The 60,948-nt window shown below is 38.6% G+C and overlaps 2 protein-coding genes across 2 annotated transcripts in view; both read right to left on the bottom strand.

Annotated features, from left to right (window-relative positions):
- Positions 1-5,345: 5,345 nt before the first annotated feature.
- On the bottom strand, positions 5,346-24,345 carry LOC142102260 (cytochrome P450 2F3-like). The gene is made up of 9 exons (XM_075186998.1): positions 24,169-24,345; positions 19,379-19,541; positions 18,552-18,701; positions 15,997-16,157; positions 11,074-11,250; positions 9,552-9,693; positions 7,834-8,021; positions 6,693-6,834; positions 5,346-6,082 (listed from the first exon to the last, which is right to left on the bottom strand). Exons 1-9 carry the CDS (start codon positions 24,343-24,345, stop codon positions 5,901-5,903), a joined length of 1,482 nt encoding a protein of 493 aa, XP_075043099.1. The 3' UTR covers positions 5,346-5,900.
- Positions 24,346-57,770: 33,425 nt separating this feature from the next.
- Positions 57,771-60,948, bottom strand: part of LOC142102261 (cytochrome P450 2F3-like) — an 8,477-nt gene continuing 5,299 nt past the window's right edge. Inside the window, exons 2-4 of the mRNA XM_075187000.1 lie at positions 58,967-59,151; positions 58,280-58,442; positions 57,771-57,968 (exon numbers count right to left, since the gene is read on the bottom strand). Coding sequence (XP_075043101.1) covers positions 57,916-57,968; positions 58,280-58,442; positions 58,967-59,143 — 393 coding nt within the window. The 5' untranslated portion in view covers positions 59,144-59,151 and the 3' untranslated portion in view covers positions 57,771-57,915. The remainder of the gene's footprint in view (positions 57,969-58,279; positions 58,443-58,966; positions 59,152-60,948) is intronic.

Raw genomic sequence — 60,948 nt, 5'->3', positions numbered from 1 at the left:
TCACAAAAGATATACAGCCCAAACTAGCATACCTTCCACTGTGCATCAGCCCCATAGAAAAAAATGTGGCCTGGCTTGTATTATATGTCTGGCCCTCACCCTTGAACGGGCCTGTCCTGGGATAACAGATGTAATTGGCACCAAACAAATATGTCATTTAGTCATGTCCTGTCAGTAAAACATTACAAGACCAACTAATTAAAAAAGGATGAATAGAGACGGAAACATAATTAAAATAATATGCTATTTATTGAAGAATATCACAGTGTGAAAGGATACAACATATCTAATTTAAGCAACACATCAGTTCATCAACTAACATTGTTAACATGCTAATTAGCTTATTATTTCCCTCCATAAAGTAATACTATACAGTACTCAATCAGTTATTTGTTTCTCCAACTTGCTAAATTAGCTTTTTCTTAAATAGCTTGCCATAAAGACAGCGAGGCAAATAACCAAACCTACATGTTATTTTGAAATAACTGTTTATTTCAACTGTCAGGGTAATTTACAATCCATAAAGGCTGAAAACCATAGCATAATGTTTGTTTGTGACGTGATATACCTACTTTTGTGCGATTGCATCTAAGTTAATAGACTGGGTTTCCACGGGCGAGCAGCTGCATACAAGCCTCACATCACCAAGACCAATGGCAAGCGTCGGATAGAGTGGAGTAAAGCACACTGACACTGGACTGCAGAGCAGTGGAAACGTGTTCTGTTGAGTGACGAATCCCCCTTCTCTGTTTGGCAGTCAGATGGGCGAGTCTGGATTTGGCGGATGCCGGGAGAACAACACCTACATGACTGCATTACGCCAACTGTGAATTGTGATGAACGAGGGATAAAGGTATGGGGCTATTTTTCAGGGTTTGGGCTAGGCCCCTAATCTCCAGTGCTTCAGCATACCAAGTCATTTTGGACAATGCTGAGCTTCCAACTTTGTGGCAACAGTTTGGGGAAGGACCTTTTCTAAATGTCTGAGGAAGCAAGTGAGCTTGATGTCCAACATGACAGCAACTTCAGAAGTGCAATGGTAGAGTTTGGCAGCTCATGAGTGTTCCTTGCTGAGAATTTATAAGAATTTCTAAGTTTTATAAGAATTTATAAAACAAGATATTGTTTTGTGGAACAGTTATATTTAAATGAGGTAAATCGATAAAGAGGGCAATTTACAGAGCATTCCCTAATTTATGAGAGGGTGCACAGACTTTTTGTCCCTACAAAAGGACTTGATATTTTCACCACCAGAAAGGTGCTGGAGATCAGATCGTGTCATATACTTCTAATGCTCTTTATTATGTCTGTGAAGAAACTCATCAGGTAATTGTTCACCCACTAATAGTGAATGTGAGTTGGGATTACACCTTCGTTAGACTAGTTGTACCCTACTGATGATGTGTTGTTGTCACAGTAATCCTCCTCAATATGACATGCATTTGGTTTATGTGCTGAGGAGTCAATGGGGTGAAGCTACCATCTGTGGGTTTATGACCAAACATTTATTTACTGTTTGGAGCAGAGAAGGGAAAGGATGGACATGATCAAAACTTTTGAAAATACCAAGGGTTTTAAGAAGGTACAGGAGGGAAACATTCTTCAAAGGAAGAGAAATGTTAGAACACGAGGACATGTACTGACAATGGAGGGAAGTAGATTCATAGGAAATTTAGGGAAAAACTACTTCACAGAATGAGTAGTGGATAAGTGATATAGCCTCCCATCAAAGGTAGTAGAAGCTAATACAATAGAGCAAATAAACATGCTTGGATTAGACATTAGAATATCATTACAAATTAGGGTATGAGGTTACCATAGGTTAAAAAATGGGCAGACCAGATAGGCCAAGCGGTTCTTATATGCCATCAAATTCTATGTTTCTATGTTTATAATCAGATTTATAACATTAATCACAGTTTTCTAAAAAGTAGAAACAGCTTTGAATAGCTAGTTCAAACTTTATACATTAGGATGGAAGACTCATCTCTAAGGTCTGATGTTAAAACCACATGAGGGGTGTTAGTTTACTTATTATGAGTTCTGTACTACAGGTTGATGTTCTAACATCTTTTGGCAAAGCAGCCAGTGGCTACTAGGAAGGAAAGACCAAAACATCTATCCCCATGTTTAGGCGTTACAACTGTATGAGCGATGTTAGTAAAAGTCCCCCTTTTATCATCTCACTATCTAACATCTTTGAAACAAGCCGTAACTAGCCCCTGTAAAGGAGAACTAATATCCTATTATCCTGTGACTCAACTCTTTTTGGGACATGTGTCCTTTAAAGTTATCACACACTTGCTTTCTACAGAAACCCAAGTCACTGGAGAAATGCTCTATTATGACTTATAGACATTTGACAATTACTGAACATGAATAGTGTCTATTCCATCAAATTTAATTGCTCTAACTTATCAATAGAGCTTTCTACTATTATCAGCATACAACTGTTTTTCGATATTAATGGATTGTGGCTTTCGTTGTTTTTTAATGTATCAATTCTGATAAACACATTTGCTGTCTTTAGTTTTAAAGTACACCAATCTCATTTATGTTTATTGCAGATATTTTTATTGCAGTGAAGTTTCATTTATTGGTGGTATTTTCTATTTAGGAATAGCAGTTTATACAGTGATTCATCCACTAATTAATTCATTACTTATTCTACATTATTATATTTGAATGAGGTGTATTCTAGACAGTGCCCAGCTATAGATCTAGTTTGTTATACACTCATAATTCTGAATTAAATGATAGAGGGTTTTTTTGCTTAATAGCGAAGAGGATTGGTAGTAGTTCAACCCATAACTGCTGTTTTTTACACTGTTTGATTGTTGGAGCACCAATAAGGGGTTGTTTTCCCCCTTTATTTTTGTAATATACAATTTCCTGCATTGTGCAGGTATAAGAATCATAAAAGCACTGATTGCTGTGCCTGATATACTCTGTCCTTACTGTTTTCTTATAACTGATGTGATAACTTGCAAGCCATAGTGGCAAACAGAGGCAAGGTTGTCAGAAGAGGTAAAAACATATTTCTTAATTATTCCTAACTTAGTTCCAGGGCCGTCTCTCCCATTGGGCACAATGGGCAGGTGCCCGGGGGCCCTGCAGCCCAGGGGGCCCAGCAGAGGCAGCGCAAAAAAAAAATCCTGCAAAAAAAAAAAGAAGAAAATACTTACCTTGCGGTCAGCTGGCGATCCGGCTCACTCCCTGGTCTACTCCTCCGTGCGGCGCTCGCAGTGCATGTCGGACGTGATGTCATCACGCCCACCCGACATCCATTGCGGAGCGCAGCACGGAGGAGGAGACCAGGGAGGGAGCCGGATCGCCAGCTGACAACAAGGTAAGTATTTTCTTCTTTTTATTTTGCAGCGCGAAAACAATTTAAATCAGCAGGCAGCAGCAGTGACTTGGAAGAAAAGTGAAGAGGATCGCATCGGAGAATAAGGTAAATTAAGGGCTTTTTTTTTTTTTTAAATTATTTCAAGGGATGCTGACGGCTGACCAGTGCATAAAAAAGTGATATATATATATATATATATATATATATATATACATATACATATCTATCCCTTTTTTTTACACACACACACTGTATATTTATATATATATATATATATATATATATATATATATATATATACAAGTTAACCCGTGCATGATACTCATTCATTCTAGTCAAATCAAGCTACTTAAGGTGTTAAAAAGGTTCTTGTCATGCATTTGGGCCTAGCCCAGGCCTCCTCAGGGGAAGAGCGTTACTTCCCGACGCAAGCGCCCTTTTTTAACGTGGTTTTGTCCATATGTCACCACCTCATCATTTTTCTCCATCACCTCATCCTTCATCTTCATCGCCACATCCTTCATCAAGCTACTTAAGGTGTTAAAAACTCCCCACTGTCACCCCCGGCAACCACCAACCACTCCCAACTGTCACTTTTTCTTCAAGAAATATATAGGTCAGTGTATAACTCTGCCCAGCAGGTGGCGCTGCAGCTTGGTTTTTTTTTCCACACACGCCACTAGGCATTTATATAGTAGATATATATATATATATATATTATATATATATATATATATATATATATATAAAATAACTTTTTTTTCTTTTCTTTACGTGTATATATATATATATATATATATATATATATATATATATATATCTATATATATATAGGGGCCCCGGTGCACTGCTTTGCCCGGGGGCCCATAATGTTGTTAAGAGGGCCCTGCTAAGTTCTCTTAAAAAATGTCTGTCAGTGTAGGGATCAATTTACTGTATAAGATCATGGAGCACAGCTCATCCTATTTAAGAAAATACTTTGTTTTACTTTGCATTCAGGTAGATGCTACATCACAATAGATCATTACATGAATAACTAAGTGGAAGTATGGCCTCAGGATTAGCAACAGTCCAGGCAGGACTCTCTTCAGATTGAACTATGGTTTGCATTAATACGTGCACAGTTTAGACCTGAAGCTACACATTGGGCCTGATTCATTAAGGGAAGTAAAGCAATAGAAATTAGTAACTTTGCACCTTGGCAAAAACATGTTGCATTGGAGGGTGAGGCACATTTAAAATGTGGGGACAGATTTATAGCTGAGGTAAGACATGCTCTAGATCAACTTTAAATGTCAGTGTAAAAATAAAGCTAAACCAAAGCCAAACAATAAACTAATTGCACCCCTTGCATTGTAACATGGTTTTGTCCTGGAGAAAACTAAATAATTGTTTTGCCTTACTTTACTTAATGAATCAGGTACATTATGTGCAATGTGTTAATAGGTTTCTAAATGGGAAATTGTTGTATTTCAGCTAAGAAGAAAAGATTCAGAGCAGAGTTTTGAAGGAATATATGCTCTGGGTCATTTCCCAAGTTAGTACTCTGTAGCTGAGGCATAAACAATAAAATGCTTTGATGACTCTGGACCAAACTACAGTAGTAGGTGTGCTAGTAATTAAGCAGTTTTAGCTAGCAGGGTAGAAGTATCTATCTGTTGCTTCCATGAATCTTAGATGAACTCTGGTAGCAAGCATGGAACAGAGAAGCTGCACATGATGGACCTGAACAGATATTAGTATGATCTTGGCAGGATACTAAAAAGGATAAAATATTTGACTGAGAATACATAAAGGGCTTTGAGTTACACACAGGAGACTCCACGTGATCTGGAGATGGGAAGGTCTCAACTCTATCTAACAATGCCCTTAGAAACAGAACAGGCACAAAATATATCCAGGTTGTTTTCTTCTTGAGCAGGAGCATAGATTTTGCTCCAAGACTCAAGCAGAGTACCCTGTGCCATTAAAAAAAACACAAAAAAACACATTTACTGAGTAGGAACGATTACACATATGGGGGTTTGCCGGTGGGGATGGTTCCCAGGGCATTGGAGAGCCTAGCAATGTTTCAGGACACCAGTACGACAAGTGTGTATTCAGAGTCAGCTCTGCAGGTGACTGCCTCCAGCAGGGGGAGCTTGAATCAGCTAAGCAAAATTTCTGTCATTTTTGTGTCTCTGGTTTTCTCTGTCAAAATGATGGGAGTACTGGGCATGCCACTTACAGGGAAAAGCAGATGAGGTATAACTGCCTCAAGCTGTAGTTTTTCCATACAATAGTATTTGGGGGTCACTGGGTACCATCCACTGTCATCATAAACAGTAATCTAAGCAATGGCTCATTAACAATAGAACAGATATTGGGAATGCTTTGTTTCAAATACTTGCTCTGAAAAGAGACGAGAATTCCTTTTCCTTGGTCTATGTATGTTCGTTATTACATGAGTGGATAATGGATTCAGAGCTATACAGTAGCTAATAATTCTCTACAAGGAGCTTGGGTTAGATGAAATCAGGTGAACAGCCTTGGATTTAGAGAGACCAGCAGACTAGCGAGGTAAAATACAGCACTTGTACTTTGAAGGGATACTCCCCAGTCCACTTCCCGTTGGTCTGATATCTATTTCATCCTTCCCAATCACCGGTTTGAAGTTGAAATTTTGCCAAAGAGACGTGAAGAGGAGAAAAAGCTCCATCCTGGCCAGACTCTCTCCTAAACACATTCTCTGTCCTGGTTAGAGAGAAAAAAATAGACTCATGTACAGAGGAACTTTCTTTTAGACATGTTGGGGCCAATTCAATTAACTGCCTCTGGATCACTCCCTGCAGCGATGTAATATCGCGGATTTTGCATTGCACCCATAAAGGTGTGCAGGAAAATCTGGAATGTTGGCCACCATAGTACCAGGAAAAGCATGCAGCCGAACCTAGCGTCTGCACATCGCACATAATTTAATCGCCCCCAAAGAGTAATAGGCTCATTATCGGTGGAACTAAAAACACCACATTAGCTTTGTCCATTAAATCCGCTTGCATCCAGTAATGGACCATAAGACAAATAATGACACTTGCTGGTCATAAGCAAGTGATTCCTGACATTCAAAGAAGAACAAATAAATAATAACTATAATAATAATATTATTTTTATTTAAGTGCACTTGTCACCTAAACACAATGGAGACAGCCATTTTGCAGAAGCCAGTGCCATCAGTTAAGCATTTTGTGCATGCAAATTCAATATCAATACAACATGATTGCCTATATTATGTATAGGAGACAATTGAACTTTAAATGTGTTTTATTGTTACATAAAAAAATAACCTAATCAAAATCCAGCTTACCAACAGCAAAAGGCATGTGTGCGTCATTCTTCTTAAAGAGGCCGTTGTCATCCAGGAAATTGTTTGGATTGAACTTGTCTGGTTCTGCATAATAACTTGGATCATAGTGGACAGAGGTCAGCAGTGGGGTGACATGTGTGCCCTAAGAAATGAATAACGTTTAGACATAAATTAGAATAAAATAAAATATAAAACATATGAAATAAGTATTGTATGCTAGTTTCTTGATGTGTAAGATTTAATAAGGTAATATCTTTAATTTATAGCACGTTAGAACATCATGCACTGATCTCATTGTTCAAAATGTATTTGGTCCATATCAAATAATCAACTAATGATAGTATTAATAACAAGGGGAAACTGTTTTTATCAGTCATTGTCATTCCCCCTTATATCTCTAACCTCCTCTCCATTCACACTCCTGCCCGCTCCCTGCACTCCGCCAATGATCGCCGCCTCTCCTCCACTCTGATCACCTCTTCCCACTCTCGAATCCAAGACTTCTCCCGTTCTGCCCCCCTTCACTGGAACGACCTCCCTCACTCCATCCGTCTCTCTCCCAATCTGTGCTCCTTCAAACGGGCACTTAAAACTCACCTGTTCCTTAAGGCCTACCAACCATCCATTTAACCTTTCATCTCTTCTGCTCATCCTCCCTTGACCCCTCTTCTCTCTCCCTTTGATTCACTGGCCCCCTTTTGTGCCTGACTTTGTTTACCCTCCCTTAGGATGTAAGCTCGAATGAGCAGGGCCCTCCAGTCTCCATTCCTGTTCTTCTGCTCCGTCTCTACTGTATCTGCCCTCCCGGAGTTTCTGAAGTACTGGTACTGTGTATTTATTGTTCTGTACTGTTCTACCCTGTATAGTCTACTGTATAGTCTACTGTTTGTACTGTGTGCGGCGCTGCAGAAACCTTATGGTGCCCTACAAATATAAACGATAATAATAATAATAATTGTCTACAGTGGTGGGGATTTGGGATATGGACAGTGATAAAAATATTTGTAGTGTTTGATAGATTTATCATACACCATCAGAGAAAATTGTTAAGGATCAATTATTATTTTCAGTGACTAATGCACTAAGATTACCTTTCAAAATATATTTTGGTTGATAAGTAGCATAAATGGAGCCCACTGACCTTTGGAATGGAATATCCTCTGAAAACTGCATCTTTTGATGTTCTATGAGGAAGACCAATAGGTAGAACATCACAAAATCTCATTAGTTCATGGATAGTTGCCTCAGTATATGGCATCATATTCCTGTGCGTTATGGTTGGGCTTCTATCTCTCCCCACAACACTGTCAATTTCCTTCTGAACTCTCTCTAGAGCAGGGTGAAGAGTATTAGAGACAGGAAAGATTAAAATATTCTATATAAAGCTTAATTCTAAGTTTGTGTTTCAAAAAGTGAGTATTGGAAGTAACCTAAACATTTAGGAAAAAATGAGAAAACTCAACAAAATAATTACATTTAAAAATTCACTTGAAGTAAAAAAATTATATTATAAACCCTTTGAAATATTTGTTTTTCAGTTCTCAATAAATTCAATAATTTCATCAGAAAGAAACTAGAGCAGGGATGGCTAACTGGTGATATATGGAACATACAGCCCTTAAAGTATTTTTGCACCCACCCCCCATATCTACTATATAAATGCCTAGTGGCGTGTGTGAAAAAAACCAAAACAAGCTGCAGCACCACCTGCTGGGCAGAGTTATACACTGACCTATATATTTCTTGAAGGAGAAGTGACAGTTGGGAGTGGTTGGTGGTTGCCAGGGGTGACAGTGGGGAATTTTTAACACCTTAAGTAGCTTGATGAAGGATGTGGCAATGAAGATGAAGGATGAGGTGATGGAGAAAAATGATGAGGTGGTGACATGTGGACAAAACCACATTAGAAAAGGGCGCTTGCGTCGGGAAGTAACGCTCTTCCCCTGAGGAGGCCTGGGCTAGGCCCAAATGCATGACAAGAACCTTTTTAACACCTTAAGTAGCTTGATTTGACTAGAATGCATGAGTATCATGCACGGGTTAACTTGTATTAAATATAAATGTTTGAACAGCACTTAGCAAGAAATTAACTGTATAGTGGCTCCTCCTTCCCTTTAGATGAAGAACGTCATCTTGGTTTCACAGCTTCTATGCTTTTTGGAAAGTCACCATCTCTACCACATGTATGACTCAAGGATTGATAAAATAATATCTAAGTATGGTGAGTGAATACCTCTTAAGTAATGATTGTTCACCACCCCATATTTACTGCCCGCCAACACTGCTTTCACAAAAAAAATGTGACCATAAACACCTAATAGTAAAAGCAATATGTAAAGGGGAAAGGGGAAATAAGAGCAACTGAAACCCAGTTTTGTGCTGGCTCCTGAACAGTGTTGCCCTAACCAAGTGCCTGGTTTCCCTAAATGGTTCGTACAGCTCTGTCAGCAATATTAATTTTTGGAGTGCCGGAAGTGAAACTCTGAACTGACTAACGTGTAGTTTGTCTTTTGAGTTATATAAGCAACCATCATCCTCATCAGCTATTTATATAGCACAACTAATTCTGCATTGGAACTTACAGTCTAAATTACCTAACATGCACACATAGACCAAGAGAGACTAAGGTCAATTTAATAGCAGCCAATTAACCAACCAGTATGTTTTTGGAGTGTTTGAGGAAGCCAGAACACCCAGAGGAAACCCACGCAAACACAGGGAAAGCATATAAATGCCACACACATAAGGCCATGGTCAGGAATCAAACTCATGACCCCTGTGCTGTGAGGCAGAAGTGCTAACCACTAACCATTGTGCTGCCAGGATGTGTAAACTCACCCACTCATGTATAGAACTCACCTGCTACCTCCGGATATTTCATAAGGATCAGGATGCTGTATCTCAGAGATGTGCTGACTGTCTCTGTTCCCCCAAACAGCAGATTTTGAACAGTATACTCCAAACTTTTAGTGTAAAAGGCAGCGTCTTCGCTATCCTTTTCCTGAACATGTGGAAGAATTACATCAATACAGGAACAAAAGGTAATATTATTACATATAGGTTATATTTTGTTTTTGCGAAGTCAGCAAAAATGTGATTATACTATTGGAAAAGTACAAAATTGTACTCTAATATAGATTATTTTTATACATATAACAATATGTAATTATAACTTTAAATAATATATTGTAGATGTATCACATGAATAGCTTTTACAGTGAAGGATGGAAATAGGTGAGAGATTCACTTTAATAATGATACCTCACTTTAATTTATCTTGCCCTTATACTACTTTAGGGCCTGATTCATATCCGAATACGACTTGCACACAACTTTTGGCTTAAAAATGGGCATGGAACTTGAGCGTAATTTCACCAGTATTCAATCCCTTGTGGATCTCGAGATGCGTTTCCATTTGAATTTGGGTGTAAGTACACTTTTTCTAAATGTTACATGCTGTATGTAGACAGACAGAACAGAGTGCAGGATACGCATATGTATATGTGTAATATAAAGTCACATTAAAACGCATTTTACAAAATTATTTCAGCAAATAATTGTACAATACATAAAATTATCAATATTAATACAAATCTGTGCTTTTTTCTAAAAAAAAAATCTACATTATACATAAATCAGGATGTTCTTAATGCAAAGTGTACATACACAATGAGTTTTTATAGCCTCGCTTACATAAATATATATGTTCTTAGCTAGTTAGAGTTATGTATATGTGTAGTTTTCAATACAAGGATGATGTGATGTCGTGATCATCACTTTCAGTCGGCACTGACACTAGCCCTGTAGCTGGTGAAAATTACATAACTAAAAAAAGCGTAATTACAAGATACTCGGCATGCAATTGAGTTCATTGGCATAAGTCCCATTCTGATGCATGCGCAGAGCACAAATGTTCTAAAGTTTGAACATGAATCAGACCCTTAATCACTTACCATCTCTTCTACTGATCATTCATGTATTTGTTGTCCACATTTTCATCTTGATTAAAATGTCTCTACATTTAACCCTATAACCACCCCACTCATCCTGTGTTTGCTTTTTGAGGCTCTACTGACTGTAATAAAGTGGGTGTCTCCAGGTACACCATAGCCGATACCAGGTAAAAAAAAAATACGGCTCAGAAGCTATAAAATATTTTGGGTGCAATCACAGTCGGCTTTGTTCCATAATCTTGTTTCCACTCAGGTCAGCTCTACCCTTACTTAAAATATCAAAATTCATTCCAAACAATCGAATCGTTGATCTCCCTAGGTTCTGATTTCCTTTTTTTTCTCTTTCCTTGCCTCTCCGTCCCTAAAAATCAGAGGCTCTTTAAATAGGTATTAAGTTGGTCCCAATTCTATATCTTAGTTATTCTTACCTCTCTCATCTTGATGAGGAAGCAGTCAATATAATCACGAGGATTGTTTGGGTCCAGTGTTTTCTCATGGTGCTTGATGAAGTCAGTTGTGATATCAAAAATATCTTGAAAGTTTTTCCTTATTTTCCTGTGTGGGCCTGGCAGATAATCCATAATGTCTGGAAACATGTTGTATAGCTGAAAAGAAATAACATATCTTTTTCTATTCTTATTCTGTGTCTGTAAAGGGGTTTTCCATCCACGTGAATATTTATTTCATCCCCTTCCATTTTGAGTTACAAATTTATAACATTCTGTGCCTCCTTCCTCAGCTCTTATCTAATTACCTATTTTTCAGGTCTGGAGAATCACTAGAGTGTTACCGGGACCTTTCCTTCTTGTTATGCTGTGCATTGTGGCTTAGTAGAGTATATTATAGTACTAATATATTGTAATATATTAAATAACTATACAATGTGCTTTAACATATATCACTATTGTGTGGATTGAGTAGAGTCCTACAAGTGACGTGAAAAGTAGAGATGGGCAGGCTCGGTTCCCCCGACATCCGAATCCCACCGAATTTAGGGTATCCGAGTACTGAGCTGAGCACACTCGGTACTCTCCCGCCAATTCGGATTCGAAATCGAGGCAAAACGTCATCGAGACGTATTCATTTTTCTGAGCTCGGTTCTCGCGAGATTTGAAAAACATAAATAAACGCCTCCACAGCAAACCATCGCCATTTAACAGAGGGAGAAAGTAGGGTTAGGTCACACTGGCTATATCAGCGCAGGGACAGTCATTGATTGTATTCAATACCATTGTAATCAGTTGTTACAGCAGTAAGAGGAGAAGAGAGGAGGGTTTTTGTTCAGTTTCTGGCACTCCAAGTGCTGTTGGGGTGTCCCCCATTGTTTTTCAGAAATGTATCTGGCTGTCCAAAAAGTCCTATTTTGCAGCAGTGCCCAAAAAATATATTTAGCACTCCCATTTGTTTTTGAGGTGCCTTTGCCCATTTCAATTAATATTGTACAGTCTATAACGGCTGAATTTTTTAGTATTTTCGACAAGTGGAGGGGGGCCTATAGAGACAGAAACCAAGCTACCTTTGTCCATTTCAATAAATATTGTACAGTCTATAACAGCTGAATTTTTTGGCATTATCTACAAGTAGAGGGGGGCCTATAGAGACAGAAACCAAACTGCCTTTGTCCATTTCAATTAATATTGTACAGTCTGTAATGGCTGAATTTTTTGGTATTTTATACAAGTGGAGGGGCGCCTATAGAGACAGAAACCAAACTGCCTTTGTCCATTTCAATTAATATTGTACAGTTTGTAATGGCTGAATTTGTTGGTATTTTATACAAGTGGAGGGGGGCCTATAGAGACAGAAACCAAACTGCCTTTGTCCATTTCTTTACATATTTAACTATAAGTGTAGGGTGTAATATACATCCAAAGACGATGTCTGCATTGCCAATATGCATAGATGGAGAGGAAGACAATCTGGTTTGTGTGTCGAATTAATGAAGGCCTACCAGGAATTAAACTGGTTTTTTTTGATAATTTATTAGCTTTACAACTACATTACTTATCCAAGAAACAGGTGGAGCACTAAATTTGGTTCTTTTATGACCAAAAACATGTATTTTTGAACAAAATAGCAAAACAAAACCAAATAAAACCAAAACCAAAACACGCAATGACGGTTTGGCAAAACCAAAACAAAAACCAAAACACGGTAATCCAGATCCAAAGCCAAAACCAAAACACGGGGGTCAGTGAGCATATCTAGTGAAAAGTGGCTAAGCATTAAGCAGAGAATCTCTACTTCCTGAAGAACTTTCTACTTCATCTGTAGCAGTAGTATCATATATCAAATGGAAGTGTTAAATATTGTTTAAGTTGCCTGAGCCTGACTATTTGAGTAGATAGAGTAAAAGACGTCACAAGGTGAGACATGACGTAGGACTCTTGTATAGACTCAGTGGACCTGTACACACAATTAGGCTAAATAAAAAAGAGAGAGAGATTTGGAGTGCTAATTGGATACTAAGATGTAAATTGAGCAAAATAATTCCTTACTTTGTTTTATAAAGATAGAATAGTGTGCGAGTATAAGACTATGTAACAAAGATAGTACCATGAAATTGGCAACTGATGTGTTTTTTATGTTGATATTCTTCCAAATATCAGTAGTGTACATGTGAGAAATAGACAAAACACAGATAATTTGTTTACTTAGTGGTATCTGCTGTGCAAGCCAATTTTAGCATGTACAGTGAATCTATTTCCAATGCACATTAAAATTGAAGAAATGCATTAAACATGTCAATATTTTTGAAATAGTACATAAACCCTCAGCATGAGCTACCTGAATAAGCACCGGCTCACTATGTCTAATAGTTCTATGATTTCACTGTTACTTTACTTTTAATAAAGGAATCTCTGATCATTCAACATTCTAAGCGGGACCTCAAATTGCCCGCGATGTGGCGCATGGACATCTCCGGGATGTCCAACTGTGCACATTGCCGGCAATTATGGTAGGAACCTCTGCTCATTTTTCTGCGCAACTCTATTGGGTGTGAGAAAAAATGAGAGGAGATTCCTGCCATAATATCAGTGCGAGGTCTCTCTGTGGACATTGTGGAGACATCTTGTGCTAAATTCAATCTCCCCCGTAATGTTGTTGATATTTTTCCTTATTAAAATGACATTTAATTATTGCCACATATTATTAATATATAAATTAAGCATAATAAAAAAATTTTTCTATTAAAAGGGTAATTTCATATTTATATACTATCTGCATCAAAGTTAATATCTGCCCAAGAAATGTATTTTCATTATATTACTGCAACCTCAGAAATATAATTTGTATGAGCTACAGTTTTCTGGCTAGTATGTTTGGTCTTTATGTAGAGGTGTTGGTAGGGGTTGAAAAAATTAGTAATTATTGTAACATGTAAACACATATTTTTTTAACATATGGCACTGCTGGTCCCAGCAAGCTCTGGCAGCCATAACCTGCTTGGATATCCTGGCGTTTGTAGAACTACAAGTGCAAACATACACCTGGCTACTGGTAGTACTTTGTAGTGCTTATAAATTCGGAATGCAATTTTAACCTGAAAATATCTTTTAAACCTAGATAGTTTTATGATTTATTAATGTATCATACATTGTCAGTTTTGTGATGTCCTGATCATATTATTGTTATATAATGTATACATTTCTTTTTATTTGTATTACTCTTTTTTTATTGTAATGTACATTTTAATTCAACAAACATTTGTTGTAACATTATCTGTTTGTATCTAGTAAGAGAGGGCCTGTATATACATAGCACTATTTATTTTGTTTATTTTAAAATGTCATCATTGGTGTGCCACTTTTGACTTTTTCATTTGTTTTTGTTTTTTTATTCAATTGTGTGGGTGCAGTCTACCTTTATTGACCTTGACCCCTAAGATCTTGGGGGAGCGGAAAGACCTTTTCATTTCTACTCTCCTGAACATTTTGGGGGTTGTTACATGGGGAGATCTAAAAGTTTTGGTCCTGTAAAAAATTTTGGTGAACCCAAGGGTAAAAGGATTACCCTAAACCTTGCAATGAAGGGGGATCTAACACAACTGAGGAGAGCCTAGTGTTTTGGGTAAAAAGACACCCTTGTCCTTTTTGAAGGGGGAAGTTTTTGTGTTTTACACTTTTATTTATACACATAGTAAATAGCATGCAAATCATTTCTAGACCTTTTGACTAAGAAGTGAATTATCTGTCTTTTATTACTTCACTGTAGTGAGAAAGGCACTGGAGGGTAAATGGAAAGGCTAACTTGGTCCTGTCAGGCGCCCTCCCGCTGTCTCACCGGGACGGCCGCCTGTATCTGTGCCCAGCGCGTTCCGGCCGCTCGGCGCGGCCTTCTGCGCATACGTATCCCGTTGCTAAGCAATGGGACGCTACTCATAAGTCTCGGCGGCAGCCAGGAATAGCACTGCCGCCCACAAAGTATCCTATTGGCCCCTAATACTTTATAAGGCACTTCCTGTTACCTCCCTAGTGCCAGAGTATCAGGTCATCCTGCCTCCAGCGTTTCTGTTTTACTGCTCCAGCATTTGTTCCTGACTTTTCCTTGTTTGCCTGTGACCTTCTGACCCAGACCATTTGACCACCCCTTTTGGATTTTCCCCTTGTACTGCGCTACTAGATTGTTACCGACCCAGCTTGCCTCACCATCCCTCCGGATATCCCTGTGTACTTCTATTTCCTGAACGTTACCGACCCGGCCTGTCTGACGCCTCTTACCGTATCTCGCTGTTGACTCGTGGAAGGACCGCGTCCTGCGTGTCCCTGCAGCGGAGTCCATGCCACCTTGAGGTGGTCCCTGGTGAATACCAGGGGCACGTTAGACTCCGCACCTTCTTCCGAGTTGCGCCAACAATAACAGGTACTAAATATAGTTGTGACAGGTCCTCTGTCCAAATGGCCAGGTGACAAAAAGTCCAAGGTTCTTTGTTGCCCTAGTTCTCATGTTTAGACAGAGACTGCAGGGCAAACCCTTAGGGGCTTCTGCTTCCCATGTCTAGGGCAGGTTTATGTGGCTACCGTACATGGTTTCCACCTTCCTGAGCCATTCAGAAGCTTCCTCTTTTGGGGGGAGCCAAAGAGGTAGTCCTTGAAGTCAACTTTGACCAGGCTGACAGCAAAGTGGATCGCCTTAGTCCTGTGGAAAATGTGAATCTGAAGACCTTCGCCCTTTAAGTGACCTTGTAGTATTATTACTCAAGGGTTTGTAGAACAAAGGGGCCCTTCCTCTTTGGTGAAGGGCCTTAAAACCCATGCCCTCCGGGACATTTTTGTATTTGTGTTTGGTGAAAGAACACCCTACACCTTGGGCTTTTTAAATATTAAAAACAAAAATCTGTTTATGCCTACCGTTCCCCATGTGCTGCTCATGATACAGAAGTTGTTATAGATGCTGTCAGTTATGGCCACGAGTCTCTTGTCCTCATAATCAAAGCGATTTCCAAAGACAATAGAGCAGATAACATTGGAAACTGTACGTGCTAAGAATTTGCTGGGGTCCACTGGAGACCCTGGGAAAGAGTAAGTCATGTGATAAAAGCTTAGATTTTCAATCAAGATTACACAAATACATTTCCTAATATTAATTGTACAAATGAACTAATATTAATAAAAAACATTAAACATAAAGTGATAATATCCAGCGTTGGTTTTACAGTGAGAGCCAAATTTTAGGGATGTGTTTGGTTGAAAATGAAAATATGTTCGCTTATAATTATTGGCACCTGTAATTTAGGATTCTCCATGGCTGGTTATAACGCTGCTGTTCCACCTCCCATCAGCAGATAGCTCTGCTATAAGCAGGACTTTAGTTTGGTGAGGTGATATTTTGGGATAAGAACTCCACTCCAGAAAACATCTTTGGCACCAACTTCAGTGTGAGAATAAACTCCTAGCTAACTGAGTATTGTATAAGTGTACAGTTAAGTGAGAGAGACATACTGAGAAGTGTGTGCACAGGCACCTCTTTGTACAGGGGTCTTCAGTTTTATAATACTTACCATACACAAGGTCTTCAGTTTTATAATACTTACCATCCACTTTTGTATCTTTGCTGATGGTAAAATTTCCTTACCACCCACCGGTGGTGCAGTAATTCATTTTTTTTAGAGAGGAGAGTTATTGTATTTAACTATATAAGCAGCAGCTGTTTGCTAACTCTGCAGTCCTGCATATACAGGTTACTGTATTCACATGTATACATGCAGGTGCAGGTTGTTGGTATGTATTGTAAGACTCTGTGACATAGTCTCTGCACGTCTGTGCAGGATAAAAATTTTATTGTGGTGGATAGGCTCTCCTGTACTTATATTAAGTATAAGTATTAAGTATAATATACTTTTTAGGTGCCTCCAGTCTGTACCTATGACTATCACTGGTTAAGGGGAAATCCTCCCAAAACTGTAAATTAAGTTAAACCCAGTCCTAAGGAATATGTATGCAGCAGCTACTAGATGGGTCCGTTCACTGTGGGCACTAATGCAAGTTTTGGCGCGAAAGCCAAACTTCTGGTTTCAGGAGCATGCTCAGTAGCGCATTTTGGACACTGAAGTCCTGCCCCACTTCCTCCTGCCACTAGACCACCGGGGATCAGACTACCATGGAAACAGAGCATAGCACTACTGTTTCTAACACATAGCAATGAGGAACATTGCTAAAAAATCCAGCGGCCACCATGAAAGCTGAAAAACTGAATCGTTCACTAGTGGGCGGTAGGGACCAGGTTGCCGACCACTGGCTTTGCTTTATATACTAATAGAGTAAAGTACTATGTGAGATTAAAATATCGGTAAATAATAATCCGGGGCCTGATTCATTAAGGATCTTAACTTGAGATTTCAGTCTCCTGGATAGAACCATGTTACAATGCAAGTGGTGCAAATAAGTATTTTGTTTTGCACATAAGTTAAATACTGACTTTTTTTTCATGTTGCTTCAATGCCGTAACATGGATGAGGATCCAAGATGGTTAAGGTCCCTACCTCTACTGAGTGTGGCTAAAAAATGCTACAAATGGCTAGACAACTGTTGTCAGGATTTGTGTAAAAAAAATTCCACACTTAAGAGGTGGATTTTTGGTCTTATGCCCAGGCAATCATCATCATCATCATCATCATCATCATCATTTATTTATATAGCGCCACTAATTCCGCAGCGCTGTACAGAGAACTCACTCACATCAGTCCCTGCCCCATTGGAGCTTACAGTCTAAATTCCCTAACATCATATACACACACACACACACAGAGGGAGAAACTAGGGTCAATTTAGATAGCAGCCAATTAACCTACCAATATGTTTTTGGAGCACCCGGAGGAAACCCACGCAAACACAGGGAGAACATACAAACTCCACACAGATAAGACCATGGTCGGGAATCGAACTCATGACCCTAGTACTGTGAGGCAGAAGTGCTAACCACTAGGCCACTGTTTTTCTTATCACTGGCAAGAACTGCTGCAATCTTTGTCTGAAAGTTTATGAAAATAATATTGTGGCCTATGAGGTGGTACAAATTGAATGAAAATTACTGGAAATTAGTTTTAGTGAGGTTAATAATAATGTAGGTACAAAATAATACCTAAATTATGTTATTTTAGCCCAAAAATTAGAATTTTTTAAAAAATAGCAAAACAAAACCAAACAAACCCAAAACCAAAACACACAAGGGCGGTTTTGGCAAAACCAAAACCAAAACACGGGAGTCAGTGAGCATTTCTAGGTTGAAGTCTAAAAGTAAGATTGCGCTGCAGATGCTTATAAGTATTGCAATGCTGAACATATACGAAAAGTAAGGAACCTGGAAAATGAACACGTAAACTTCAACTTTAACTTTAAATGAAAACAATAATATGCCATTTCTATTTAAAAGTTATCACCCAAAACATTTATATAATGAGTTTTACCCTTTGTTTTCTTAAACTCTTTGATGAGAAAATGTGATTCTTCCAGTATTCGCTCTTCCACGCTCCTCTTTCCCATGCCAAAATTCCTCAGGGTGAGCAGAGCGAAACGCCTGCGTTTCTTCCACTTCTCACCATTGACGAAAGCCATGTCTATGATGGTGAAAGGTGACAAAGAGTCAGGTTTATATATTGGTTATAATTTTAATTAAACAGCAGATCTGTTATTGTACTTAAAGTCGGCCACACACAGACTGATACCACCTCTTGGAATGATTGTGGCGCAACAGAGTGATTGCTTGATTTTGCAACATACATGAGTCGCAAAATCAGATCTAGCTATTTTGCCCCTTAGGTCTAACGGTGCATAATTTCTGGCTCTATTGCAGGTTGTTAGGATGATCGGAACATGACTGCTTGCATTACACTGATAGGGTTTATTGGCATCATCTTTTGACTACATTTTTACGATGTCCGATAATGATCCTCTGCACGTAATAGAGGAAGAAGCAGAAAGCTATTTACAGTGATAAAATAAAACAGAAATAGCTTTTCATTGTAACTTGTATTGCACAAAACTAAACAGTTAAAGCAATTGACAGTTCTAATTTTCATCTAACTTATTTATTCTCTCCACCATTCATTTCCATCAACAGTGTCTACTTGTATCTTCCAATCATGGAATCCTTGTCCAAGACCTCATATTGCTTTTCTCATTCTATAATTCTCCAAAAGATTTTTGCTTATCCTTAATTATCACACTAAACCTTTGATAAGACATTTGCAAGAGATAATCCAACAGAGCAGTAGTGAAGTTAAGTTAAACTCACCGTGTACACCTATGAAGTTCAAGAAAATGGGATAGTCCCCTCTCTCGCCAAATATATCATTTTGGTCAAGCAAAGCCTCCTTTACGGCGTTGTAACCACAAATGACCAGTCCTGGTTTAGGTCCCAAATAGAGTGTGTATACCTGCCCATATTTATCTTTTAGCTGTGGGAAAGTGAATGAAAACAACAAATATTTTCAAAGCATAACACTGGACTACATTATCAAATATGTGGACTGATAGCAATTTTTCAGTAAAGGAAAAAAGAGCAATTGTTGTCAGCGCTTATTCTTACCAGTAACATTCTCAATATATCTAGCACAATAGAAATATAAATTATTGGCTTCTATTTTGATCCAAACATTTAAGCTTGGGTAATTAAAAGACATGTCCTAGCAGTATTTTAAATGTAGAGGTGACAGATCTGGGAGAGCGAATAGATGTGAATATTGAAGCATAGGGTAGAGTCAAGGGGGACACCAAGGTAGAGGTCTTGGGCGACTAAGTAATTTGTGGTGTTGCTGATGGTGTGGGAGATTTCAGTGGAGGCTGTGAAAAAATAAAAAATGTGGACTCATAGCAATTTTTCAGTAAAAGAAAAAAGAACAATTGTTGTCAGCGCTTATTCTTACCAATACAAATCTCAATATATCTAGCACGATGGATATATAAATATATAAGGATTGGCTTCTATTTTGATCCAAACATTTAAACTTGCAGTCCAACCGACTTAGTCCATGGATGAAAGCGCATACATATATCAGGGAAATAGAAGGTAGATAAAATAAGTGCAGACATAAAAATAAAAGGTACTACTGGTGATATCTTACAATTTAGTGGGAAAAGGGCACACCTGAGACAAGAGTGACTGTGACTCAAGGAGGAGATTAAGTCACCTATGAGGGTGCACCAGTGTTAGTAGTGTAGGTGGGAGTAGAATAGGCTCTAGCAAAGAGATGAGTATTTAGAGAGTTTGAGAGGCATGTAGTGGTGTTGTTGTTGAGGGCTTTAGAGTGGAGGGTGAAGTATTTGAATTAGATTCTGAAGTATATGGGGAGCCAATATTGGGGGATGTGAAGTTTGCGAGAGAAGAAGATCAGACTTAGTTTGGCATTTAGGATGGTTTGAAATGGGGACAGATGAGTGAGGGTGGCAGTAGTGTAGGCTTGATATGATGAGATAACAAGTAAGAGTTGTGATTGCATCTTGGGTAATTAACAGACATGTCTTTCAATTGTGGAGGAGACTAAGGAATTTGTGGTGTTGTTGATGGTGAGGGAGATTTGAAAGGAGGCTGTGACTCTGGGAGATAGAATGATGATTGGCTCTGTTTTGGACATGGTGAGCTTTAGGTAGCATTAGGAAGTCGATTTGATGATAGACGGAAGGAATGCACCACAGGACACTCTGGATGGTCCATCCGGCACACTTGAACGTGCATTCCTACTCTCCACTATCAGAATATGCCTCTGAAATTGTGAAGGGGTGATAGTGTATGGTGAGGCCAAATATACTGAGGCGCACTGTCCAAAAGTGTAAATCAAACGTAAAATCTTTAGTACCACCCATTTCAATGAAATTAACATTTCATTCTTTAACAGAAAATATTGTAAAAAAATAAAATCCTAATTTATGGCTGACTTTAATGGTAGGATACATCAGGTCTGTCTTTATTCCATTTTGTGCCACTGGAAATGTGCTTCTCTGAAGTGCAACCTGGAGTCTCAAAAGTAAAGACCGAGCCCCATAGACGGCCAGTGCTTAAGCTGGTACTACCTTTTGCAGAGTGGAAATGGACATGTACCCTTCATGCAGCAAGGAACATCCCTGAAAATTAACCCTCCCTAATGCTCTATTAAGAGAGTTCGAACTATGTGGTAGGTGAAAAATTATGAGGTGGAAAATAGAGTGTGAGTGAATAATGGGTATTGCATGAGGCCCAGTGGTGGGGAAATGTTGCCCGCGGCTAGGAAGAGTAGGTGGATGGGAAAGAGGTCCATGGAAGGTGATATGTGGGTCTGAGTTTGGTACCAGCTAGTGTGGACTGAAGAAGGAGAAAGGTACAGGAAGCAGAGTATAGGTGTAGGTAGGTGAGAAAGGGGATAGAGTGGGTATGTAAAGAAAAAAAAAAAGGTTGGGTTGAGATGTTGGAGAGAGGCGAGTTGGAGGTGTGTTGCAGAGGGGAGGATTAATGTATGCATGGAGAGGTTGTGAGACAGTAGAGGTATTGCATTAGGATAGATGATTCAGGCAGTACATTAAAGCTAATCAGGAGCGCCAGATAAAGTTAGAGATTATACACTAAAAAGTGCAGTTTTTTAGTAAACCAGAAAGTATGCACCTGTGAGAAGGGAGTGTGAAGTAAGGAGTGATAATAAGTTTAGAATAAGGTCACTGCGAGCATCAAAAATAAATATAAGAATACAAGTTTTAGTAAGCAGAGGTATTAAATAGCTCAATACAGAATGTCCAGGCAGTGCACAAAGCAGATTCACGAGACGGAAGGTATGGATTGCTGGCTTATGTCCTCTTTTAGTAGTGTTTCCAGGTAGATTGTACAGTTTCTGTTTAACTTCTGTGTAACTCTTAAGTATACTGTTGTGAACATGGAGAGCTTACAGTTATTTATAAGGGATAAATCATAACTGCAGTGTAAATAGGTTATATCAAATGAATCCATGGATATATTGAGCTATAAAAGTGTAAAATGTGAAGACAGAGAGTCTGATGTAAATGTATTTTATGGCTTTGCACATTCCAGTGTGAAAAGATAAGAGTGACACCTGTGACTGCTTCAAAGGAGTTTTTGGACACCTGAAAAGACTTTGTGGGGCCAATCACAGCTGGAGATCCTTGTAGGCAGCATGCAAAGGCCTATACAGGTATATAGAAATATGAGATTCAAAGGAAAATGACTTAATTGTTAAAATTTTGGGAAATCTGGGTGTAACTCCATACTAAGGAGCAGAAATCGCACCAGGGTTATGAATTACAGGTACTGGCGGTATCTAGAAACAGCTATCCTCACATATCTTTTCCAAAGATATGTCACATTGTCATAATTCCATCATGTTTGGTATTTTAATGTGCGGGAGATTATGACCAGTTTAGAGAAGGGGGAGATATATCTGTGAAGAATTACCAACATGTCAAAACTTTGGGAATATTTGTGAGCAAACTATAGTGACACCCAGGGGACATACCTGCCCCCTATTAGCATTAAACACTGCCCCTGTGAAGACCATCCCATTTCATTTTGCTTAAAAAAAACCTATGCTGAGAAGGGGCAAGTTCTCAGACTTTCGGGAATCGATTCACATTGATAAGCTGTCCATCTTCCAAGCCAATTTCCCTTGGCCAGAAAAGACAATTCATGTAAATGTCATTCTGAATGTAACCCCTTTTATTTTAAACTATTTTGCTTGTTATGTCAATCTAATAATTGTTTATTTATTACTTTTTATATCTGTATGCCCTGTACTTTTGTATATTAAATCTATAATTTAATATGTTGCTTCCTTGATACTCTAACGAATTTATTAGCCTGTTAGGAAGAAGTAGCTGGACCAAGTTAAGCCTTGGAATGCCAATGTGTGATTTGTTGATACATTGATTAGCAAGCTGTGCGTGATTGCATTTACATTTGTGTAACAGTCTGCAGGTGTGAAGAGTTAACCCTTTGCTTGCTGGTATGAGTTTTGCTAGTCTGTGGATAGCTAGAAGCCTTGTGTGCCAGTGTGGGACAGTATATTGGGGTCCTATTGCCTGTATTCAATATGTGGTGGCAAACCTGAAGTGTCTGGGGGTGTGAGCGCTGTTTTGGGGGCGATTCAGTAGGTCTATAACCTGTGTGATAGGTGGAGAGAGACTGCAGGCTGGAATCGTGTGCAACCTCATATAGCAAACACCCCAAAGTCACAGCAGCTGGGAGAGTGTTTGTGACATATACTATATAAATTTTAACACACAGAATAGTGGACCTGTGATGCTTCCATTGGTTATGTAATCATGCTACCATTTTCCTTTATTGTTCAACATTTGTATAACGCTTAAAAAATATTAGTGCACACTTTAAAAACTCTGCACCCTAAAGTCTTATGTTTAAGACTTAAATGGTTAGACAACCACATGTACACTGATTAATGACCCTCCGCATTACCACTTTTATTACCCTATCTTGAACATGCCCCATTAAAACAACCACTGCATACCAGAGGATTGTTTAAATACACTATTTTCAGATTTAAGTGACAGAATAAAATCAATTACCATAAAATCAACTTGATTTGTGCAGGTTATATGTGCATTTACTCAGTTGTAAATATCAGTTGTAAATGTCTGAGAGTGTTTGATGTGAGTGGTCTATCTACCCAATGGGATAATGTGTTTTATTTTTATAGACATCCATAAATTCAGCAGTGGTTACTGCAGTTGGACAATAAGCACTGACCATTAATTACCATACGAAAAGGGACAGTTGGAATGTATTTGATAACTTGACACAATAGGTTATAAGATATCTACTTTCAAGATATATACAACAGCAACACACTTTCCAACATTTGAAAAGAATACAGAAGGACAAAATGTGCTAGTTTTGGCATGGTATTTCCTCTATATTGGTGAAGCCTTTTGCAATTAGGCTATAAAACATTGTTATGTTGTCTATGCATAAAACAAGCACATATAATAATGTGTATGTTAATATATGTAGTACTATATTAGTACTATATTGTCATGTCATGCAGTGACACTAACATTCTCCATTCATTACTCTATAGTCTCACTTACCTTCATAAGTGAGCTGACAATGTCATTTGTGTTGATCTGCAGGAGGTTCCCGAAGAATGGTAAAGGGATCGGTCCTGGGGGAAGTGTTGATTTCTCCTTAAAAATCTTCATGTAGCACAGAATTATATAAGATATACAAAAGATAAAGAAAAGGGAAACTGTGCTGTACCAGTCCATACTTCCACCTACAAGACACAATATACTTATTCAGTATAAGCTTGGGCCACAAAGTTAGAGAGAAAATGATCTGTGAACAGAGAAGGTGGAACTGCAGAAAAGTTGTATAGCAGGATTAGTGAAATGTGATAACGCATTTGCCTGGGGAATATAGTACCCAGTTGCAATACTATTGTTGTGACATATATTTTTTATATATATATTAATATCAATACTGCACTCATTGATTTGGATTTTAGATCGCTTGTGTGGTGTGACCCAGCTTTTTTAATTGAAACTAAGAAAACTTACAGGTTCATATTTTTTCAACTTTATTTTCAATACGGGCCATTTAGGATGAATGTAGACAGTACAGTAAGGGCGTTCCTGTACAGTGTTCTAGTCAGCTTCTAGATCCCGTGGAACATTGAAGTCAGCTTCCAATGCACTAAAAAGTGAGCCGATTTCACCCGTATCTCCTGCATCAGTAAGGGGTCTAGTCTAAGTGCTTGTGCCAGGTCTGGCATCACTAGACAGCTGTAAAAGGTAGAGGGATAAAAAGAAAAGAGTGGGGTCCCCCTACTCCAAACGATATTAACACACCGCATAATTATATATAAAAGATGCAAGGTCTATTTGTAACCTAGGGATTTTCCCACACTGTCAGTGAAAACGCCCTTTAGGTTATAAATATACCTTGTGCCTTTTAGATTTAATTATGTAGCAGTCAGTTATTCCTGCATACAGGTACAAAGTTCTCGCGTCTGTGCTATTTTTTTATTTACCAAGCTGGTTCCAGTTGATTGGTTGGTGTTCTTCAAGCTTTAAGAAAAGAAGATTTTTTTTCACCAAAGGAATATTTTTTGGGGAGGTTATTTTTTATGGACAGTTCCAGGACCTTGCATGCAATTGTGTTTGGACAGCTACAGAACTTGGAATGTTTTGGGTTAATGGCAGCTTGGGCTTGCTGGGACCTGTAGTTTCACAAGCTAAAATAGTGTTCACACTTACATTACTCACTTTATTACCACACACCCACTACCCAGAAGTGTGAAAAAAACTTGAGTGCTTTCAGCATGGGACTGGGTACCGCTAGGGAGGAGCCCACATTTTTTTGCTGACCCTAACTCCCTCGGGAATCCAACCCTGTGCTGACCAGCCTGGGGCTGGTTGGCATCACGGCAGGGGGATCCCCTGCTGCGGATTCACCCAGAGGCAAGCCTAGGACTGGTTGGTGGAGCATCGGAGGGATGCCATACTGTTTGTCCTCTTGATTTCCCTCCAACTATTATCCATTTATTACCCACCACCCACCGCCCAACAGGGTGAAAGAGCCCTAGTGCTTTCAGCACGGGTTTGGGTATCCCTGGGTGGGCTGCACTTTATTTTTGCGGACCCCAACTCCCTAGAGAATCCAGTCCCATGTTGCTCAGCATGGGGCTGGTTTGTCATTATGGCAGGGAGACCTCACACTGCAGATTCCCTTGCTAAAGTGCCAACAGCCCTGGTTGGGACTCCACGCCCCCCCTCCCCACCAATTTTGCCTCTACCAGCAGTAGGCTGAAAGGACAAGGGTTAATATTATTTCTTTTTACACCGCATTACAGCTGCCGGATTTACAGGCTGCTGCAGGAACTGACAAGTACGTACGTATCTTGCAGCGTCCAGTGAAGTAGAACAGACAGGGGGGTGTCAAAATGCACCCGTAGTCAACAAGTAACGTATCTTGAGATCCATTCCTTGTTGAAAACGGGTGTAAGCAGAGCCTATTTGCGTGGAGTTTTACTCTTCCCTACAGATACGTGCCTTAAGGACTCAGGCCTTACATTTGGCAGCAGGATAAACTCTCATTTGGTGAACTTGAATCTTTCACAGTCTGTGTTTATGTTCCTTTGGTACATTGACAAATGATGAGAGAATCACAGATTGTCAGAGGATCAAAAAAGTTAATAACTATGAGTGAAACATTTTATAGAAATAGCTGTGTTTCTCAGTTTACTCACTATGAAAGGTTTACAATATTATCTATAAATATTATATAATAGCGAAGACATGATAATCAGCCAGCTGAGGACTGAATGCTTCCGTACAGTGTGCGACAGCTACATAGCATTGGTTCACACACCATCAGCATCATCATTTATTTATATAGCACCACCAATTCCGTAGCGTTGTATGAGAATATTTGTCACTCACATCAATCCTTGCCTCGTTGGAGCTTACAGTCTAAATTCCCCAACACACACACAGATTAGGGTTTATTTTAAAGCAGCCAATTAACCTACTAGTATGTTTTCGGAGTGTGGGACGAAACCCGGAGTACCCAGAGGAAACCCACGCAAACACGGGGAAAACATACAAACTCCGCACATTCTCTGAAACATACATTTTGCAGCATGGTTGAGTTAGGAATCTTAAGGGCAAAAAGTCTGTTGGTAAAACATCCAAAATTGTTTACATAATGAATAATGGGAAAAAAAATAATGGAACAGATTTTAAAATTTTAATCCATTTTAGACATACAGTGGTGGCCAAAAATATTTGCACTTTTTAAAATCTCATCATTTCCTCTAAACATAAATTGAAATTAAAAACAGCATTTGGTTTCCACGTTTTTTCTCTGTTAATATTACAAATCCCTTTTTTTTTCAAAATTTAATGCTGTATATCCTTTCAAATCAGAAAATGAAAATAAATGACATTGAGAAAATTATTAACAACTTTTAAGAGATGATGGTGAGTTAGGAGCAAAGCAAAAAAAGAGGAATATTGCTCCTGCACACAAGGAAAATACTGGCTGCTTTTTCCTGTAGCATGCATATTTTTACACTGAAATTTAAAGTTGATCTAGGACATGCCCTACCCCAGCTATAAATCTGTCCCCACATTTTAAATTTCCCTCACCTCTAATGCAATGTGGTTTTGCCAAGTTGCAAATTTGCTTCTTTTTTGCTTAGCTCCTAGCTCAGCATAAGACCCTTAGGTGTATATTTACTAAACTGTAGGTTTTGAAAGTGGAGATGCTGCCTATAGCAGCCAATCAGATTCTAGCTGTCATTTTGTAGAATGTACTAAATAAATGATAACTAGAATCTGATTGGTTGCTATAGGCAACATCTCCACAAGAATCGACCAGAACATCTCCACAAGAATCGACACATCCTCCAAGAATTGACCAGAATTAGTGACACCTCTGCTGTAACTCCACCTGATCCTACTATCAGCTATCAACATCCAAAGAATAGCGGAGGATTATTTTAAATTTTTTTCAACGGTATAAAGACATCAGTTTTATTAACAAAGAACACCGTTGCTTGCAGAAGTAATGTAAGCATGGATGTCTAAATAGACGTGTATATGTATTACCTTCCACTTTTCTGCTGTTTCATCAATATTGCACAAAGTGTTTGTAATCTGCACTTTACGTCAAAGGCACCTAACTATATTGTAATATTTTTGGATTTGGGGCTGATTCGAAGATTAGTGATGATCTTGCTTTTTGCTGTGAATTACAATGGCTCTTTTTAGAGCATTATCTGGCACCCTGGATTGGTCTGGGTCTGATAAAAGCACGCATCCCGGGAGGGTCAGCGCTCGTCGCCATGTATTAGCTGTAGAATTACCACAGTTATCCAATGAATGGGTGGAGCGATCAAATGAACCATAACTGATTTCATGATCCAAGGACAATTCCATCTTGCACCACTTTTCTTTACTGACACTGCAAAGTGGCAATGGGTCCTAGATGTGGTAGGAACTGCCATGTGTTTGAGTCATTGCTCTGTCGCTTAGCATTCAGCCAGGTCGCTGGAGTCTTTGTTTGAAAATGTATGAAAATAATACTGTGACCTGTGAGGTGGTCAAAATTGACTGCAAATGACTTGAAATTAGTGTTATTGAGGTTAAAAATAATCTAAGGGGGGGAATGTGATTTTAGCAAAAAAAATTGGCATTTTAGAACAAAATCGGGAACCAAGACCAAAACACGCAAGGGCGGTTTTGCCAAGACCAAAACCAAAACCAAAACACAAAGTTAATTTAGATCCAAAACCAGAACACAGGAGTCAGTGAACATCTCTAGTCTCCTATAATATAGGCATTAAGTATAAAACATTAAAATAAGAATAACAAAAATAAAGTGACTAATAAAGATCCCCCATAAAATACATTTATTAGGCTGTTTTGAATGTCTACATAAAATACATTTTTTACAGTCGCGCGTGATTGCAGACACATGTCCTAGCATGTATTGTAATCTCTAGTAATTGGCACTAGACTAGACCAAGAAATACGGCTGAAAAGCAAGTACCTGAGAGATGCCCAGAGCTTGGATTGGACGCTGCTGCGTGCGCTCGAGCTTGGAATGTACATTGACTATGTGCATAGGCCCCTTCCCCGACTCGTTCTCTCCCTGAAATCGTAGGCTGTAGTAAGTGTCCGTTCCGCTGAATTCAGCATTTCTGCATTCTGTGGTCTACAGTAAGTGTGCATATTATAGCACAAAATCTCCATTTGCCTTCCTTAATGAATCAGGCCCCTTGTGTTGCACTTGCCTCACACCACTATACAATGCAGTCTCATCCAACTGCACAATCCACTATCACTAACCAATTCAGTTCCATGCAACTAAGCAACTCACCCCCTTCTTGTGCTGTACTCAGTGTCACTGTAGACCTATGCCACTAGACAATGCAGCCCTATGCTATTATACAACTCACCCTCTCTTTGTGGTCCAATCAGTTCCACACAACTATTCAATGAATTCTCATACCATTATACAAAGCAGTCACACTGTAATATATAGCTCAACCAGGTTTGCCCTGGACTTCAGCCAATGTAATCAGCAATGGGAGCATCGGTTGAATGACCATTTGGTCAGAGTTAGTATTATATAATGCCTAAATACAAGTCAGCATTTTAAATAATTTCTAATAACACCTGTTATTGTCATCATCATCTTCACCACACTAATGTTAATTTTATAAGCAGACAATTAACCTACTCGTTAGATTTTGGAGTGTGGGAGGAAACAGAAGCAAACACAAGAATAATATACAAACTTGCCATAGATAATGCCCTGGTAAGGAATCAAACTCATGACCCCAGTGCTGTAAGGCAGAAGCGATAACCACTGAGCCACGATCTATGCAAATATGCGCAACTGTTGGCTGGCATGCGCATTAAAATTGAAAGCCTAGATTTAGGCTTCTGTTCCACTTAGTAAATAATGGAAAATAAAGTTTAAAAAGAAAAGAATTAACTAATTTACTATATATATATATATATATATATATATATATATATATTTAACTGAACTGCATTAAAAAATGCTTTCATAAAAAAATAATGCTTTTGGGCTATTATTGCCATGCTGTGATGGTGATAATATAATAGGTATTTGCACTGATGCAAATACCAGCACGATACTTGAGGAATAGTTATGCACAGGTAAAGCAGATGGTAACCCATTTGGTTAATTGGGTGAAGCGAAAATAAGCCCTATCATGTGGGGGAAAAAATCTGTTGTTACAGACAATAGGACCCTTTTACACTCTCATAGAACATACAAACTCTACACATATATGGCCATGATTGGGAATTGAACTCATGACCCCTGTAATGTGAGGCAGAAGTGCTAATAACTAAGCCAGTGTGTACTCCTCTTAAAAGCCTACAGAATAAAAATAGATTGTTTGAATGACACTGAACATGCAGAAAAAGAGAAACTTTATAGCACAGTAGGTCAGTACTGACAAACATACTGGAAAAAACATTTCCATGGATACATTTTCAAAACCTGGGACTGTCCGCTCACCGTACCACTTCCCATAAACAGTCCTTAAAGTGAAAATTTACATCTAAACAATACAAATTGGTATGTCACCTCCCAACATTTATCCAGTTTCGATTGAGACAAATTAAGCCTAGCCCCTGATGTGTGCAAACCACACGCCAATTCACCCAAAATAAAGCCTAATCCACCATCCACGACCATTTTTCAATTAAATAATTTTCTAAGTATCTTGCATCTATTAGATTTTTTTTACATTTACAATTTTAAATGCAGTGTGGCGGCATGTTTGGACTACGAGAAGAGGGGTCAGGCCAGAGCAAGAAAGATTTTGAGCCCTGGTACTGAAATTTCTTGGGGCCATTTCTATAGCCACAGATTGGGGACTGGGACACACCAGGTTGGTGACACCTCCCACACAGTTAGTCCAGGACCCTGAGTCAGGCTTTGTATCTACTATTCCCCACTCAATGCCCCTGGGTCCGGTAGATTTATCTCTATGGAGAGAAGAGAAGAAGGAAGGAAACAAGTGCTTACCTTCTGGAATGATAAGGAGAAATTTAAGAAATGTATTGATTGTCCTTGTTGGAAAGTTCTGGTGGATGTTTCAAACAAAACTATATCTGTTATCCCTGCAGTGCTAGTCTTCTCTTTCTTGTAAGTTTAAAGTTTCTTTTTGTTAGGATATAGTTCTGTTGCACATTATATATAGCTGATATAGCTTGTAATGTTAATAGTTGGGATTTTATAGCTCTCAATCTTTGGAATGTCTATAAATGTTATCTGTAGTACTCAAGTTAGATCCTAGAATACAGCTTTTTTGCACGCAGTACATAGCTTGTAATGTTTACAAGCTAAATTACAAACACTTCTAGCTATAAACACTTCTAGCTATAAACACTTCTAGCTATATTCTTCATCTATAAACATTATGAGCTATATGCAACGGGCAAAAGAGCTTTAAATCCAGGAACAACCTAAATTACACAGTTACAGACACTGCTGACTGTTAACATATACAGTGTGCAAAAGAGTCATAACAAAAGGAAGCTTAAAATCACAAGAAAAAGAAGACTAGAATTACAGGTATAACAGATACAATTTTGATGAAACATCTACCAGAACTTCCCTTCCTGACTACTTTGCACCGGTGGCTGTAATCCTGATTACAGTGCACATGTCTCTGTGCTCCTGATTACTTTGCACATGTTGCTGAGTACCTGATTACTTTGCACCTATGGCTTTGTTCCTGAATACTTTGCACCTATTGCTGTGTTCCTGATTGCTTTGCACCAATGGCAGTAATCCTGATTACTTTGCTCCTGTGACTGTGTTTCTGATTAATTTGCACCTGTTGCTGTGTTCCTGATTAATTTGTGACTGTGGCTGTAATCCTGATAACTGTGCATTTGTCTCTGTGTTCCTCATTACTTTGCTCATGTGGCTTTGTCTCTGAATACTTTGCATCTGTATCTGTGTTCTTGGTTACTCTGCTTCAGTGGCAATAATCCGATTTACTTTGCACCTGTCTCTGTGTTCTAGATTACTTCGCACCTGTCTCTGTTATCCTGATCTTGCTCCTGTGGCTGTAATCCTGATTACTGTGCACCTCTGTGTTCCTGAATACATTGCACCTGTCTATGTGTTCCTGATTACTTTGTACCTGTAGCTGTTTTTATGATTAATTTGCACCTATAGCTGTGACCCTGCTTACTTTGATCCTGTAACTGTGTTCTTGATTACTTTGCACATATGGCTGTAATCATCATTACTTTGCAACTGGCTCTGTGTACCTGATTGCTTTGCACCTGTGACTGTGTTCCTGATTACTTTGCACTTATTTATGTGTTCCTGCATACTTTGCACCTGTCTCTGTGTACCTGATTGCTTTGCACCTGTCTCTATATTCCTGATTACTTTGCTCCTGTGGCTGTGTTTCTGATTACTTTGCATCTGTATCTGTGTTCTTGATTACTCTGCTCCAGTATCTATAATCCTGATTGATTTGCACTTGTCTCTGTGTTCTAGATTACTTTGTAACTATTGCTGTGTTCCTGCTTACTTTGCACCTGTCTCTGTGGTCCTGATTGCTTTTCACCTGTCTTTATGTTCCTGATTACTTTGCACTTGTTTCTGTGTTCTAGATTACTTCGCACCTGTCTCTGTGATCCTGATCTCCTTGCTCCTGTGGCTGTAATCCTGATTACTGTGCACCTCTGTGTTCCTGAATACATTGCACCTGTCTATGTGTTCCTGATTACTTTGCACCTATCTTTGTGTTCCTCATTACTGTGCACCTGTGGCTGTGTTTCGGATTAATTTGCACCTGTTGTTTTGTACCTAATTACTTTGCACCTATGGCTGTGTTCCTGATTACTCTGCACCTGTGACTGTGTTCCTGATTACTTTGCACCTATGGATGTAATTCTCTAATTCTCATTACTTTGCAACTGGCTCTGTGTTCCTGATTGCTTTGCACCTGTGACTGTGCCCCTGATTACTGCACATATTGCTGTGTTCCTGTTTACTTTGCACCTGTAACTGTGTTTCTGATTACTTTGCACCTATGGCTGTAATCCTCGTTACTTTCCAACTTGCTCAGTGTACCTTATTGCTTTGCACCTGTAACTGTGTTCCTGCATACTTTGCACCTATGGCTGTAATCCTCATTACTTTGCAACTGGCTCTGTGTACTTGATTGCTTTGCACCTGTCTCTATATTCCTGATTACTTTGCTGCTGTGGCTGTGTTTCTGATAACTTTGCATCTGTATCTGTGTTCTAAATTAGTTTACACCTATATCTGTGTTCCTGATTACTATGCTCATGTGGCTGAGTTCCTGATTGCGTTACACCTGTGGATATGTTCCTGCTTGCTAAGCACCTGTTTCTGTGTTTCTGATTACTTTGCTCCTGGTGCTGTGTTTCTATTCCTTTTAGTAGAATTGTAAAATTTTTGGTGTGATAAAGTTCCCAATGATTAGATTAGATTAGAACTATTTGATGCCTTACCTCCATCACCAATGGATGGCTCCCAATCTGAACCATGTTCCAGACAGTGTTCCCTCTAAGCTGAGCAATCTGGAAAGGAAAGAGTTAAAAGGTCACTCTAATGAGGGCTCCACCCAAAAGGTTTGCATTCACAATCTGCAGGATGTTTCCTAGTAAGATACAGGTTTAACTCTATCTATCTATTGCTCAGCTTAGAGGGAACACTGATTCTAGGATAGGCATTTCAATTGCCAAAGCTATCGTCATCGTCCAAATGGAATATACTGTATGTGTGTATGCAGTAGGAAAAGCCTCTATATAGAGTCTGCAATAAGTGTTAACATACAAAATGCTAAACGCAATTTTGATTAAAAAGTAAAATACAATATAAATCATATGTAAAAGCAAATAATTAATGAAAAAAGCATATAAGCAGTGTAGAGTTGTGGTTTGACTGTGTTAGTAGTAAATGCTGAAGTTGAATTAGTTTATTTGTATAGAATTTGTATAGAATATAATAATGTAATGAAGTGTCCTATACATAAGAGTGAATAGTGTCTGGACAGAGTTATCAATAAATGCTGCATCTTTGCACATTAATAAATGACCCTTGTCACATCCGACCTGCAAATAAATCACTTGAATAAATAAATGCAGCAGAATCTTTAAATCACTTTGCTTTGCTTTAGGTGTGTATACCTCCAGTAGTTCTTATTATTATTATCACATTTTAATAGGAGCTTTAAATCACTATCATATATTTTATGGGTTTCCCTTATCAGGGTAGTCCCAATCATAGAATACTGTAGTGCTTGAATGGTAAATAATACGTTCTTCCTCTCAGATTATAATGTTGAACAGTGCTGTAGCTTACTGGCTCCTTGCAGTCCATATGTATATACCGTATTTCCCCATGTATATGATGCTCCACTGTATAAGACGCACCTATATAAATCATGTAAAAAATTGAGGATAAACATTATCCACAATTTTTTCACAGAGTAATTGTGCAGCATATACAGAGGAGAGACAACGCTATTGTCAATTCTGCCTTACCCTGTCAGATGCTTCCTCTGTCCAGCAAAGTCTTCTTTCTTCTATCCATTCTGGTCCTAATGCTGGAAAGCCGCTTAAAGTCCTCTTCGCGATGACCGGACGTCCTTTCAGGACCTTGACAAGGTCCTGATTGGAAAAACACCAAATGCAGAAACTGGAAGTGTGCGTTCCAACTGCGGTTCATGCACCACATCCGGTCATCGCGAAGAGGACCTTAAGCGACTTTCCAGCATCAGGATCATACGGACAGAAGAAAGAAGACTTTACTGGACAGAGGAATCATCTGACAGGGTAAGTGCTACTACCCCTGTATAAGACGCACCCAGTTTTTAGACCCAAAATTTTAGGGAAAAAGGTGCGTCTTATACATGGGGAAATATGGTAACTGTTCTCTGACAAATAATACAATTGCACCTGAATACTAAAGTAGTCTTTTCTGGTGCAACCCACACACCACTACTGAGCCTGATGACAGATGGCTATGTTACTAGAATTTGCATGGAGAGACACCAATGCGCACAGTGTCCAATACAAAAAACACTAGACATCCTCACCTCCAACAATCGTTCCCCAGTCTACAGAGTTTGCAGCGACCCCCACCTCAACATTTCAACCCCATTAAGCAATCAACCTATAGAAATGACATTAACATAATAAATGTAACCCATTCCTCACATACAGATACATATTTATACATGTCACAACTCTTACTGTGATTTATCTTCAATCCGTGTTCAGCATTAATAATCCTATGTATCTTTGCAGAATGACTCTGGGTTACGTGGGCAATGTAAATGATTATGGGAATATCGAGAGGCAATCTCTGGTTATACAATTTTAAACTATATTCTAAACAAAGTGACAATTGTGGTGTTTGTGCTCCTACTGTGGGATTGTGTATACCTATAAAGAAATTAGAATACTTCAATTACATAAGTTCTTTACCTCCTGTAAAGATGAATGATTATACTTTAATGGCACTGTTCTATACATTTCATACAGTGATAAGAATATGCTTACATCATCTGAATTTATGCCAACTACACAGAGATAAGCTTATTTTCTTATCACCTTTCTATACATCTTTCATAGGCAGAACAGAGTGTTTGTTTGCTATAGATAAAACGTTCAGAACATAATGTTCTATCCTGGCATTGGGGTCATTCCCTTTTCTTTTTTTAAAACATAAATAGTGCACAATTTGTTCCCTATATAAAATGTACTTTTTTCACAAATCTTTCTTTCTACAAATAAACTTTCAGCGTGTACAGTATAAAGTCTGTATTTGCATAGTATTTGTGTAGTAAAAGTTCTGTGTGCATGAAGAAAAAATGCTTAGATCTCAAGGAATTTATTTTCAATGTACATAAAAAAGAAAAAGGTTATTTTATAGTCGAGGCGCTCTTGAAGCCAGAATGAAAAATCATTAAAAAGTGTAATCTTTACTGTGACTAATCAATAAATCTACCAAATCCTATAATTAAAGACATGTAGTGAAAAATTTAAGAACAATATAATGCAACATAGGGAAAAAAAATAGTTTGCAATCTTTATATAGGTTAACCATTCAAAGTCCCAAGTCTGTCAATTTCGAGGGCGTGCGAAAGTACCGAGTCTACTCGTCTCTGTACTCGGATATCCTAGGTTCGGCTGTGTTCGGTTCTCAGGAAACCAAGCCTGAGCATCTCTAATCCTAACACAGATACTGTTTCAATATAAAAAGGCTACCTGGCATAAGTACTTAAAATTCAAAACTATAGATAAATTTGGTATATGTTATTCATTTATATAACAGAAAACGGATGACTTTATAACCTGTTTTATGTAATGTTCTGCAACTCTGGCACAGACAATGATCATAATAACTTGAATTTTGCCATCACCTATTCCTATTAGTAGAATTGTACAGCTTTTTACGCGTCAAAGTTTCCAAATGTATGGCAAACCCTCAATTCACAGTGAAACAGACGGTCATTGATAAACTGTAGGTACATTGAAACACATTTTTTAATTTCAACTTGCTGTTTTTGTTCTGCTAAAATACTGCACATTTGAACTTGATTTATGAGAGTGAAGGGAGATCAGGGGGTAAATGTATCAATCTCCGGTTTTGTCAACTCGCGGGAGTTCTGCCTTTACAAGGCAGCGGCGCTTTAAATTTAAGCTGTCATCTCGCCGAACTCCCGCGAGTTGACAAAACTGGAGATTGATACATTTACCCCAGGACTTTCTTTATTACATATGTCATTTGTTTATTGAAATATTTTCATATTGCTCCTGATTGGTATAAATTTCACTCCTTTGCAAGTATAGGATGACTCACAATTACTGCACATAATGAGCACCAATTATATTATAGATATTATATCTAACTTCAGATCAGTATCATCTATTTTATGGGTTTCCCTTATCAGGGCAGTCCCAATCATAAAATACTGTAGTGCTTGAATGGTGAATAACAGATTATTTCTTTCAGATTATAATGTTGAACAGTGCTGTAGCTTTCTGGCTGCTTGCAGTCCATATGTGTAGAATAGTTCTCTAGCAAATAATAAAATTGCACCTAAATACTAAAAGCACAATTTTCTCAAGCAACCCACACACCACCACTGAGTCCGTTGACAGACGGCTCTGTTACCAGAACTTGCATGGAGAGATACCAATGCTCACACTATCCAATAGAAAAGCTCCAACCATTGTTCCCAATCTACAGAGTTTGCAGTGACCCCCACCTCAACAAACCCTTTCATAAACCCATTAAACAATCAACCTATAGAAATTACATTAACATAATAAATGTAAACTATACCTCACATACAGATACATATTTATACATGTCACAACTCACTTACTGTGTTTTATCTTCAATTCATGTTAAACATTAATAATCCTATGTAGTTTTTTAGAATGACTCTGGGTTACATGGGTTATATAAATGATTATGGAAATATCCAGAGGCAATTTTTGGTTATACAATTTTAAACTACTGTATATACTCGTGTATGAGCCGAGTTTTTCAGCACATTTTTTATGCTGAAAAAGCCGCCCTCGGCTTATACACGGGTGAACTTACCTGGTCTCCGGTCCCTCAGCTCTTAACTTCCGCAGTGGAACGCATGTGCGTTCTAAATGCCGAACTTCCTGTCAGTGGAACGCACGTGTTCCACTGCGGGGGTAAGTAAAAGGCTGAAATCTCTCTCTCTCTCTCTCTCTCTCTGTTCTGTTTAATTCATGTGATGGAACTGAGATATTAAGGGGCATCAAAAGAGCGGTGATGTGCTGGACAATTGAGTGGACATCAGGGGGAGAATATATTAATCAAGTTGAACTTGCCTTTTAAACATATTACAGTTTTTAATTTGACCGCCACAGTCGGGCAAATTTGCCAGAAGCGCAGATTAATACATTAACCCTCCAGGAGTAAGAAGACAGAAGTTATTGCAGATAGAACATTCCCCACCAATCTGCATAAAATAAAACCTGTTAAATAAAAAAATATATACTTTCATGCAGTATTTAGGCCATAGTAGGGTAAAGGATTTATTTCAGAGGTTCGCCATTTATGCCTCTCTGCTGTTGTTGAACAACAAATAGCTGGAAGTATGAAACAGGAGGGGGTGTGTGCACTGGGGCAACTGAATAGGAAATAGCTGGAAGTAACTGCACCTGCATCTCTTTCTAGCTAGACCCTGGTTACTGACAGAAGATAACCTCATTGGGTGGCAGTAAATCATTCTGTAAGTGTCTCCTGGCCTTTGTTACTTCTGTCACCTGGATTGCAGATGCTGACCTTAGGCTGTGCATTTACCAATAGCTGCTGCATTTCCCACCCTAGGCTTATACTTGAGTCAATAAGTTTTCCCAGTTTTTTGTGGTAAAATTAGGTGCCTTGGCTTATATTCCGGTTGACTTATACTCGAGTATATATGGTATATTCTAAACAAGATGACAGTGGTGTTTGTGCTCCTACTGTGGGATTGTGTATACCTCTAAAGAAATTAGAATACTTGAATCACATGATTTTTTACCTCCAACATAAAGAATGATAAGTGATACAATGATAAGAATATGCTTCCATCATTTGAATTTATGCCAACTACATAGAGATAAGCTTATTTTCTCATCACCTTTCTATACAGCTTTCATAGGCAGAACAGAGTACTTTATTTGCTATAGATAGCAGATACGTCCAAAACATAATGTTCTTTCCAGGAATTGGGGACATTCCCTTTTCTTTTTTTTTTTAAACATAAATATTGCACAATATGTTTCCTATGTAAAATGTACTTTTTTACAAATCTGTCTTTCCACAAAAAAACTTTCAATGCCTACAGTATAAAGTCTGTATTTGCATAGTATTTGTGTAGTAAAAGTCCTGAATGCATCAAGAGAAAATGCCTGGACCTCCAGGAATTTGTTTTTATTGCAAATTGGAGTTGCAGATGACTAGCTTAATTACCAGCCCTTGAGAATAGGTTGTATGCTTGTCAAAAACCTGTTAACTGTTCTGTAACTTACGAGCACCAATAGCTGCTAGCAAAAGTTCCTGGTTTACCTGCAGAGTGGAGTCTAATGAGTGTCTGGTATTCACCAGCAATCCCCACAAGGAAGTAATAAAGGGGTATTTGCCAGGCATTGCCCCCAGGCTCAGAAGGTTTCGGCATGGAACAGGACACAGATCTTAGTGATGAACAGACAAAGGTAAAAGCAGCACCAAATGTAAAAATGAAGCTGTGGTCAAAGCCACAAGCAAACTTCCATAGTTTAAAACAAGCAAGGTCTAGGGTAATAAGCAAAAAGGGTAGTCAGAAAAAGAGCTTAGATCAGTAATGGTAAGTTAGAATGTGTTCTGTGTAATCAGAAAACTTTTTCAATGAAAGAGAAAACCTCTAATAGATCACTTTATGTTAACATCAGAAAGCATAAATAAAAAAAAAATATATTAGGATGTTACAAATTAGATTAGAACAATTTGATGTCTTTCTTCCATCATTAAAAGATGGCTCCCAATTTGAACCATGCTCCAAAATAGGCATTTCAATAGTCAAAGCTATCTTCATCAGTATAAAAATTTTCTATATATAGTCTACAAAAAGTGTTAAAATGCAAAATGCTATAAGCAATCATGATTAAAAAGTAGAGATGCTCGAGCTCCGTTCTCCGCGAACCGAGCCCACCCGAACTTCGCTGGTGTTGGTACTTTCGCACTCCCTCGAAGTGAAAATGAGGCAATACATAATTGTTGCATCATCGGATCTTGCAAATTTTGGGTTCTAATATCATGGACAGAGATGGGGAAAGGGGAATAGGAGAAACCGCTCCGCACAGGATAGTACCCTACCTCACTAATAGATATCCTATATTGTGGGGGGGTGCTAAGGTCATGTGTGCAAACATTTACCACAGTCCGAAGAAGGAAAAAGGAATAATGACCTAAATAAGCACTCCAGGTACATATAAGTAGTGCAATAATGAATTAATACATATTATTTTTATTGGTATACATTAAAAAAAGGTATATGCAGATATACCACACTAATAAAAAAGCGAAATATAAAAAAAGAGATTATAGTGTTGAGAAATATAGAGTTTAAAAATTGAAAGTTGACCCAGTGGTGGAGCCGATCGAAATTTATAGTATTTCCTAAAGGAAAGTCACTGATATAAGATCTTTTTGTGCGGCACAAATTAGTCCATAAGTGTCAAAATAGAGTGGCAGAGATTGACCATGTTCTGCCTAATGACAGCGTATCGTTTGTGTAGTTCTCAATATTTAGTATTGTATATAATATAACTGATACATGGCAGAGTTGGCCCAATACATTCTCCACATATAGAGATTATGTTAGATTATCATGTATCTTGGCTAATATTGGAGATTCATAAGGCACAGGCCCTAATTATTGTGTCACAAAGTAGCCAAAAATCTAATGGCTAATTATCATTTGTGTACACCTATTTAGGCTGATAGATAGTGTTTCTAGGAATAGTTAGGTAACTCTTATTGAATAGATAATCTCTATGCCAATGGTTTCCTCATTGAGGCACTAGGTTGCTAATAATATGGTATTTTATTAGTCTGCTGTATTAGATTGGCAAGTATAATAACGCTGATAGAGTATTTATCAAAGAATCTAGCTTAGATATATTCTGCCTAGCAACAGCGTGTCGCCTGTATAGCTCTCAAGAATTGGTATTATATATAGTTTGGGCTATAGATGGCAGTATTTGCCTGGAGTATTTCCCACGTACAGAGATTGTAATAGTCTCTATGCCATAAGTCTTCTAATAAGAACGCTAAGTCGCTAATAATATGTTCCCTTACGCTAATGCATAAATCTATTGTACTGGGTAGCGAGTCTAGATAGCGCTAATAAGAGATTTGTAAAGGAATCTGTATATCAGTTATGGATCTGTGTTAGCGGCAGGACGCCGCGGTCGGCTCCGCCTACTTCCGGGTCTGACGTCACTCGGCGTGACGTCACCCCTGACGTACGTTTCGCTATTGCTTAATCATGGAATTACTGGGCTACTGATAGTGAGGGACTTTTATACTGCTGAGAGCCAATCAGTTTCATTTATGGATTACATCACTCCCAACGGAGATCTATTGAAAGCATGCATAGCATTATATTGGAATTTTGTTCAGGACAATTAGGTAGGTTTAAAATATCATTGTATCCAAATATAAATTTGGCATATCACGCATATAAGTATCCTACATTATAATTGGTTCAAATTGTTTAAAGTAAAGCGGGATATGTTGTAATTATTACTAAATATAGGACCACTTGTGTGTGTTTGTTCATATGTCATCATAAGTTACTTGTCACTCAAATCATGTATAGGATACATGTAGGGGTTTACCTGAATGTTTATTTATTAAGCATTTATTCGAAAATCAGTCTGATGATGAAAGATAAAGTGTGATGAAACATGTCAATGTTGTGTGTTTATTTATTATAATTCATTTTATAATTTTTTGGATTGTATTGTTTACAGTTTTCTGGTGAACAACCTTTTGTATTTTGTTTTTTATTTTTTATTTTTTGTTTTTTATTTTTTATTATTTTTTATTATTTATTTTGTCATTTTTTATTATTTATTTTTTATTTGTTTATTTATTTTCTTTTGTTGTGTGTTATATATTTTATTATATTGTTATTAGTGCAAAATAATATAATCAACTAACTTGTATAGGTATTACCAGGTGAATTAGGGACCAATACTATTGGTCAGGTGAGAATAGTGTAAAGGAACAAAATATAAAAACGAAAACAGATGTTGAGGATGAAAGGTGATGCTGATTATATATTGAGTCTGTGACGTGAAAAAAATGAATAAAAAGAAAATTTTTTTTATTGCACTACTTATATGTACCTGGAGTGCTTATTTAGGTCATTATTCCTTTTTCCTTCTTCGGACTGTGGTAAAAATTTTGGGTTCTATTAGTACCGCCCTCCATGAAGATAGAGCGCCATTTCACAGAGAGACACAGAAGGGGTAGCAAGGTTGTTGGCAGTCTCCAGTGCAGTTGGGCAGCGTCATTAATGAAAGAGAAAGAGAAGGGGTGGCAGTGCACTTGGCAGTCCTTAGTGATATTGTACTATGCCATAGCTCACCCAGAAACAGGAGAGGTTGCAGTTTTCAATGCTGAAAGACACATTATAGGGTTGGCAGTGTAATTAAAAGTCTCCATTAACTTTCTACAGAGCCATAGCTCAGGCAAAATTGTAATAATAGGGCTGGCAGTGTTTTTCAAAGTCTCCAGTGACATTCTACTTTGCCATAGCTCACCAAGAAACAGGAGAGGTGACAGTGTTCAGTGCTGAAAGCAAAATTGTAATAATAGGCTGGCAGTGTTTATAAAAGTCTCCAGTGACATTCTACTGTGCCATAGCTCACCCAGAAACAGGAGAGGTGACAGTGTTCAGTGCTGAAAGTGAAATTATAATAATAGGGCTGGCAGTGTAATTAAAAGTCTCCAGTGACATTCTACTGTGCCATAGCTCACCAAGAAACAGGATCAGTGGCAGCGCCCTAGTCACTCTCTAGTTACATTGCTCTGTGCCATTGCTCATACAGAAACATGCTTCAGTAACATTGGTCTTGTCACTCTGCAGTCTCAGTGCTGTTGGTCACACAGAAACAGGGGTAGCAGTGTTCTTGTCACTCTCCATTCTTCAATCACATTGTTCTTGTCAGTCTCCACTCTCAGTCATGATGATACTAATCCTTCTACGTCATTTGCTAAAGCCTATGTTCAAGGGCACAGTGGTTTTAAGTCAGGGAAACAAAAATGTAAAAAAAAGCTTGTATCTTTTAAAGAAAATAACATCTCACTAATAAAGGTAAAAGTTTCCTGTTGTAAAAACATAAAAATGCCAACATGCATTCTCCCCAAAATATTACCAAGCATACCAGCATCATCTAGCTCCCTTCTCTCAGCTAGATCTCAGCACCTGCAATCTACACTGTCATCATCCTCACCCTTACACAATACTAATTTATACCCGCTGGAATCCACCATTACAGAAGTCTCTGAACTTTCATTTAATTGCCGGTAATGGCCTGCCTCGTGGAATTTGTAGTTCATTTTACGACAGAGTTGTCATGATTTTTGGGCAATTCTTTTACACCAGACCAAATGTCAAAATGTTGTGCTGACTCATCTGCATCACCACTGAGTGTCTTGGGAAAACTACGTTTTTTCCTAGCAGCAGTTGCCAAAGAAACTGAGGGAGGATGAGTCGTCGATTCATGTACCACTTGATCTGACAGCTTGTCATTTCATCTCTTGAGATCTGGGTCAGCTGGAAAGAAAGAGAAGACATAGTTCTTAACCTAGGATCATACACAGTTGCTAAAATGTAGTGATCTGATTTCAAGATGTTGATAACTCTCAGATCCTGGCAAAGCGAATAAAGTACTGGATCTATAAGTCCTACATAGTTAGCGGAATTGCTTAGTTTAATCTCCTCCTTCAATTTCTGTAGCTGCTTTGCCAAAAGTTTGATTAGGGGAATCACTTGACTCAAGCTAACAGTGTCTGAACTTCCTTCACAGATGACTACTTAGAGTGGTTTCGACACTTTGCACAACACGGAAAGTATTCTCCACTGCGCTGGACTGAAGTACATTCCCCCTCAAATTCGATTCTTCATACAGAAGTTGCAATCACCTACATGCTGTTGCAGAATCCCGAAAATGACCCAAATTATTTCTAGACACAGACAGCATCTCCTGCATGTCACTACTATTTTTTAAAAAGCTCGGTACCACCAAGTTGGTTGAGTGAGCAAAACAGAGAATGTGATGGAATTCTCCCCACTGTAATGCTGTCACATATTGGTGGCATTATCACAAATGACATATCCTTAGGAGAGTCCAAGCGGGATAAGAATTGTTCCAATGACATCCCTTAGTTTTTCAAACAGGTTGTCATCGGTATGCCTTAATGTAGCTGCTGATACAAAAATGTAGGATACCACTTTGTATTTGCAACAGGATGAGGGAGATATTTGTGTAGCTGACAATGACGCTAATGAGGATGTAGATGAGGATGATGATGAGGATGATGTTGTTTGTGTAAGTCCTGCACCAGTGGACGCAGTTCATGCCAGTAATAAAAAGAAGGACATTGTCATGCCTGGGCATAAGACCAAAAAATCCACCTCTTATGTGTGCAATTATTTTTACCCAATCCTGACAACAGTTGTCTAGCCATCAATATTCTCACTAGTGATCAGAGTTAGAACTGCATCCAAGTTGCTAAGGCTAGATGACTTCTCCCCTATCCAGGATTCCTCTGAAGAATTCTTGAGTGTTAGTCCCGCTGCTGCTGCTACTGCTGGTGGTGAATCTTCATCCCAGAAGTAGACCGAGAAGAAGACTACTAGTAGTTTACAACAACAATTGACTGTTAAACAATCCTTTGCAAGAGGAAGGAAGTATGAAAGCTGTCACACAGTTGCAAAGGGGATCACCGGCAGGCTAATCTGTGTATAAGCGGCTTCACTAAGAGGCATATCAATGACAACCTGTTTGAAAAACGAAGGGACGTCATTGCAACATGGCTTATTCTGTTTGGACTCTCCTGAGGATATGTCATTTATGATAATGTCACCAATATTGTGAGAGCATTACAGCTGTGTGAAATCCATCACATTCCCTGTTTTGTTCACACAATCTACTTGGTGGTACAGAGCTTTTTGAAAAATGACAGTGACGTGCAGGAGATGCAGTCTGTGGCCTGAAAATTTTCGGGAAATTTTTGGCATTCTGCAACAGCATGTAGGAAATTGTAGCAGCCGCAAGAACAATTTATTTTGTCCTGCCACCAACTGAAGCAAGAGGTGGTAACAAGGTGGAATTCCACACTTTATATGCTTGTGAGGATGGAGGAACAGCTAAAAGCCATCCACGCTTACTCCACAAGCCATTACTTTGGGAAAGGAAGGGGAATGTATTTTAGTCCAGTAGAGTGGAGAATACTTTCTGTGTTGTGCAAGGTGCCGAAACGATTGAAAGTAGTCACTGGTGAACTGAGTTCAGACACTTATAGCTTGAGCAAAGTGATTCCCTTAATTAGACTTTTGGAAAAGCACCTTAAAAAATTGAAGGAGGAGATGAAACAAAGAAATTACGGTAAGTATGTCGCACTTGTAGATGAAGTTCTTTAATTGCTTCGCCAGGATCGAAGAGTTATTGTAATGTTCTGGTCTCGCTGATCGCTTGGTCAGGATCCGGGTCACTTACCTGGGGGTCCCTCTCGGTAGACATTGTTCCTTCATCATTCTGGTGCCATCTTGTTCCCGCACATGCGCAGTAAAATATTTTGACAGCTCCCATTCACTCCCATTGGCAGACGACCTATATTGGTCACATTATTTAAAACGCCTTTTTTTCCCCCTATATTGCCAGTTCTTTAAGTCTATCCTAGTGTGTGGATGTTAACCCTGGCTCCTGTCTACCCAGACAACTGCTTCTGTGTTTCCAGCCTGTTGTATTATGGAGAATTTACCTGTGCTGCTTCCTAAGCAGAACGTGGATTCCTGCAGTGAATGCTGTACCACTCCTGATCCAGCCTCAGTGCTCATATGCATATCTGGACCCAAGGGTACATTAATCGGCAGATCCATAATCATCGCCAGTACCTGTGTTGCTTCCTAAGCAGAATGTGAATTCCTGCGGTGAACGCTGTACCACAACATATCCAGCCACAGTGCTCATATGCATATCTGGACCCAAGTGTACTTAAATCCGCAAATCCATAATCATCACCAGTACCTGTACTGCCATATTTATTCTATGAATTCCTGCTGCCACACAGGAGGCTAATGGACTCCACATGATCTGGAGAATCGAAGGTCCCAACTCTATCTAATGATGCTTTGAGATACAGAACAGGCACAAAACATATCCAGCTTATTTTCTTCTTGAGCAGGAGCACTGCTATTGCCCCAAGACTCAAGCAAAGTGCCCTGTGTCATTTAAAACAAAAATCACATTTGTTAATTGATTTTAGCAACTTATTTGCTATACATAATTATAATTTTTATTTATTTCCAACTTACTAGTGTCACTTATAACTTCATATTTTTTTACTGAGAAGGAGTGATTAAAACAGTGGGGAGTTTGGCAGTGGGGATGGTTCCCAGAGCTTTTGAGAGCCTAGCAATGTTTCAGGACACCAGTAAGACAAGTGGGACTTTAGAGTTAGCTCTGCAGGTGACTGTCTCCAGCAGGAGGAGCTTGCATCAGCTAGGCAAGCTTTCTGCCATATTTGTGTCTTGATTCTCTCTGTCAAAATGATGGGAGTACTAGGCATGACACTTACAGGTAAAAGCAGATGATGTTTAATTGCCTCAAACTCTATTTTCTCCATACATCAGTATTTCGGGGACACTGAGAACTATTCACTGTCATCATATACAATAATCTAAGCAGTGATGCATTAATAATAAGAACATATATTGAGAATGCTTTGTTTGAAATACTGACTCTGAAAACAGACGAGAATTCCTTTGCCTCTTGGTCTATGTATTTTCGTTATTACAAGTGTGGATAATGGCTTCAGAGCTATACAGCAGCTTACAGTTCTATACAAGGAGCTTGGGTTAGATGAAATCAGATGAATAGCCTTGGATTTTGAGAGACCAGCAGACTAGCGAGGTAAAATACAGCACTTGTACTCTGTAGGAAGACTCCCCAGTCCACTTCCCGTTGGTCGGAGGTCTATCTCATCCTTCCCAATCACCGTTTTGAAGTTGAAATTTTGCAGTAGAGATGTGAAGAGGAGAAAAAGCTCCATCCGGGCCAGACTCTCTCCTATACACATTCGCTGCCCTGGTTAGAGAGAAACAATTAGGCTCAACTATAGAGAAACTTTCTTTCAGACATGCAGGGGGTGATTCAATTAAGTGCCTCTGGAATAACCCCCACAGTGATGTAATATCCCAGATATAGACACGGACCGCATAAAGGTGCGCAAGAAAATCTGCAATGTTGGCTACCAGAGTACCAGGAAAAGCATGCAGCCGAACCTAGCCGAACCTAGCGTCTGCACATCGCACATAATTGAATCGCCCCCAAGGAGTCATAGGCTGAATATAGATGGATCTAAATACAGCACATTAGCTTTGTCCATTAAATCTGCTTGCATCCAGTAATGGATAATAAAATACATAGGGCTAGATTTACTAAGCTACGGGTTTGAAAAAGTGGGGATGTTGCCTATAGCAACCAATCAGATTCTAGCTGTCATTTTGTAGAAGGTACTAAATAAATGAAAGCTAGAATCTGATTGTTGTCCTAGGCAACATCCTCACTTTTTCAAACCCTTCAGCTTAGTAAATCTAGCCCATAATGACACCTATAAAAAAGAACAAATACAGATTAAATATAATGAAAACAATTTTATTTTTATTTAAGTGCACTTGCTGCCTAAACACGCTCCTTTTGAAGGAACCAACAGAGGTGTGTTTTGCAGGATGGGTGAGGGATGATATAATCCTAAAGATAATGTCATGAAGAGAGAGAAAGAAAAATAATTTAGCAAGCATTGGAATTAGTGAGTAAAATAGCAAAAAAAAATGAGGGAATTAAAAGAATTACCTAATTGCAATGTCCTGTGTAATCAGAGAAGTAGTGCAGAGTGAGGCTGCAGTAGATGTAGTTTATTCATGGATGTCTTTATAATATACAGTAATGATGTGGGGAGCCATGAGGGGGAGTGGGTGGAAGTGTTGAATGAAGAAAAAGGCACAGGTGAATGAGTAGATGAGTTCTTGCAGAGTCATGAGAGAGGAGAGTGGTCCAGAGTCAGTATCATTTCTTCCTACTTGAAATGGCAGACAAAGCCTTGGGTGGAATTGAAAGAACAATGTTGAGATAGGGGACTGAAATAGCTGTAGCATGGGTAGTGAGTGGCTGAGCAAGTATTAGAGCAGGCTGATTAGGGGGTTTTGTAGGGAAAATAAACTGACAAATAAAACAAACTTTCATGAGCTCAGTAGAAAATAAGAGCAGACTCCAAAACAGTCTTCATATTGTGTTAAGCTTGTAGCCAGGGAGATATGGAAACATCAGGAGTAGAATATGGAATTTCAGGTGCATACTTTTTCCTTGTGTAGCTGTGGTAATAGGCAGAATTTTCTTCTCCTGTTTCCTCCAATATTAGTTTTTACCTGAAGGAACGTAACATCCATTGGGATAATCATGCACCTAGCCATGAGAAAACATCCTATGTCTGTCTGTCAATTCTCTTGCCTCTTCCTTTAATTCTCTATTTTTTTGTCAAATGCCCATCAACCAAATCATGCTGATCTGAAATAAAAGTCCTCTTGGCCTATTGATATAAGTACTCCTCCCCTCTCTGCTAACAACACATTAATGGATTCTCGGTTCTGTAATTGTCACAGACTTAACTCTCCTCGCTCCAGCGCCGCCTGTTCTCGATGTCGGAAGCCGTGCTTCCGGGTATCGGTGGTCAAATGGGCGGGGAATTCAAACTTACCTGGCTATTTAATCTTCACTATGATTTTGAATGGTATGCGCCAAACTTTTAGTGTAAAAGGCAGAGTCTGTGTTATCCTTTTCCTGAACATGTGGAATAATTACATCATTACAGGAACAAAGGTAATATTATTTAGATATAGGTTTTATTTCCTTTTTGCAAAAGCAGCAAAAATGTGATTGTACTATTGGAAGAGCACAAACTTGTACTCTAATATAATATTTTTGCACATATACATATAACAATATGTAATTATAACTTCAAACAATATATTGCAGGCTTAATACATAAAGAGCTATAACAGTGAAGTATAGAAATAGGTGAGAGATTCACTTTAATATCGAGGCCACACTTGAATTTATTTTGCCCCATTCTCCTTTTTGGCCTGATTCATATGCGAATGCAACTTGCACACGACTTTTGGTTTAAAAATGAACACAAAACTTGAGCACAGTTCTACCAGTATTCAAGTCCATGCAGATCTTGAGATGATTTCTATTTGAATCTGATTGTGAATATGCTCTTTCTAAACATTACATGCCGAATGTAGAGAGATAGAACAGAGTGCAGAATATGCACATACATATGTACAATGTAAAGCCACATTAGAAAGCATTTTATAAAAAATATTTTAGAAAATAATTGAACAACACATAATACTATCAATATTAATACAAAGATGTGCTTTTTTTTAAAAAAAAATTTTTTTTTTTACATTATACACATAAATCAGCATGTTCTTTATGTGAAAAACACTTAATAAACAACTGATATAACATACACAAGCAAAACAGTTTAAAATAAAAAGGGTACGTTCAGAGTATGACTTACATGAGTTGTATAATCTGTGCCATGGGAAATTGGCTAGGAAGATGGACAGCTTTTCAACATGGATTGATTTTCCCAAAAGACTGAAAATTTGTTGTAACTGGTCTCAGCTTTTTAAAGACACCTTTACACCTCCCGGGGGTTGTGGTCTGTGATACTTTTTTCAATCACTATTTGCATTTTGCCTGATTTACTACCCATTTATACTATGAGACCTAACTTTTCTGTGGAGCGTCACACAGATCCAATTTTATTATTATTAAATCCCCTATGAATGTGTCTATCTATTGATACCAAACAGGCCTAGATACAGTGTCTTAGTAGAGCTTACCCTCATTTTCTTAACTTCTCTGTGTGGCAGAATGCTTAATTTGGCATATGAGCTTTCCTTCATCATGAGGAATATATGGTTGATCACTAATTTTATGGATTTTAAGTGGCATATTTTAAAACTGACTTCTTTTGTCTATATAAAATCATAGCCAAGTCAGCACATGGCCTCTTTGAGCCAGACACCCTGTTGAGCGGTTTCTAAAAGTCTATTCCGGTGTCCAAAAGCTAAATTGTATCAGGATACAGTTCACAGCAGGGGCTCTTTGAAGCTGCCATTGGTGATACTGCTATCTTCTTACACTGAGATGTGCAGTGTCCCAGAATACATATACAACAGACTTTTTGACTTTACACTTTATATTTTAGTAGCTCAACTTATCATGTATATATATATATATATATATATATATATATATATACAGTTATGACTTGCCGGGTTCTCTGTCAGAGATAGCTAGATAGATAGATAGATAGATAGATAGATAGATAGATAGATAGATTGTAGTTAGTTAGTGATAGGTAGGTGGGTAGTTAGATAGCCACATTTGGTGTTTAGATAGGTAGTTAGTTTAGTTCTTAGATTAGATAGATTAGTTTAGGTAGATCAGATAGGCTGATTGATTAGCTAGATAGATTAGATAGGTCTTAGATAGGGTCAGTTAGATCTGTTCTGTCAGAATCTGCCCTCATTTATGCTGTCATTTTCTATGTAGTGCCTCACCTGGCCAGCCTGTTTCTCTTAGTCCACTCACATGGCTTCCTCATTATCACTTGCAGCCTATTGGTTCTGCATTCCTTAAATAGCCGGCTTGTCCTCTGCAGGATTTCCGGTAATACGTTTACCATAGTGTTCTCCTCCTGTTTTACCTGTTCCTGTTGTTTCTTGCCAGCTAGTTGTATCCCCGTGTACCAGACCGGTTCCGTCCCGTCTACTTTTCATTTGATTTCCCTGTGTATTGACTCGGCTCTGACTCCTCTCCTGTGTCGACATCCCGTGTGCCAGGTCTGATTTGGTTCCTGACTATTCTCCATTGGATTTCTCGTGCACGGACCCTGCTTTTCCCTGGACTATTCTACTATCTACTCACCTGGTCCAGTCAGCTATCTCCAGATCGTCTCCTCATCCTTACCTGTATACGGAGACGCAGCCCTTGCAGCATCACTGTGCTCAGATTTCAAATATCTCCCTCTGGCTCCAGGCTCAATCTTCCCACAGGCACTTTTAACTGTTTACATATATCACCGTGTACCTGTAATTGTAGTTACCCCTGGCAACTGCCTAGAAAGTGTTTCCCTCAAATCTCCGGATTCTCACCAGTACTGTGGGTTGTAGTTACCCCTGGCAACTGCCTACTTTCGGTTTCATCATCTTTACCTTTCACTGCAAGTTCCGTTCCTTTCCGGACAAGCACCGGTACTGAAGCTGCTGTTTATCAGGGGACATCTCCATCAACTGTTCCTTATTTATTCCAGTGGCCACGAGTGATATATCAGTCTGGACACCATCCAATCGGTCTCTCTCCTGACTCCCTCCTGCACTTCCTAGTATACGGTCTCGGTGACTCTATTCCTGGGTTCTCCGCAGCCAAAGCACATCTCACGACCCTTTGTTTGCCTGCAGCCAAGCCAGGCGTTCGGAGCAGACTCCGGGTTTTGCTATAATGGCTGGAGGGGTTCCTAACATATATAGAGAGCAGACAAAGAGAAGTAAGACAGAATCCACTGTATTTTTGCATATATGGATAACTAAACTATATCTAGCAGGTATATTTTCCATTGTTAGGCACAATTAAGCAGAAAAATGTTTTGGTTTAAAGTCTCTTAAGGGTGACTTATTGGTGCTCTTAGAGAAGGGAAGTGTTTCAGCAGCAAAATTTGAAAGCTGTATAAGTTTAATGCATTGACAGTGAAATAGTGAAGTGCACTACATGACCTTCTAATTAGTGTGTTTACCAATTTCAGCCATACCTATTACTAATAAGTGCATAAAATAAAGTTTACAGCCATGCAATGGTTCTAGATTAGCAGTAGAATGGATTATATTGACTATATTGAAGAGCTCAGTGACTATCATGGCACTGTCGTTGGATGCCAATTTTCCAAGTCAGTTTGTTAAATTTCTACCTTGGTATTGCTGCCTGAGTGAGCTATAAGCGCTGGTATTGTGAAGTGGAAATGTCTAGGGGCAACAGCAGCTCAAGAACTGTTGTTCTGAAGCTTCATGAATTGGGTTTCCATGATTGAGCAGCCACTCACAAGCCTCAGATCAACATGCACAATACCAGACGTTGACTGGGGTGGTGCAAAGCACACTGCCATTGGACTCTGTAGCAGTGGGAATGTGTTCTCTGAAGGGACAAAACATGCTTCAACATCTGACACTGATTGAAAAATATGGGTTTGGATATGCAAGGAGTAGGCAAAGTTTGGTGGAGGACTAATAATTGGCTGTGGTTGTTTACCATGGTTTGGCCTGGGCCCCTTAGTTCCAGTGAACAGAAATCTTAATACTACAGCATACAATTAATTTCTAGAGAATTTTGTGCCTTCAACTTTTTGGCAATAGTTTAGGGAAGACCCTTTTCTGTTTCAGCACAACAATGCCCTTGGGTACAAAGCGAAGTCCATAAAAAATGGTTTTCCAATTTTGGTGTGGAACATAACTGTTCTGCACAGGGTCCTGCACTCAGCCTTGTCAAACACCTTTGGGATTAATTGGAATGCATACTGATGGCCAAGCCTTATCGCCCAACATGAGTGATCAACCTCACTAATGCTTTTGTGCCTGAATGAATGTAAATCCTACCAGCTGTGATCCAAAATCTAGTGGAAAGTCTTGCAAGAAGAGTGGATACAGCAAAGGGGGACCAACTCCATATTAATGTCCATGGTTTTGGCATGAGACGTTCAACAAGCACATATGTAAGGTCATCTTCATCGGCAAGAATCTCTGCGGTGTTGGAAATAAATAAATAAGGAAAACAGTATCTACCCATGTAAAAGTGAGCTGAATACCTGTGCTCATAGCTTGGGCTGGAACGCTAACGCATAGGGACAAAAAGAATAGCCCCCCCACCTCTCGCAAAATCCGCAACCAGCACCAGATTTTGACAGACTGGGCTGATCACACTATAACAAGCATATGTGCAGCCTGGGCTCCCAGTGCACTGGGGCTTATTCCAACACCCCTGTTATGTAGGTATTGGGTATACAATTTTAGTCTGAAAATATCTTTTAAACCTAGATAGTTTTATGATTTATTAATGTATCTTACTTTCTCAGTATTATGATGTCCTGATCATATTATTGTTATATTATGCATACATTTATTATTATTGCTCATTTTTATTATAATGTACATTTTTATTCATCAAAAATTTGTTGTAACATTACCTGTTTATATCTAGTAAGACAGGGCCTGTATGTACATGGCAATATTTAATTTGTTTATTTTAAAACGTCATAATTGATGTGCAACTTTTCACTTTTCATTTGTTTTTTCCCTTCAATTGTGTGTGTGCCGTGTACCTTTATTGACCCTGTCCCTAAAGATATTGGGGAGGGGGGGTGAAGAGACCTCTTCAATTTAACCCTCCTGAACATTTTGGAGGTTTTTACATGGTGAGAGCTAAAGGTTTTGGCCCTGTGGAAAACTTTGGTCAATACCAAGGTAAAAGGATTCCCCTAAGCCTTGCGACAAAGGGAGTTCTGAACCCAACTGACATCATATGAGCGCAGTGGTTTGGGAAAAAAAGGCACTCTTGTCCTTTTGAAGAGGGCTTGAAAACTCTACTCCTGTGCAATTTTTGTGTTCTACACATTTCTTTTATACCCATGGTAAATAGAAAGCTTTCAGCTCACTTCTTGACATTTTGACTAAGACGTGAATTATCTGTTCTTATTAGCACTCTGTAGTGAGACAGGCACTGCAGGGTAAATGGAAAGGCAAACTTGGTCCTCTGACCAATTTAGTCCAAAGTTCTTTCTACCCCTAGTTCTTATGTTTGGACAGAGACTGCAGAGCAGATCCTTATGGGCTTCCAATTCCCATGCCTAGGACAGGTTTGTATGGCTACCGTACATGGTTCCCACCATCCTCAACCATTCAGAAGCTTCCCCTTTTCGAGGGAGCTAAAGAGGTGGCAGTTGAAGACAGCTTTGATCAGGCTGAGAGCAAAGTGGACTACGATAGCCCTCTGAAGACCTTTGCCCTCAAACTGACCTTTTGGCTCTAGTGGTCAGGGAATTAAGAAATCCCCCAAGCCTTATAGTATTATTGTGTTAAAAGTTAAATAAATGGATGAAGGTGGTAAATTATTCATCTCTGTACACTGCAATCAGTTGCGATGAGGATCGTATGGAAAGTAACTTTTATTATATATAATATATTTTGTTTAATGTATCTTTTATCTTTTAATATTAAACAATGTGGTAAAAAGGCTAAATCATGTTTCCAACCTATAAATCACATCGAGTTTGGTATCAATCTGTCCACAATTGCATGAGAACATTTCCGGTGTTATTTGTGTAGAGTGCGCACTTTGCGAATGCTAGTTATAAATAATATATCGTTTTCATACACTAAAATGGCAGCACACAGGGATCATAAAAAGTGGTTTAATCAGATCTAGAGACGGAAATCTGGATAAGGACACCCAGCCACAAAATGGAAAGTTGAACCCCACCTCGAGAAATACAGGGGCACAGTAGATGGTGAAATTCCAAACAGTTTCGAGTCACCCAACTAGGAGGGTCCACAGTTTAACAATGACCAGATGAATCCACCAATACCACGTTGAATACCTGAGAGTGCAAGAGCCTTCAACCAATGTAGGAAGGCCTTACAACTGTAACTGTATATCACTGTGATGTCACTACTTTTACAACTGTACAGTGAATACATTGTTGAGCTTTGGTTTTGGACCCCAGAGCGTTCTGATAGAAGCTTGTGCTAATACTAGTAGGTGCATGCTTATGCATACCAAACATTGTTTTATTATACTTTGCGAATAAAACCTATGTGCTTTGGAACCACAGTGATCGCAGCAGACAATCTTTATTTTAAATGATAATAGCGGATGTAACAATTGTTCAAGGGTTTGGAGAACAAAGGGACCCTTCCTCTTTGGTGGAGGGTATTTGTACTTTGTACTTGTGTTTGGTGAAAGAAAAACACTGCACCTTGGGCTTTTTAAATATTAAAAACAAAAATCTGTTTATACCTACCGTCCCACATGTGCTGCTCATGATACAGAAGTTGTTATAGATGCTGGCAGTTATGGCCAAGAGTCTCTTGTCCTCATAATCGAAGCGACTTCCATAGACAATGGAGCAGATAACGTTGGCAACTGTGCGTGCTAAATATTTACAGGGGTCCACTGGAGACCCTGGGAAAGAGGAAGTCATGTGATAAAAGCTTAGATTATCAATCAAGAACACACAAATAGATTTTCTAACATTAATTGTACAAATGTACTAAATTGAATAAAAACATTAAACAAAGTTAGCTCCAAGGCTCCCTTACTATAATGAGTTGTATAATACATAAAAGATGGTCAAATGTCCAGTATTTTAGGTAAAAATAGAAAAGTTGAAGGCAAGAAGTCCAAATGAGAGCAGTGCTTTCAGGTGGACCACAAAAATTTGAAGATTCAAAATGTGGTGGTACAATATATGTGCATGGCAGGAAAAAAAGCACATTTCTTCAAAATAAAATATTCTGTCTACACCATTTTGCAGATAATAAATAGTCACCTTTGTGTCTGACAGGATAATGTATAATAAAGTGTAGCAATACTGATTTTGAAAATAATACCATAGGTTTTAAAGGTGATTAAGATAATATCCAGCGTTGGTTTTACAGTGAGAGACAAATTTTAGGGATGTGCTTAAGTGTACAGTTGAGTAAGAGAGACTTACTAAGGCTGGCTACACCCTACAGATTTTTCAGCCGATTATTGTGCCAATCACACGACAAACGACCCGTCGGCCCGATATCACATTAGTGTGTACGCTCCAACGATGAACGTTTGTCGTTCCAAAGCACATCGTATCATTCCATTTGATTTTTAAACCGGACTAAAAATCTCGTTCAACAATGGAGTGTTCAGAATCCTGATCTTTTCAGCCAATGGTTATGACAGATGAAGAGCACAGATCTGAAGGTAAACTGTGTAAAATGTGTTTAGTATGTGAACATCAATCGGCACTTTTTTTATTTCCAATCACTGGTAAAATCATTAACGTTATCACATCCGAAAGACTGTGGTCAACACACTTGAAAGCAGCCAAGTAAATAGCAGGATCCAGAATGCTAGTTCACAGAGGCAAGCTGAATAAGCTGGCAAATTGTGGTTGCAAAGCCTGATTTTTAGAAGGAAAGCTGGTCACCAGTCAATGATGTCTGAGTTCAGGAAAAATTTGCATCTAAGACTCAGAAAGATATGGAATATATGCAAAAGGAGACGCAAAATGCAGCTGTATTCTAGGAATATCAGGCAGCAGTGTGGCAGCCCTGTCATGTGGGAAAAGACCTCAGACATTGACTCCTGCGTGCAAACAGCCATAAATGCTGAGCATATGAGACTCGTGAACACGGTAAGTCCGGGACTTGACATATATTTTTCCCATGAGCTAAATACTAGTATTGTATACCAATGTATATTTAGTGCAGCTCAATTTACATCAATCTTTTTTATTTATGAATGTATGTTTATTGCCTTTGTTATATATGATACCAGCTTAATATATGTAGTGTAATATTACTCCCTATTCATATCACCTTCTTGTGCACAAAAGGATTTGTTTTTACAATAATAATAATAATCATCCCTAAACTTGCAAAACCATAAAGATTCCATTATTGTGTCACCCCTGCTGGCACCTACAGTCTGTTTATTATTAAAATAATAAAAATAATAATAATAATAAGAATAATAAGAATAATAATAAGAATAATAATAAAAAATTAGTTTTAAAGCTTAGAGAGTGAATTTAATCTCCTGCAAATGATGATATTTTACATAGCTGTTTGGCAACATCACCAATCTGCATTTGCAGAACTTTACAATCAAACTCCAAACTGTGATCAGTGTAGAATCGAATGACTGTGGGCACCAGTTGGAAGGAATTTTTCTCAAATGGGGGCCATAATAAGGGACCCCCCATGTTTGTGCTAGCATCTTAATGCAATTTGTTTCAAATAAGTGCTCTACTTTTATACTAAAATCCATATTGCACAACACTGCTAATAATTACACATTATTAAGAGTAAGATTAGCATAGTTGGCAACATTTTAAATATTTTCCTCGGGCACTTTGCTACTGAGCCAGTGCATCCACACTGGTAACACAAGAATCTCTTTCTGTGAACCTTGGAACTCTTCAATCAATCGTGTTTACTGAATGGTATTATTGTGTTCAAGTCTTAAAAACCTGGAACTGTCCCTGAAAATTGCATCCTAGCGCCACACTCCCAGCCTATCACTGCCCCTGGAGCACTGAAATGCCCCTCCTTTGCCTACTACCCCCTCCGCACTAGTTCCACATTGGTATGTAGCAGTAGGGTGGGAGCATTTCTGAGGTGCGCTGAGGGTGCCTAGTACCCTTACAACCTCCTTCAATCCATGACAGCTTGGGGTGTGGGTCACAGAATCAAAACGTTTCTGTGTTTACAATCTCTCACAATGCTCAAATTTCCAGGAGGTGCCATAAGTGTTAATATAAAGGGGTGTGAGTTTGGGAGGCATCTAAAGGAACAATAAACTGGCTACAGGACTTCATTGCAATTAGTTCTCTTATATGCTGAATGTCAACATAGTAGAAGCAGCAGACATGCAGCACGCATACAAACTAATTGCGATGTCAATGTCCTGAACGTACTGAAATGCAGTGGGGAGACCTGACACAGGACGTCCCTGCACTGTCCCCAGTGACTTCCAGGGTAATCCCATAGCCAAGTGTTAAGCATTTGCTAAAGGGTGAGGGCAAATCATGTAGGAGAGTGGAGCAGTCAAAGTTCTTTGATTTATGTGGCTTTGTTCTTAGGAAGGCCATGAGCATATGTCCATCAGTTTTAAAAATTGTGTGTGGCAAGTCCACTTGTACAGCAAAGGAATGGGGACTCTCTATGAGACTTAGGCCATATAATTTGCTCATTTTGCCTTTTCTTCCACAAATGTTATACAAACTAAAAAACCTTTAGGATTTGTTTTTTTCTAAACAAATTCTGGAATTGGTAAAGTAGAGAATTCTAACGTCCAAGTATTTTTTTTATGGTCATTGGTAACAAGAGGTAAAGTCAAGTCTGTTCATTAGTTATAATTTTAATGAAACAGCAGATCTGTTATTGTATCTAAAGTCGGCCACACACAGACTGATACCAGCTCTTGGAATGATTGTGGAGCAACAGAATGATTGTTCGATTGTCGCCAAATCAGACAAGATCTAGCTGTTTTGCCCTTTGGGTCTAACAGTGCACAATTTCTGGCTCTATGGCAGGTTGTTAGGATGATCGGAAAATGACTGCTTGCATTACACTGATCGGGTTTATCGGCATCATCTTCTGACCACATTTTTCATTGATGCCCGATAATGATCCTCTCCACGTAATAGAGGAAGAAACAGAAAGCTATTTACAGTAACAAAATAAAACAAATGGTTTTTCATTGTAACTTGTATTGTACAAAACTAAACAGTTAAACCAATTGATTCAGAGTTCTCACTTTCATTTAACGTATTTATGCTCTCCATCTTTCATTCCTATCAACCATGTCTACTTTCATCTTCCAATCATGGAATCCTAGTATCCTCATATTACTTTTCTCATTCTGTAATTCTCCAAAAGATTTTCCGTTATCACTAATTATAACACTAAACCTTTCATAAGACAATTGAAAAGGATAATCCAACAGAGCAGTAGTGAAGTTAAATGAATCTCACCGTGTACACCTATGGAGTTCAAGAACACGGGATAGTCCCCTCTCTCGCCAAATATTTCATTTTGGTCAAGCAAAGCCTCCTTTATGGCGTTGTAACCACATATGACCAGTCCTGGTTTAGGTCCCAAATATAGTGTGTATACCTGCCCATATTTATCTTTTAGCTGTGGGAAAGTGAGTAGAAACATCAAATGTTTTCCAAGGATAACACTGAACTACATTATTAAGAATATGAACTGATAGCAATTTTTCAGTAAAAGAAAACATAACAATTGTTGTCAGCGCTTATTCTTACCAGTAAAAATCTCAATATATCTAGCAAATAGAAATATAAAGTATTGGCTTCTATTTTGATCAAAACATTTAAGCTTGGGTAATTAAAAGACATGTCCTAGCAGTATTTCAAATGTAGAGGTGACAGGTCTGGGAGAGAGACTGGATGTGAGGATTAAACTATAGGGGAGAGTCAAGGGGGACACCAAAGTAGAGGGCTTGGGCGTCTAAGATATTTGCTCAGCTATATTGGTGAAGCCTTTTGCAATTATGCTATAAATATTGTTATTTTGTCTATGCAGTAAACAAGCACATATAATAATGTGAATGTTAACATATGTAGTACTATATTAGTACTATATTGTCATGTAGTGAGACTAACATTCTCCATTCATTACTCTATATTCTCACTTACCTTCATAAGTGAGCTGACAATGTCATTTGTGTTGATCTGGAGAAGGTTCCCAAAGAATGGTAGAGGGATGGGTCCTGGGGGAAGTGTTGCTTTCTCCTTAAAAATCTTCATGTAACTCAGGATGATATAAGATAGACAAAAGATAAAGAGAAGGAATAACGTGCTGTACCAGTCCATACTTCTACCTACAAGACACAATATAATCATTCAGTATAAGCAGTATAAGCAGAATGCCAGACCCGGCATCACTACAGTTGTTAAAGAGAGATGGATTAAAAAAAAAACCGCGGGGTCCCCCCTCTAAATGATATTAACGCACTGCATAATGAAATATAAAAGACGCGAGGTCTCTTTATAACCTAGGGGCTTTCCCGCGCTGTCAGTGAGAACGTCCCTTAAGTTATAAATAGACCTTGTGTCTTTCATATTTCATTACACAGACAGGAATAAAGTTCTTGTAGTCTATGCCGGGTTATTTTTTTTTTACCAAACTCGTACATGAAAACACACACAGCATTTAGCTTATGTGCAAAATAGAAAATGAGTTTGCACCCTTTGCAATGTAACATGGTTTTGTCCAGGAGAGAACTTACTCAATCTTTTACTTAACTTTCCTTAATGAATCAGGCCCGATGTGATTTGACAAAAAAGATCTAATTTGGTCTCATCTGTCCACAGGAAATTCTCCCAGAAGGAAATTGGATTGTTCAGGCTAACTCCATTTAGGCTTACTTATGTCTCTCGCTATTTTCAGAGCAGAGCACTGCAGCTAACATCCTCCCTGCATGCTGCCTGTTCAAAAATGGACATGAGAAAAAGAGGGAGGTCTCTCTCTCTCTCTCTCTCTCTCTCTCTCTCTATATATATATATATATATATATATATAAGAGATATGGATCCAAAACTCTTGCGAGTTTTGCATCAATACTTTCCTGTAAATGACGCTTTGCCTTGTTCTGAGATCCGAAATTGATGGGCAAAACTTCGCTCCTCTCTCTCTCTCTCTATAATACACCAATTGTTAAATATTCTATGTACATGTGTATCTCTTAACATCTAAAAACATCTAATTTTGCTATCCTGAGCCTTCCTCATCAATAACCCACAAACAGTGGGTTATTGATGAGGAAATAAAGTGTTAAAATAAAGTGATAAGTATCACGCTGTAAGACAGATCCACTAAATAAATGGGAATTCTCGGACAAGCCCATCCACAGATGTCACACAACTGGCAGTCACACCCAAACTGAACTCCCGAATGTACGTCAACACAAAACACGGCTGTGATAATCAATTGTTAAATGTACATATGCACACCCTAACAGCCAACACCATCTATCTTAAGCAGAACGGGGGGAAGCGCACTACGGATGTGTATAGGTAAGAGCAGCGGAATATCAGGATAGTCCAACCTGAGTTAGTACAATTATATAATAGTATTCTGCGCTATACCTAAATAGTGAAATAATGATGATTGTCCTAATGTGGTAAAATTATCTTTATCAACTGGTATTAGGTAATGCAGTCAATGAATTACAGAACATAAAAAAACATAAACAATGGTGCAAATATACATCATGAGTACATCATAATGTGAATTTAAAGCATAAATCATGGGGGTTAATGAGGTGCCATGTTCCACTGATGCTGGGAGATAGTGGAACAGACAGAAGGTTGATCAATACTTTAACGGAAAAGTCCTGGAGATGTAAGATGTCCAGAAAAAATCAATAGTGTCCAAAACGGGGGGAGGAGGAGAGAAACAACGGTACTTGCATATGGAAACAGTCTCAAGTAATCCGGCAGGTTAAAATGTCCAGAAGGGGAGAGAAAAGAGAAAGAGAGTGATATTACTTGCGCTTGAACCAATCCGGGATATAGCGATGATCCTCAAGATATCTGATATAGTCCGCGTGAGGTCCAGATGGAAGGTAGGTAATCCTCCCGAAGAATATTCAATGTAGGATGCACGGGATCACGAA

The sequence above is a fragment of the Mixophyes fleayi genome, chromosome 9 (genome assembly GCF_038048845.1).
Source record: "Mixophyes fleayi isolate aMixFle1 chromosome 9, aMixFle1.hap1, whole genome shotgun sequence".
In the NCBI taxonomy this organism is placed as follows: Eukaryota; Metazoa; Chordata; class Amphibia; order Anura; family Limnodynastidae; genus Mixophyes; species Mixophyes fleayi.
This window is presented reverse-complemented; position numbering and strand designations above follow the sequence as displayed.

Coding starts and splice junctions, on each gene's coding strand:
- LOC142102260 (XM_075186998.1), bottom strand. CDS start 24,345: ATGGACTGGTACAGCACAGTTTCCCTTTTCTTTATCTTTTGTATATCT. Junction 19,542..24,168: donor TTGTCAGCTCACTTATGAAG/GTAAGTGAGACT, acceptor ACTTTCCCACAG/CTAAAAGATAAATATGGGCA. Junction 16,158..18,551: donor AGAGTTTAAGAAAACAAAGG/GTAAAACTCATT, acceptor ACTCTTTCCCAG/GGTCTCCAGTGGACCCCAGC.